The sequence below is a fragment of the Nicotiana sylvestris genome, chromosome 11, assembly GCF_000393655.2.
Source record: "Nicotiana sylvestris chromosome 11, ASM39365v2, whole genome shotgun sequence".
NCBI classification, from domain to species: Eukaryota; Viridiplantae; Streptophyta; class Magnoliopsida; order Solanales; family Solanaceae; genus Nicotiana; species Nicotiana sylvestris.
Window position 1 is genome coordinate 81,465,344 of NC_091067.1, and position 54,164 is coordinate 81,519,507.

Consider the following 54,164-nt stretch of genomic DNA (forward strand, 5'->3'; position numbering starts at 1 on the left):
TCTAAGACATAATTGACATATTTGGGGAGTAAGATATAATCGTTGCACGATTTTAACCACTCTACACCTCTCGGTGGTTCAAGTAATTTTGCCCGAATTGACTTTCTCAAGATCAATTGGGTATGCAAATTTGCACAAGCAATCAAGGTTCAAGTCGGGTATGAAGGATACACTCGTGGGTGTAAATCTTGAAGTCTTATGAATGTTTAGATTAAAGGAAATATTTAGTCATGGGTCATAAAGAAACCCTTGGATTTTCTTTTTAACAAATCTGTTGAAAGGAAAACAGTTACGGAAGAGTTATAGATGATACTTAAATACATGTAAGGTATTATTTAGTTTGACAAGTTTGAATGAAATAAAACTTTTCTCAAAGTTACTCAAAGAAACATGTGTGTTCCTATTTCTTCTTTCGTATGTTTACACTATTATGAAGTTGAGACGTCTTCTTCATTAAGTGTCGTATATAAAAGGGCCCTCTTTTATAATTCATGCTTGATTCAAAAAGCCATGAAATTAACAAAGCATTTTTAAATGCAAAACTTAAAAGGGTAAAACAAAAACCCACATATTAAAATTGAAGTGAAAAACAAAGCCCTAAACTTAAAGGAAAAAGTAAGGGCAAACCACTAAAAGAGTAGAACAGAAACTCAAATCAAAGGCATCATGAAAGTTGAGCACAAACTTTTTGATATCTTAAATAACTTAGTTAAAACTAAGTATAAACTTAGTCATAACTTAATTGTCATTATAAAAAACCCCCGAAAAGGACTGGAGGTATAATGTTATCAAAAGATATTACCCCTAAATGGGACCAGGGGTAAAACCACCAAGTTTTTAACAAACAAAACAATAAAAAAAACTAGTTAACTTCACAATCAAACTTTCACTATGGTGAAGAACCAATATTCAAGATGACATCATCAGCAGCCGAAGGTTCAACTTGATCAGAAGGGGCTTGAACAACCACTGGATCGGGATTAGCTTCAACACCTTCAGGAGTATCAGCCATGGGCGAAGAAAAATTTTGGCTTTGCTGAGTCTTCTCGATTGTTTCTTTAATCTTTGCTACCTCAGCATCCAAGTTAAAACCTTCCTGGCTTACTTTCATAAGAGTATCATGGCGCGTGTTCAAAATAGCATAACTTACTTCAACAACAGCTTTGTCTTCAAGAGCTTCATAATCTCTCTCGCAATGATCAATTTCATTCTTAAGCTCTTCCTTCTTGGCTAAAGCGGCATCATAAGAAGCCTGTAAAGGAGCAAGCGAACTGTCCAAAAACATAACTTCATCGGCAGACACTCAAAGATCTTCTTGGGCCTTGGTGAGCGTTTGAACAAGCTCACCAGCATAAACTTATTTCTCATGCAACAAGGCCTTCAGACCTCTGATATCTTCTGCAGCCTTAGAGAGTTTTTTAGCAAAAGATGACTCAAGAAGGTGCTTGTCCTTGCCCGCCTGGTTGGAAGAGGCTTTCTCAACTGATAACTCCGCTGCCATGACTTTTATCTGCTGCTCCAAGGTACACTTGTTCTCCTCTAAAACTTCCATCTCAAGCTGGAAACTTTCATATTGCTCTTTCCAATTATCAGCCTCAATCTGATAGTCATGCATCAACTTCTCCATATGGGAAACCATTTTCATCATCTCCATACCGATGATATTGATCTATATAAAGAGAAAAGGATGAGAATCCTAGTAAAAGAAAAATTACATAAGGTAAAAAGAGAAGTCTATACCTTCAATGATGATTGCACAATGTCGTTCATCCAAGTCAAAGAACTATGACTTTCCAATTTTGACTTTTCCACCGGACCTATCAAGGGTTTTAGCCATACGTCAACCTGGCCTGACTTCTTCAGAAGATTACCATTAGTAGGAACCTCAATGGTAATTTGCTGCATTGCCCTGCTACCACTTGGAGAACCAATTTCATTACGAGAAGTATTGGCAGCAGGAACGGTCGAAGAAGTTATAATAGCTTCGGGCAGAGCAGAAACAGCAACGGTAGGAACGAGCACATGGGATTCCATTGGAACTGACATAGGAAAATAGGCAAGAGGCGTTTCCTCAGCAACCAAGTCAAAACTTTCATTGTCAAACCCACGTGAAAAGAAGTGTTCAGCAGAGTCTCGAGGTGCCAAAGGCGTCTCTTCATCAGAACTCAATAAAGTGTTCAGCAGGCTCAGACACAGAAACATAATGAGGAGGAGGAGTAGCTTCGTCATCCAAAATGACACGTCTTCTAGCCTGCAACTTACGCACTAAAGAGCTTCCATCCCGCTCCTCTTCATCTTCAAAATCCTGTGGTCTATCAACTTTTCTTTTCGATGAAGAACTTAAGATTATCTCTTGAGATCTTGCCAAAGAAAGTCTAGAAGTTGCGATTGACTCATCACTCACACCTCGAATAGGAAACCCAGGGTTAATAAATTCTATAGTGAGAATGAATGAAGGAAAAAGGAGAATCTAAAATTTTTACCGTGAGTCTTAATCTTCCAGCCAAACCTATTCGAAAGGTACTTCCAAGACCTTACTTCCATCGGAGCAATTGTTAATAATTTTTCTACCCAACTACGTAAATTGGGAATATCTTTAACAGTTCCCATGGTTGCTGAAAAAGAAAAGTGAAGCAGTCATGGGAAGTACAAACTCCTAAAAAAAAGAGAAAGCTGTAAAAAAAACTTACGTGCAAAGTTCCACTTCTCGGGGAAGGGCATATTTTCTTCACCTACTAACCCTTTCGTAGGAACAGCAATAAATTGGGCCTACCAGCCACGATCTTTATCAACCGCGGGGCTGACTAAAACCCTCTTACTCCTCGCCACCAGAGTAAAAATTCCATGATGGAATAATTTAGGAGAATAAAGGTAGATTAGATGGTAGAAGGTAAAAGGCAATTGAGCCAAATTAGCCAAATACCTTAAACATGCAACAACCCTCCATACAATAGGGCCAATTTGTCCTAAACACACATTGAAGAAACGGCATAATTCAATTATGATTGGATCAATATGAGGTCTAAAGTCTAATGTAAATGGGTACATATACACAAAAGAAAAGCCAGCTTTGAAAGAAATAATCCTTTGATTTGCATTAGGAATCAGAATTGGGAAAACTTCCAATGACAACCTCTACAAACAACAAAGATCAAACCTTCAGTAATCTGTGAAGGATAAACATCGGCACGATCATGAGAGGACATAAAAGAGACCTGGTTTCTAATCGACTCTCTATCAGTATAAAAAGAAAGCTCAATAGGGATAATCTCGTATACTGTAGGCTCATGAATTGGCTCGCTAGAATCCCTACTTCTAGTAGAAGACCTATGAGAAAGAGAAGGCCTGGTTCTAGAAGATGATGGAGGAGTAGGACTAGGTTGAGAAGAAGAACCTCAAACGGAAACTGATCCCAAACTACGCAGCCTACCACCTCTCATGCTTCTAGTAGGAGCGAGGGAAAGTTCATCAACAATAAGAACCTTTTGAGGATCAGGGTTTGGAGAATACATAGCTATACGAAGGTGAAGAAAAGATTGAATGGCAAAGTATGGGAAACTTTTTCGTGCAAGAAAAGATAAAGGATATATTTATATTTGGAAGCAACCGTCAAACAAAAAGATAATGATGGAAACGTCATTATGAAAACTATCACTTCGTGATTGATACATCCGTACAAACCCCTAAAAGGCGCTAAGGAATTACATAACCAATCGTAGGGCACCACGTGTCACACGCATTAAATGAAAGTGACATGCGAAGCGTCAGTTCAGAAAAAAGGTATAATGGTATGTGGGAAACGGCGGCAAAAATTCCCGCTTTAATGAGATCCACTTTTCAAATATTCAATTACCGAATAAATGGCAAGTGGGGGGACTATTTGTATTGGGGAAAATCGATATAACACTTGGAATTAATTATGTGGATGACATGTCAAGACACGTGGATTATTAGAAGAGTGACAACTGGCAAAGAGTACTTAAAGAGACGCGAGTCTTAATAGGTACGAGCGAAGTGTCAAGAAGACAAGAAGGAACGGTCACTCGGGTCTCTTGATAATTTGAAGAGACACCGGTGGAATGAACCAAGACAGCAAAAAGTATAGATTCGTACTATCTTCAATTAATGAGCATAAATGATAGGAAACATTATAGAATCTTCACGAAACAGTTACGATTGCCAATTATAATGTTGTATTAATGTCATTAAATGCTCATAATGGCTCTATTATGAGAGGAAAGAAACATTGTACTTAGAAATAGCTATAAAAGGGAGAGAAATAACATTTGTATGGACACTGATTATTATTGAAATATACTTATTTACAATGCTTTATATTGCTTACTCGGTTGCTTCTCAGTCTAATTTTCCTTTCTCGTTATGCAATTATTTCTTTATTTGATTATCAGTAACCCGAGTTCTTCTGAAAATACATTTTGACCTAAATTTCTATTTTTCTGGTTAAACAATCTAATGTTCAGCAAGAAGATTGGCTCAATTAACTTCCTACGCACTATTGTATTTACTAGATTATTGATAACGAATCTTTTCATTTTAATCCTATATAACTAAGAAATGTGCAATTGAGAATGTCAAAATTAATACTAAAATTGAATTTCTTTCATCAATGATGTTAGCTCAAATTTTACCCTACCTTGTTTCCGCTCGAGCTCATAGTCGAAACAAGACAATGTGTGCCTTTCTTTGTCACATAAGTAATGTATGCACATAACACAATGCTTCTGTAATATATAGTTATTTATTATTTGTTTGTCTCCGGAACATTTAAGACAATCAAAGGAGGAACTGCATATGTTAGTAGTATATTGCTTCTTGCTATCACAGTAGCTAGTTCATCCATCACATTGTTTCTTCCTCATATCGACTCGATTTATTTACATTTCAGCTTAGAGGAATCTCATTATGAAACCAATGGGAGCATAATCGTATACGAACGTGGACACGTGGTCATTTTTTATTCTGTATTTGGTATTCATATTAGTGTTCAGACTAATTCGAATTCACACGTAAGGCTTTAATCGTATATGAACGTACGTGGTTGTTCAGATACATAATTGCCTGATGTTTGAGTTGAGACTTGAGAGAACTAACTTTTTTTTAAAAAAAAAAAAATGTAAAAGAATTTATGATAACTTTGTTGAATGACGACTACGCAATACTCTTGGGCTCAACACTATATATAATAAAAATAGCACGATTCTGATATGGACTTCTTCATCCCATAATTAAGCCTACACGAAATATCGTACCGTTATTTTATTTGCTTAATAGTCATTTTCCCTGACCAATTTTTTTTCTACTTCAATGAAATTAGAACAATATAGCTAATATAATTAATTAGAAACAAAAAACAAACCATTGATCTAATTTTTTTAATCAATACATATGGAGATTCCAATGGAAGTCATGTGTGTCGGAGAAGACTTCACTAGGGGCCACAAGTTTAAAGAAAACAAATTAAGGTGCATGATTAGCAATGAAATAATAAACAGCTATCATTATTAGCAAACATGGAAAAACAATTTAGTTCAACGAAAAACTTGTTTGTCTAATGATCAAATATTAGAAGAAAATTATCAAAGTGAATCAATAATTTCCAGCTAAGAAAGCATATTATTTAATTTAAAAGACTTGGACAAGGAGGTAGTCTTCCCCTGCTTTCCCCGATTTGGAGATATGATATGGGTTTTTTTATAGATTTTATTATAGTTATATGATTTTTTTTGCATGTTAGATCACTAGGAAGAATATATCGGGGAATAAGCATAGAGATATTTATAAAATTAATTTCTTGTATTCAAAATGTAACTAATTATAGATCAGTATTTCCATGAATAATTGGTCACTAATTATTTAAGAGACAGGTCGAGATTTACCCTGATTTTGATATAGCTCTAAATTCGATGCAATCAAAGCGGCAAAGAGCTAAACTGTCGACGGAAAGGGTAATTGTCTACGGGATGGCTCAAGCATATACGAGGCTTAAAGTCAAAGTTTAATACGAGTCAAAGTTTAATACGAGGTATATACTATTAAAAGAAAATTATAAGATATGTTTTTATTTGAAGTATATTCTTCTAACAATTTGAAATATGAAGTTGTTAATAAATTTTTTTTATAATCGATTTTGTCTAATAATTCTTGCTCGATTGAAAATACAACCAACTTATTTAATATTTCTTGAGATATTGTTGATCTTAGATAAACGACAATACAAGTAAAGAACTATTAAGCTTAAACGTCTTGCTGGACACTTGAACTGGTGAAATCTTGGAGAAAAAAGATCAGTAGTGACATCTTGAAGAAAGAATGTGAGTAAAAATATCAAAGAGAGACAAAAAATATGTCAGGTTTTCTGAAATATGAAGTTATTAGAAGAAAAAAAAGATTGACTTGGACAAAAGTAAGAAAGAGCAAAATGTTTAATGAAGAAGGAAAAAGCGGAAAACTGGAGGTTAAGAAAACTATAAAATAAGTCAAATTATTACCTTATCTATATATTTAAAATGTTTTCTTTCCTTTTATATTAAAAACTCTATTTTTGGATTACAAGTACTAAATATTATTTTTTGTTGTAAAACATATAGTTAATGTAGATGTTCACTACTCCCACTATTTTCACCCATGATGTGAATAACCTCCCACTACTCATCACTATTATGATTATAACTCTCACACCTCCATAACATCTCCCCATGATCTTCCCCCATGATCTCAATTGTTAATGTCATGTTTAAGACAATCATTTTGTAACCTTCATATGTAATAGTATAAATAGAGGCATGAAATGTGAGATGGAATACACTTGAACACTTGATGAAATAAGAAAGTTATCTATTCTTCTCTTATTCTACTTATCATCTTGTTTTATATTGTTACTTTGAGCTATATTTTATAATACGTTATCAACACGAAGTTGAGCTCTTTTCGTTGTTCAGGTATATTTGTTCATTTTGTTTTCTTCGTTGTATATTTTGATTTCATGATTAGTATCTTTAATATGCAGTTTTATAATTTCTCACATCTCTAGATATGTGTAAAAATAAAGAATTCTATGTTTCTTTATTTTAAGTTATTTGCATGATTGTCATGTGAAAGTTGCTAATTTTCATGTTAATAGAATTAATTGAGAGAAGAATACTTGTTTTATGTTGTTCGACATTTGAAATTGTGTTAAAGTTAGAAAATATTTTTTTTTCTAGTTATCATCAAAGATATACTAATAATTTGAAGGAAAAAATAGTATTCTTTTCTATAGAATTATCACTTTAGTGTATATAGATCACAAATTTGATATTATGCCAATTTTTAAGATTCTTTACGCTATTATCCTGATGATTTCTAATTATTTATCTTCTTTGATAGTTTTCATTATGTCGAATTTGTCAAAGCTTGAGTTTATGGCACTTGACATCTCTGGAAAGAATTACCTATCATGGGTTCTCGATGCTGAGATTCACTTAGCTGCTAAAGGCCTTGGTGACACCATTACTTAGGGTAATGAGGCATCAGGACAAAGCGAAGGCCATGATTTTCCTTCGTCATCATTTGGATAAAGGTTGAATATTTAACAGTGAAAGATCCACTTGAATTGTAGACTGGCCTGAAGGAAAGGTATGATCACCTTAAGGCTACGGTATTGCCAAGGGCTCGATATGAGTGGATGCACTTACAATTACAAGATTTTAAGACCGTAAGTGAGTATAACTCTGCTGTATTTCGAATAACTTCCCAATTGAAATTATGTGGGGATGTTATGAATGATGAGGATTTGTTGGAAAAGACTCTTACGACTTTTCATGCCTCAAACATGGTATTACAGCAGCAATACCGTGAAAGGGGTTTTAAAAAGTATTCTGAATTGATCTCATGCCTTCTGGTGGCTGAGTAACATAATACCCTTTTGCTGAAAAATCATAAAGCCTGTCCCACAGGGTCAGTTCCGCTTCCTGAAGCGAATATGGCAGCTAAACATGATAAGTCTGGAAAAAACAGAATAATAATCATGGCCATATGAATGTACGTGGGCATGGCAATGGTAAGAGACGACATAATAGTCGTCATCGTGGTAGTCATGGCAAACGAGAGAACAATATGGGTTCTTAAAACAATCCTTCAAGAGGCAAAAGCGGTAACTGTCATTGCTATGGCATGAAAGGTCATTGGAAAATTGAATGTCGTGCACCTGAGCATTTTGCCAGGCTTTATCAAAACTCCATCAAAAGAAAGGCAAATAATGTTGGAGCATCTTCTGCTAATTCCCCAGTGGAGTCTCACTTGACCTTTAAAAATGATTTTGAGGCAGGGCCTTCAAACAAAAATGATGACAACGCCGAGGCAAATCTTGCTTTGAATGATGATGATTTTCAAGGCCTCGATGATCTTACTCATGTGGAAGAAGACTTTTTTGGAGATCAAAACTAAAGTTTGATCATTTTACTAGGGAATGCAATTATGTTATTTTTATTTTTAGTATTTTTTTGTCTCGTTCTAAAGTTTTTATTTTCAAATAGTACTTAAGTTGCCGTATGTTGTTGTTGGTGTTGTTAGTTTTTTCGTGTTTCTCATGATGTACTTTTATTTTTTTTATGAAAAAATTAAATTCTCCGGTCTTCAATTGGATCCAAGATGAGTAATGAAGATTTATGTCTTTAGAATAGTGCTACAACTCACACAATATTAAGAGAAAATAAATTTTTCTCTTATTTGGTTATGAAAGCCTATATTAATACAATATCTGGTAGAGTACAAAGTTAATTGAGGGCTCTGGAAGAGCGGCCTTATTACTACATGGAGGAACGATATTAACTATTGATAATGCATTGTATTGTATTAAGTCTCAAAGAAACTTGTTGAGTTTCAAAACTATTCGCCAAAATGGCTACCATGTTGAGATCTCAAATGAAGGAAAGGTTGAATACTTTTATATTACTACAATAAAAGCGGGTAAAAAATGTGTATGAAAAATTACCCGCATTTTCTTTTGGGTTGTGCCACACAAACATTGGTGTGGTTGAATCACATGTCATAGTAAACAAAAGGTTTACTACTTCTAATGATTTTATCATTTGGTATGACCGGTTGGGTCACCCCGGTTCTAACATGATGCGCAGAATAATAGAGAATTCAAATGGGCACATACTGAAGAACAAGAAGATTCTTCAATTTAAGGAATTCTCTTGTGTTGCTTGTTCTCAAGGAAAATTGGTTATTAAACCATCAGCAGCTAAAGTTGGGATTGAATCTCTTGCATTTCTGGAACGTATACAAGGTGATATATGTGGGCCTATACACCCTCCATGTGGACAATTCAAGTATTTTATGGTCTTGATAGACGTATCTACAAGATGGTCACATGTGTGCTTATTGTCAACTCGTAATATGGCATTGCGAGATTGTTGGCCCAAATAATAAGGTTAAGAGCACAATTTCCAGATTATGCAATTAAGACAATTCGTCTTGATAATGCTAGCGAATTTACAACTCATGCCTTTACAGATTATTGTATGGCCACTAGAATAAAAGTTGAGCATCCGATTGCTCATATTCATACTCAAAATGGTCTAGCAGAATCATTGATTAAACGCCTCTAACTAATAGCTAGACCATTGCTAATGAGGAAAAAAAACTTCCCCTTTCAGTGTGGGGACATGCTATTTTGCATGCAGCAGCACTTGTGTGCATAAGGCCAACCAGTTATCATAAAGTCTCCCCATTACGGTTGGCTTTTGGTCCGGAAAACTCTTCGTGTTTCCAGTCAAAGAGGGGCAGCTGTAAGCACGTGATTTTTGACCCTCCCCGAGAATTTTCACATTTTTTAGCATGAATATGTGAAATTGGGTCTAGTATAGCTATTTTAACTATTTTTACTTTATTTTGTTGCAAAAAGAAAATTTCAAAAAAATATATATATAAATTTTAGTTTATGTATCTCTCATAAACTTGAAAAATACAAAAATTGTACTTTATTTTGGTACTTTATATAAATTCGAAAATTACAAAAAAAATATAGTTCTATTAATGTTTGCAGTCATTATAATTTTGAAAAAATACAAAAATAATATTACGTCATATTTTTGTCTTTATTAAAGAACGAAAATTACAAAAAAAATAGTTTTATTAATATTCTATAGTCATTTTTAACTTTGAAAAATACAAAAATATTACCTCATATTTTATCTTAATATTTAAAAACGAAAATTACAAAAAAATAGTTTTATTAATATTTTTGTAGCTATTTTAAAATCTTGAAAAATATTTAAAAATATATAGTTTTGTTTAAATACTAGTCTTATTTTTGGTAGTTATTTTGCTTACATAGGACTAGTTAAGCAACGTGTTCCTATTTCTCGGGTCCGGGCAAAAGAATAATATTCGGGTTTAAACTACCCGGTTTTAGGCCTAATTTTCGGACCTAGCCCATAATAAATAGTGTCCAGGACACATGGGGAACCCCACCACGCGTGGGGGACATATGCCTCGAACCCCACCACGCGTGGGGCTCATTTTCATGGGCATTGTGTTACAAAACACGGGAAAGCCAACAGGAAAAGGGGGGACTTGGAATTTTTTTGGAAAAAAGGACTGTTCAATCTTCTTCTTCAAAAAAGAAGAAGAAGCAAACACCAGCGAAAAACCAAGAAAAAACCCTAAACTCCTCCATCACTACCCAACTCCATTCCCAAAAAACCCACGACGACCCTCCTCACGTCCGGCAGAAACACCAACTCCCTCACCTTCCCCATCGCCCCGACAGAGGATTTTTAAAAAAATGGCTTCGAACAAGTACTGTTCCTCCGTCTTCTTTAAAAAACCAAACAAAAAAAACCTACTGTAAAAAACTCCATTTTTTCGGACTCCCCCAGCACCGGACCGACTCCCCATTGCCCATAACCATCGTCAAACCAGTCCGGCGTTTCCTCCATTAAACCTGGCGTACATTGCTCGTTACCTTCCTCCTCCTTTGAACAAGACCAAAACCCTAAAAACCTCCATTCCCTACTCCCCCAGCAGAACCCGTCACCTTCACGCCCAAAACCTCCATCGTCGACCCCACGTCCACCAAGGCTCCGACCGCCCGTCACCTTCCCCGGCACCCCCCACTGCCCAAAACCACCATCAACATCCTCCTCCTCCCAAACACCACCCCGACGCCATAACCCAACACCCTTCGACACCATCCTCTACCGGTAAACCACCCAGCTGACCCCTCTCGCGTCCAAACTCCGAAACCACCACCCACAGCGTCCCAACATCACGTCGCAACCAGTTCCCCCCAACGCTTGAACCTAACCCAACCCTACCCCAAAACCACCTGCCGAGCCAAAAATCCAGCCACCCTCGTCGTCACCCCCTCCCCTCGTCGGAACGTAGGCAGCTGTTGCTGTGTTCTTCTACCCCGTCACTGTCCCTCGACCCCTCCTGCTTCATCTTTTCGCACCAAGCTGCTGGGTCGAGAAAGGTCAGTAGCAGCGAACATGGCGGATTGTTAGTACTTGCGGGTCCGAGTTTTCTATTTCCATCGAGGTCCGGCACGTCGAGGTGTTTGTCCGAGGTTCCGTCGTTGTTCAGCGAGATCCGGTTCGAGTTCCGTAGGAAGCACTGTTTGTCGTTCTAGGATTGTCGAGGTTCGAAGGTTGGTGTTCTTCGTCCTTTGTCTCATTTCATTCATTTTGCATATTATGGTTCAAGGCAATAAATGAGAATATTCGATATATATGAATGTCATCAATGCAATTTTTGTTGTTATGTTAAAAATGTTTATTCTATGTTTAGTTACTGCATGCTTAAAGTAAATGTGAGCATATGAACGAAGTTATTCTATTTTTTTCATTTTTACCCTGGATATTATTACCTGTTAGAATCGTTGTTTTTTTTGTTTAACCTCGGATGATTTCATGGGTAGAAAATCGTAATTGCTTTAAGTTTGCCCTCAAATAAATAAAAAAAAAACGAGACTAGCTTCGCCAAATAAAAATGTATGGATTGCGAAGCCCTCACAAAATATATGTCTTAAATACTTAGATTCCGGGGCGGGCCGTTTAGCAAATTTCACGGCCTTACCCCAAATAATAATGCGCTAGTTGTTGTAGGCGCGCCTTTAATAATGTTATCTCCCTAAACTCGGGTGCACATTTATGTGACCCAAATCCAAATCTCAACGGAGTCGAAATATGTCTCTAGTCACGGGCGCATTGATTGTGGCGTGGCCCGAGATGCATTTCCATGACGTTGCAAATTCTTAAAAAAAAAAATAAGAATGAGATGAGCCTCGCCGAATAAAAACACAAATTGCGGGGCCCTCAGTAAATACTTGTTTAAAATTACTTAGAATTCGGGAGGGTCGTTTAGCGAATTTCACGGCCTCCGCAAAATAATAACGCGATAGTCTCTTTAGGCGCGCGTTTAATAATTTACTTTCTTAAACTCGGGTGTGCATTTCATGCGACCCAAATCCAAATCTCAAAACATCAAATAAAATGCGTTCCGGATTGTGGGTGCATTTCATGTGACGCAGTCCAAAGACGTGTTTTAAGCGATGTTCACATTCTTGTAAAAACAATAATAATAAAGCGGTTAAAAGATAAAATTTGCACATAAGTTCATATTGTATTTAAAATCAGATAATCAAGCCAAATATAACAGTTGAGCGACCGTGCTAGAACCACGGAACTCGGGAATGCCTAACACCTTCTCCCGGGTTAACAGAATTCCTTATCTAGATTTCTGGTACGCAGACTGTAATATAGAGTCATTCTTTTCCTCGATTCGGGATTAAAATTGGTGACTTGGGACACCCTAAATCTCCCAAGTGGCGACTCTGAAATAAATAAACGAATCCCGTTTCGATTGTCCTTTAATTGGAAAAAACTCCCCATTGCGCCCTGCGGGTGCGGAAAAAGGAGGTGTGACAGCTCTGGCGACTCTGCTGGGGATAAACCCAGAACCACTGGTTCAGGGTTAGAAATTCGAGCTTAGATAAATTGTTATATTTGGCTTTATCTGATTTTTTACATGTTTTGAGCCTAATGTGCTAAATGTTGCTTTTACCGCTTTGATATTATGTGAACTGTATATAAACTGTGCCGAAACCCATATCCTTTCTGAGTCTTCTAAATCATGAAGAAGGGTGTACTTCGTACGACTTCTTTTCTGTATAGTGTCAAATCCCAATTTAGAACGAGGTTCGGACAAGTTGCTAAGCCGGTGAAGCTTCTGTATTCCCGGTACGCTGCCCCCCCTCGGCTCGAGCTGTCCGCTCGGGTAAGCCAGGTCTAGAACAAACACCCAGGTCTGAACCTAGTATAACAAAGCCACATGCCGGATCCCTAGTAGGAACGTTTATTTGCATCATGTGCATTTGACTTAGGGGACTCAACACAGGGGTTGGGTCCGTCTAGGACAAGCAACCTGAAAATAATAGACAATCTTTCGGCATCCTATGTGCTACATGTTGTATTTAGTCAAGGGCGTATGGGTCATTGGGTCATTTCCAGCATGATGTTATTTTAATCAAAGCATGGGGAACATTTGTGGAATCCAAGAAGCCTTGGAATTCCCTATGTCCCCCACGCTTGCTTTTTGGGAAAACACATGGGGAACATTTGTGGAATCCAAGAAGTCTTGGAATTCCCATATGTCCCCCACGCTTCATATGTTGGGAAAAGCGCATGGGGAGCATTTGCGGAATCCAAGAAGTCTTGGAAATCGTTATGTCTCCCATGCCACATTTTTGAAAGAAATAATAAATAAATAAAAAAAAATTACAAATAAAACAAAGCATGAAAATTCAAAAAGATTTTGTATGTTTTCATTATTTTCCACAGATTAAAAATAAATCGTGAAAAAGAGGAGAAAATAACAGCATAGAAGTCCGAGTAGAGTCGAAACTCTGCCGAAATTTTAAAAATGAAAAAATGTCTTGTTAGTTTGTTATATTAAAAGCAAAGGAAAAATAAAAAAAAAATCACCATTGTTCTGTCTGTTTTTTAAAAAATATTAAAGAAAATAGTTTGTTTTGCCATTAAATGAAAATGAAAAAGAGTTTGTTTTTTTTAAAAAAAAATGTTTTATTTTATTTTATTTTGTTTGTCTATGAAAATGCCAGAAATAAAAATAAAAAGAGTTTTATTATTTGTTCCAAAAATAAGTATATATATAATCCAAAAAAAAATTCAAAAGAAAGTTCAAAATTCAAAAAAGATAAAATAGATAAATAAAAATCCGAAAATATTTTGATTCTTCTTTAGAAAATTCAGAAAAAAAAACATTTTAGAAGCATTTCTTTTATTAAAGGTAAAATTCCAAAAAATATTTTCTTCTTCTTCTTTAGAATAAAAAAAAAAGCAAATGAAATTCAAAAATATATCTTAGAAGTGTTTCTTTTAAAAAGAAAATCAATCAAAAATAAAAAAATATACTTCCTTTCTTCTTTTAAAGTAGTTCTTTCAAATTCAAAAAAAGTTAGTTCATCTACTTATCCTTGATTGACCCGAACTACGCGGGTTTGATTCTCACCGGATGTGAGATACGTAGGCAACCCTCATCGGGTCCAACCCCACCTTCTCAAAAAGAAGGAATGTTTTATGTTTTTCGTTAATTTGTTTGTTTGTTATGAATGAAAAATAATAGTCTATTTGATTGTTGTGAAAAAAGAATAATAAAAAAAATAGAAATGGAAAAGGGTCTTCTCAAAAATAGCTTATTTGCCCGAACTACGCGGGTTTGATTCTCACCGGATGTGAGATACGTAGGCAACCCTCATCGGGTCCAACCCCACCTTTTGCTAAAAAGCCAAAAACAAATAATAATGAAAAACAAAAAAAAACATGTCAAAGATTTTTAATTTTGTCGTAAATAAGTCTAGTGATGTAACTTCCCCCTTTTACAAAAAATATAGCAAAAACAAATCTGTCAAATTTTAATTGTCATAAAGGGACGCCGGAAGGCTGGCTTTGCATAAACAGCCACTTTTGGGTCATTTTTAAGACTTGGTCCAGTTGACCCCCACGGCCTAAAAATCTTCGTCCCCGAGACGTTGAAAGGTCGTGTTTGCAATATTGACTTTTTTAATTTGAAAAACGATAAAAAGAGTTATAAATAAGTCAGGTGATGCTGTTTTGTCATAAATAGCCGAATGTTCCCGAAAGGGACGCCAGAAGGCTGACTTGGCATAAACAGCCACCTTTGGGTCATTTTGAGATATGGACCCACACAGCCTTAAAAAGCTTCGTCCCCGAGACGTCGAAAGGTCGTGTTTGCAATACAAGGTTTTTATCATAATTTGAAGAAAAAAAAACAAAGAGTCAACGGTCGGGTGAATGCCGTTTGGATGTTTAATAAAAAAAAATATATATGAAAAAATAAAATAAGCCGAGCCAGTTTCGGCCGCGTCTTAAACCGTTCTTGCCGAAGTAGCCTTAGAGTATCTGTCAATTGTCGAAAGGTTATTTTCGTAAAAGAACGGACAAGTTTGTAAAAGTGTCATAAAATAATCCTCCCCGGCCTCAAAATTCATGTGAAATTTGGAAGGGGCCACATTGGCAAAAATAACCATTTGGTTGCATTTGTCGAACAGAGAAAGGGAGTTAGCCTTTTGTTTTTGAGTTTATAAATCTTTTGATTAAAATAGGCGGGTTGTTTGATTTTCAAGTTGGTAGGTCATCTTTAAACCTTTGAAACCCAGTTTGTTTTAATATGAAAAGTGAAAAGAAAAATGTTCATTATTGTTTATCTTTTATTGGTCCGAACTACGCAAGGTCTGATTCATGCGGGGACATGATACGTAGGCAATCTCCATAAGATTCGACCACCACTAAAATGAAAAAAAATAAAATAAAAAAAATAATAAAATAAAAATATATAATAATAAATAAATAAAAGAGAGTGTGGAAGATTTTCACGGGGCACAATTGCCTAACTGCTTGGGTACATTTTTGATATATGATTGTCTGTCCAATGCCCTAACACTAACGTGATGACTTCCCTTTGATGTGTCCATATATAGAGAGTGGTTGGTTGTGGTAACTCCTCCCTGCAAAGCAAAATCAAAGGACAATGGCTCAGAACCGCAGAACCGAGTGGGTCGGTACTGATGACCGACAACAATTGGTCGAACGGAACAGCGGGTTGGTAGAAGAAGTGAGATTGCTGAGACAGCATGTGGCAGACATGTATCAGGCATGGATAACGGGAAAAGCACCACCCCCTCCACCGCCAAGTCTCTTGAACTCGGTCAATTCCCAAGCACCCAACACCATAATGGAAGATCCCCCATACTCTCCATCCCAACCCACTTATGGCAGCCTTCCCAGCTACCCGAGTAGCTCCATCGCTCCCCAATGCTTCTCCGCTCCCCAACACCACTTCTTTCCCCGCCATACTTCACTTTCCAGGCACCCGGCTCCACAAAATGCCTACCCACCTACACAAGCCTACCAAAAGCCACCTGGATCAGGTTTCCGGCCCTGTCAACATGCAAGAATGAAGAGGTTGCTGAAACGAGGAAATGCTCTCGCCCCCATCGGGGTATCTTATGCCAGTCTGTTTGAAAGGCTAAGGCATGCTGGTTCGATTGAGCCACTCCCCGCATGTACTATAAATCCGCTTGCAAGGAGCTTTGATCCGGCAGCACGATGCGCCTACCACTCCAATGTCATAGGGCACAACATTGAGAGCTGTCATAGCTGGAGAAAGGAAGTAGAGAAAATGATCCGAGAAGGGCGGGTTGCAATTAATAACAGTGACATGGGGCACTCGAACCTCCTCGAGAATTCTCCGACGGAGGTTGATGAGGTTGAAGCTGGTAATGGTCTCGGCAGTATTGATGCAAAGCTCAGTGGCTAAAATGCCAATTCTGATAAAGTGGGAGGACGTTTTTGTTCCTGGGTCAGCAAGAGAGAAGCTTGTGGTGGCTCATTTTGTTGTCATTTCTGTTGTTCGGATTATTAGGGTGATGAGTCGGATGTTGTCTTGTCCAGTTTGTTTTTAGGATTTTGTTCTGGTTTGCTTTGCTTGTTTTGTTATTTAAACCATTTCACCAGTAGTCTAATACAAAGTCCGGTCTTTCATTATTTCCAGTCATTCTTTTGTCCTTTTACCATTTTCTGTTCAATGCCGATTCTAGGGACATGACATACGCACACACTTTGGGCCTAATTTTAAAGTTAATCATAAAACCCTGGAAAGGCGATCAGACCATTTAAAGAAAATAAGGACGGTTTGAGATTATTCAGAGCCCGAGTCATGTGGAACTGGGGCAAGTTAAACACAAAGAAAATCGTTAAAGAAAGATTCGCCTAAATTGGCATGAGGGTCGTTCATAATAATGAGAATGAGAGTGTCGCCCAACGGTGCTTTAGAAGTGACAAATGAACAAACAGACGTTTAACATAATTGTCAAGTCCAGCACCATCAGAAGGGACTACAAGTTTAAATTGTGTTGTTTGCACTTGGCATGTTTTGAAGACTGGAATGACGAAGGCATTTTGTTCTGCTACCTAAACATTTTATCCTTCGTTACCCCTTTTGAGCCTTATTTATTTTTCTTTCGTACCCCTCGTTCGGAATTAGTAGCAACGAATAAAATACGCAAGCATGGCGGGTAAGAGAAAAGAAAGAAAAGAAAACAACAAAATGGGAAAAGAAGAATGAAAGAAAAAGAGAGGAAAAAAAAACGACAAAAGAAAATGAGAAAAGAAAAAGAGAAAAGAAAAATGATAACGAAAAGCAAAAAAGGGAAAGTCAAATGAAAAAGAGGAATTGGGAACTACGTTTGACCTGATTCCTCAAAGAGGATACGTAGGCGCTTCACGGCTCGGTCATAGTTTTGAAAAATGAAAAAATCAATTAAAATATCCCCAAGAAAGAAACTGGGGCAAATGTTGCGTTTATTGTGAATAAATCTAATTCTGAAGGTTGTAACTAATAACCCAAAATTAATGCATTTTTGAGCCTTTTATACCCTTTCTTTCTAGCCCTATCCAAAACCCACATTACGGTCCAAAGAAAGACCTTCTGACCAGTCTTCAAAAGATGCCAAGTCAGACAAATGAAGAGTCTTACCGGCGAACATAACATTCTGTTCCACAGCAGAAAGGACTCTAATCTCCAACAGAAAGAGTCATACCGGCAACACTCCAAATCCTCAGCTGGAGAGAGATATAAAACGAGAGAGTCTTATTGGTGAAAACCTTCACAGGCACCATAAGGCGGTGAAAGCTGAGAGAAAACCAAAATGAGAGAGACTTGATAGTGAAAACCCTTCGGGCACTACAAGTCGAATAAGATTGAGAATCAGAGGGGGAATCGCCAATGGAAGATCTTAAAAGATGATTGACGGCAGAGGATAGGCCACATACGCATGTCATGGCCATTAGAGTCGGTATCTGCGTTTGATAGGTTTTTATTTATAGTTTCTTTTGTAAAAGAGTCATCGTTTCCTTTGTCTTTTATTTTGTTTCTGTTATCTTTCTCCTTTCATAAAAAATTTCCCCAATAGAGTCTGTCCGGTCAGAACAAGTATGAAATGACTTCAAAATATGCCATCAGCTTTCCAAGATGAGATCTGACTAGTATATCCGAATGGTATAGTCAGCAAGGAACAAGCGCGAGGTCAGTGTCAAAAAAGATATCCCCAGCAAAGGGAATTGACAAAAGGATTGACGAGCATCAAGAGGGATATCCTTGCCAAAACCAAGGTTATAAACCTCAAAGACAAGGCCCGTGAACAAAGCAAGGAGAGCAGTGAGCATGATTTGGCGAAATCCATACTAGACTAAAAGGTCAGGGGAAATGCCGGTTTCCGAGCTATGCCCCAAAAGAAGAAGGATATCCCCAGCAGGAAGGGATTATCCCCAACAAATAATATCATCCCCAACAAGTTGCGGAACACAGAGCAAGGATGGAGAAAGGGAAAACCATCCCAGCAGGAGTATCACAACCAACCACCGCGTTTTAAACTAACAATTTTGTTTGATTTGAAACAGGTAAAGGAAATGGCATGGATGCCAGAACTGCATGCCATAAGGGATATTATCAAACAGGGGCAGAAAATTTTCTTTCCATTTAGAAAATTTTCTAGAAGTCAGGTACCCTCAGCTGATAACATTTTACCACCCAACAGGTAAGTAAATCAAGGGAGGTAGTCTTTGAAGGAAGAAGCTATGCAAAAAAAAAAAAAAAAAGAAAGAATAATAATAAAAATGGGGAAGGTAGAAAAGGAAAATTCATCCCAATCCCCAGCAAGTATTCGAGGTAAGACATTTTCAAGTCTTAAAGATTTTGGGTTAATCCGCCCTCAAATAGGATCTGTCGGGTTCATCCGCCCTCAAATAGGATCCGTCGGGTTCATCCGCCCTCAAATAGGATATGCCGGGTTCATCCGCCCTCAAATAGGATATGTTGGGTTCATCCGCCCTCAAATAGGATCTGTTGGGTTCATCCGCCCTCAAATAGGATCTGTTGGGTTCATCCGCCCTCAAATAGGATCTGTCGGGTTAATCCGCCCTCAAATAGGATCTGTCGGGTTCATCCGCCCTCAAATAGGATCTGTTTGGGTTCATCCGCCCTCAAATAGGATCTGTTGGGTTAATCCGCCCTCAAATAGGATCTGTCGGGTTCATCCGCCCTCAAATAGGATCTGTTGGGTTCATCCGCCCTCAAATAGGATCTGTTGGGTTAATCCGCCCTCAAATAGGATCTGTTGGGTTCATCCGCCCTCAAATAGGATCTGTCGGGTTCATCCGCCCTCAAATAGGATCTGTTGGGTTAATCCGCCCTCAAATAGGATCTGTCGGGTTCATCCGCCCTCAAATAGGATCTGTCGGGTTCATCCGCCCTCAAATACGATATGTTGGGTTCATCCGCCATCAAATAGGATCTGTTGGGTTAATCCGCCTTCAAATAGGATCTGTCGGGTTCATCCGCCCTCAAATAGGATCTGTTGGGTTCATCCGCCCTCAAATAGGATATGTTGGATTAATCCGCCCTCAAATAGGATATGTTGGGTTCATCCGCCCTCAAATAGGATCTGTTGGGTTCATCCGCCCTCAAATAGGATCTGTTGGGTTAATCCGCCCTCAAATAGGATCTGTCGGGTTCATCCGCCCTCAAATAGGATCCGTTGGGTTCATCCGCCCTCAAATAGGATCTGTTGGGTTCATCCGCCCTCAAATAGGATATGTTGGGTTCATCCGCCCTCAAATAGGATATGTTGGGTTCATTCGCCCTCAAATAGGATCTGTCGGGTTAATCCGCCCTCAAATAGGATCTGTCGGGTTCATCCGCCCTCAAATAGGATCTGTTGGGTTCATCCGCCCTCAAATAGGATCTGTTGGGTTAATCCACCCTCAAATAGGATCTGTCAGGTTCATCCGCCCTCAAATAGGATCCGTTGGGTTAATCCACCCTCAAATAGGATCTGTTGGGTTCATCCGCCCTCAAATAGGATATGTTGGGTTCATCCGCCCTCAAATAGGATATGTTGGTTTCAGTCTTTACTTTTAGGTGTTGAAATTGGGAGCCCGCCCAGATAACAGAGGCATAAATTCAGTCTTTTTACTTCCTAAAGCAAGTTTCACCAATAGGAGACGCACTTCCTATGTTCAAGTTTCACCATAGGAGACGCACTTCCTAAAGCAAGTTTCACCAATAGGAGACGCACTTCCTAAGTTCATTTCACCCATAGGAGACGCACTTCCTAAGTCAGTTTCACCATAGGAGACGCACTTCCTAAAGTTCAGTTTCACCATAGGAGACGCACTTCCTAAGTTCATTTCACCCATAGGAGACGCACTTCCTAAGATATGTTTCACCATAGGAGACGCACTTCCTAAAGTTCAGTTTCACCATAGGAGACGCACTTCCTAAAGCAAGTTTCACCAATAGGAGACGCACTTCCTAAGCAAGTTTCATCAATAGGAGACGCACTTCCTAAGTCAGTTTCACCATAGGAGACGCACTTCCTAAAGTTCAGTTTCACCATAGGAGACGCACTTCCTAAGTTCATTTCACCCATAGGAGACGGACTTCCTAAGTTTATTGTACCCACAGGAAACGTACTTCCTCAAAGTTAAGATGACCTAGTCTGATGAACTTTCTCCTAGGATCAAAATCTTAGTCTGACGAATTTTTCTCCTAAGATAGAGACCTAGTCTGATGAACCTTCTCCTAGGATCAAAATCTTAGTCTGATGAATCTTTCTCCTAAGATAACCAAAAAACAAAAAAATGACCTAGTCTGATGAACCTTCTCCTAGGATAAAAATCTTAGTCTGATGAATCTTTCTCCTAAGATACCAAAAAAAATGACCTAGTCTGATGAACCTTCTCCTAGGATCAAAATCTTAGTCCGATGAATTTTTCTCCTAAGATAGAGACCTAGTCTGACGAACCTTCTCCTAGGATCAAAATCTTAGTCTGATGAATCTTTCTCCTAAGATAACCAAAAAACAAAAATGACCTAGTCTGATGAACCTTCTCCTAGGATCAAAATCTTAGTCTGATGAATCTTTCTCCTAAGATAACCAAAAAACAAAAAATGACCTAGTCTGATGAACCTTCTCCTAGGATCAAAATCTTAGTCTGATGAATCTTTCTCCTAAGATAACCAAAAAACAAAAATGACCTAGTCTGATGAACCTTCTCCTAGGATCAAAATCTTAGTCTGACGAATTTTTCTCCTAAGATAGAGACCTAGTCTGACGAACCTTCTCCTAGGATCAAAATCTTAGTCCGATGAATCTTTCTCCTAAGATGCTAAAAAAACATTTTGAAAAAAAAAAAGGAGTCATTTTCCTAAAGCCAGGCGCCCACCCATAGAACAGAGGAATACATTTCAGTCCTCACATTTCGAGCATTGAAGTTAGGCGCCCACCTGTATAACAAGGGAATACATCCTAATCTAGTGTTTAGTTCACTCTCAGCACTGCATCAGTAGTATCAGTGGGCTACGATTTTGCTAACGACTCACAAACCTTCCCAGTACAAACTAGGTTAGGAAATTTTGTTTGTTTTGTTTGTTTTGATTGTCAGGGGCCTGCCTGTAGAGCAAAAGATTGTTATATGTCAAAGATTGAGAAGTTAGGGGTCCGCCTACAGAACAGCGGGATCGTTCAAAGTCAGGCCGTAACCCATTGGAAGGCAGAAAGCCACAAAAAAAATCCCTAGCACTCAATCCAAGATAGAAGCAACAAGAATCTCGCCCCAAGAATGCGAGTCAACAGTCTGAGAGGGTCAACAAAAGCTAGTCACAAAAAAAAAGAAAAAAAAAAGAAAAAGAAAAAAGAGAAAAATGAATGAATCCGAAGCACGGATGAGGAGAACAAATGTGATCTGCTCAAGAACTAGCGCCTACAACTAGCAAGTATCAAGGTTCAAATCCAAAGTCTGTACGAAGCACCATTCAAGACTCAAGACCAAGTTTCAGAAGACTTAAAGATAGGAATCCTTGTAACTAGTAGCTGATAGACTTAGTTAGTCTTTTTCAGTTTTCATTTTTGTTGTAATGACAGGACCGCGGACCGGAACCTCAACGGAACGACACCTCGATCGGCTCTTCACCTCGGTACAACTTCACTATCTCTCTCATCCCGAACTACACGTGGCCTGATTCCTGTATAACCAAGGATATGTAGGCAGCTCAGATACCAGGGCTCGGTCACATTCCCTCCCTTTCCTGAAGTGTAGTCCGTCCAAGTAATGGTCGGGTCAAAAACACGGCTAGTCGTTCTTTGTCGGAAAACTCTTCGTGTTTCCAGTCAAAGAGGGGCAGCTGTAAGCACGTGATTTTTGACCCTCCCCGAGAATTTTCACATTTTTAGCGTGAATATGTGAAATTGGGTCTAGTATAGCTATTTTAACTATTTTACCTTATTTTGTTGCAAAAAGAAAAAATCACAAAATATATATATAAATTTTAGTTTATGTATTTCTCATAAACTTGAAAAATACAAAAAAATTGTACTTTATTTTGGTACTTTATATAAATTCGAAAATTACAAAAAAAATATAGTTCTATTAATGTTTGCAGTCATTATAATTTTGAAAAATACAAAAAAAATATTACGTCATATTTTTGTCTTTATTAAAGAACGAAAATTACAAAAAAAATAGTTTTATTAATATTCTATAGTCATTTTTAACTTTGAAAAATACAAAAATATTACCTCATATTTTATCTTAATATTTAAAAACGAAAATTACAAAAAAATAGTTTTATTAATATTTTTGTAGCTATTTTAAAATCTTGAAAAATATTTAAAAATATATAGTTTTGTTTAAATACTAGTCTTATTTTTGGTAGTTATTTTGCTTACATAGGACTAGTTAAGCAACGTGTTCCTATTTCTCGGGTCCGGGCAAAAGAATAATATTCGGGTTTAAACTACCCGGTTTTAGGCCTAATTTTCAGACCTAGCCCATAATAAACAGTGTCCAGGACACATGGGGAACCCCACCACGCGTGGTGGACATATGCCTCGAACCCCACCACGCGTGGGGCTCATTTTCATGGGCATTGTGTTACAAAACACGGGAAAGCCAACAGGAAAAGGGGGGACTTGGAATTTTTTTGGAAAAAAGGACTGTTCAATCTTCTTCTTCAAAAAAGAAGAAGAAGCAAACACCAGCGAAAAACCAAGAAAAAACCCTAAACTCCTCCATCACTACCCAACTCCATTCCCAAAAAACCCACGACGACCCTCCTCACGTCCGGCAGAAACACCAACTCCCTCACCTTCCCCATCGCCCCGACAGAGGATTTTTAAAAAAATGGCTTAGAACAAGTACTGTTCCTCCGTCTTCTTTGAAAAACCAAACAAAAAAAACCTACTGTAAAAAACTCCATTTTTTCGGACTCCCCCAGCACCGGACCGACTCCCCATTGCCCATAACCATCGTCAAACCAGTCCGGCGTTTCCTCCATTAAACCTGGAGTACATTGCTCGTCACCTTCCTCCTCCTTTGAACAAGACCAAAACCCTAAAAACCTCCATTCCCTACTCCCCCAGCAGAACCCGTCACCTCCACGCCCAAAACCTCCATCGTCGACCCCACGTCCACCAAGGCTCCGACCGCCCGTCACCTTCCCCGGCACCCCCCACTGCCCAAAACCACCATCAACATCCTCCTCCTCCCAAACACCACCCCGACGCCATAACCCAACACCCTTCGACACCATCCTCTACCGGTAAACCACCCAGCTGACCCATCTCGCGTCCAAACTCCGAAACCACCACCCACAGCGTCCCAACATCACGTCGCAACCAGTTCCCCCCAACGCTTGAACCTAACCCAACCCTACCCCAAAACCACCTGCCGAGCCAAAAATCCAGCCACCCTCGTCGTCACCCCCCCCCTCGTCGGAACGTAGGCAGCTGTTGCTGTGTTCTTCTACCCCGTCACTGTCCCTCGACCCCTCCTGCTTCATCTTTTCGCACCAAGCTGCTGGGTCGAGAAAGGTCAGTAGCAGCGAACATGGCGGATTGTTAGTACTTGCGGGTCCGAGTTTTCTATTTCCATCGAGGTCCGGCACGTCGAGGTGTTTGTCCGAGGTTCCGTCGTTGTTCAGTGAGATCCGGTTCGAGTTCCGTAGGAAGCACTGTTTGTCGTTCTAGGATTGTCGAGGTTCGAAGGTTGGTGTTCTTCGTCCTTTGTCTCATTTCATTCATTTTGCATATTATGGTTCAAGGCAATAAATGAGAATATTCGATATATATGAATGTCATCAATGCAATTTTTGTTGTTATGTTAAAAATGTTTATTCTATGTTTAGTTACTGCATGCTTAAAGTAAATGTGAGCATATGAACGAAGTTATTCTATTTTTTTCATTTTTACCCTGGATATTATTACCTGTTAGAATCGTTGTTTTTTTTGTTTAACCTCGGATGATTTCATGGGTAGAAAATCGTAATTGCTTTAAGTTTGCCCTCAAATAAATAAATAAAAAAAACGAGACTAGCTTCGCCAAATAAAAATGTATGGATTGCGAAGCCCTCACAAAATATATGTCTTAAATACTTAGATTCCGGGGCGGGCCGTTTAGCAAATTTCACGGCCTTACCCCAAATAATAATGCGCTAGTTGCTGTAGATGCGCCTTTAATAATGTTATCTCCCTAAACTCGGGTGCACATTTATGTGACCCAAATCCAAATCTCAACAGAGTCGAAATATGTCTCTAGTCACGGGCGCATTGATTGTGGCGTGGCCCGAGATGCATTTCCATGACGTTGCAAATTCTTAAAAAAATAAGAATGAGATGAGCCTCGCCGAATAAAAACATAAATTGCGGGGCCCTCAGTAAATACTTGTTTAAAATTATTTAGAATTCGGGAGGGTCGTTTAGCGAATTTCACGGCCTCCGCAAAATAATAACGCGATAGTCTCTTTAGGCGCGCGTTTAATAATTTACTTTCTTAAACTCGGGTGTGCATTTCATGCGACCCAAATCCAAATCTCAAAACATCAAATAAAATGCGTTCCGGATTGTGGGTGCATTTAATGTGACGCAGTCCAAAGACGTGTTTTAAGCGATGTTCACATTCTTATAAAAACAATAATAATAAAGCGGTAAAAGGATAAAATATAAGAATGAGATGAGCCTCGCCGAATAAAAACACAAATTGCGGGGCCCTCAGTAAATACTTGTTTAAAATTACTTAGAATTCGGGAGGGTCGTTTAGCGAATTTCACGGCCTCCGCAAAATAATAACGCGATAGTCTCTTTAGGCGCGCGTTTAATAATTTACTTTCTTAAACTCGGGTGTGCATTTCATGCGACCCAAATCCAAATCTCAAAACATCAAATAAAATGCGTTCCGGATTGTGGGTGCATTTCATGTGACGCAGTCCAAAGACGTGTTTTAAGCGATGTTCACATTCTTGTAAAAACAATAATAATAAAGCGGTTAAAAGATAAAATTTGCACATAAGTTCATATTGTATTTAAAATCAGATAATCAAGCCAAATATAACAGTTGAGCGACCGTGCTAGAACCACGGAACTCGGGAATGCCTAACACCTTCTCCCGGGTTAACAGAATTCCTTATCTAGATTTCTGGTACGCAGACTGTAATATAGAGTCATTCTTTTCCTCGATTCGGGATTAAAATTGGTGACTTGGGACACCCTAAATCTCCCAAGTGGCGACTCTGAAATAAATAAACGAATCCCGTTTCGATTGTCCTTTAATTGGAAAAAACTCCCCCTTGCGCCCTGCGGGTACGGAAAAAGGAGGTGTGACAGGTATATGTTCCAATTGCTCCACCACAACGCACAAAGATGGGTCCCCAACGAAGGTTGTGAGTATATGTTGGTTATGAATCTCCTTCTATTATTAGACATCTAAAACTTATGACAGGAGATTTGTTTACAGCTTTTGCTGATTGTCATTTTAATGAATCGATTTTTTCAATATTAGGGGGAGAAAATAAACAGCCGGGAAAAGAGATAGATTGGAACGTATTATCTCTATTTCATTTGGATCCTCGTACAAATCAATGTGAACAAGAAGTTCAAAAGATCATTTATATGCAAAATGTTGCAAATCAATTGCCAGAGGCATTTACTAACCTTTCACGGGTTACTAAATCGCATATTACAGCTGTAAATGCTCCAATTCGAGTTGATGTCCCAACTGAACAGTATGATAATGCAAATGAGTCTAGGCCACTCCTTAAACGTGGTAGACCAATCGGTTCCAATGATAAGAATCCCCGAAAAAGGAAAGGAGAAAATGATCAAAATGATCATAACATGGAGGCAATTGCTCAAGAGGAGCATAAAGACATAATAATTGATAAGACATCACAGGAGGTTCTAGTACATTGAAATGATGAAAATGAAGAAATCCCTATAAGTTAGGTCTCTACAGGAAAAAGGTGGAACCGGAATAATGTTGTTGTTGACAATAATTTTGCATATAACGTTGCAGTTGAAGTAATGCAATAAGATGAGGATCTTGAGCCAAAATCTGTCGATGAATGTAGATAGACAAATTGGCCAAAATGAAAAAATGCAATTCAAGCGGAATTGGTTTCACTCGAAAAACGTGAAGTTTTCAGACCAATAGTCCGAAAGGTTGAAGGTGTCAAGCCAGTAGGGTACAAATGGGTTTTTGTGCGAAAACAAAATGAGAAAGGTGAAGTCGTAAGATATAAAGCACGACTTGTGGCACAAGGGTTTTCGCAAAGGCTTGACATTGATTATATGGAGACATGTTCTCCTGTGTTAGATGCAATTACCTTGATGTATCTAATAAATCTAGTATTCCATGAAAAGCTTGATATGCGATTGATGGATGTTATCACAGTCTACTTATATGGCTCACTAGACAATGATATTTTTATGAAAATCCCTAAAGGATTTAAAATTCCTGAAGCACATAAAAGTTCAAGAGAAACTTGTTCAATATAGCTTCAGAAATCCTTATACGGATTGAAGCAATCATGGAGGATATGGTACAATCGCCTTAGCGAGTATTTGCTAAAGGATGGGTACAAAAATGACCCTATTTGCCCTTGTATCTTTATTAAGAGGTCTGTGTTTGAATTTGTCATCATAGCTGTGTATGTTGATGACTTGAATATCATTGGCACTTCTAAAGAGCTTCCAAAAGTTGTAGAGTGTTTTAAGAGAGAATTTGAAATGAAAGATCTTGGTAAGACAAAATTTTGTCTTGGCCTCCAAATTGAGCATGTACCAAATGGATTTTTTGTCCATCAATCAACATACACTGAAAAGGTTTTTAAGTGATTTTACATGGATAATGCACATCCATTGAGTACCTCAATGGTTGTGAGATCACTTGACATAAATAAAGATCCATTTCGGCCTCAAGAAAATGATGAAGATCTCGTTGGTGATGAAACTCCATATCTTAGTGGAATTGGGGCACTGATGTATCTTGCCAACAATACTCGACCAAATATTGCTTTTGCAATAAGCTTATTAGCAAGATTCAGCTCCTCCCTAACAAGAACACACTGGAATGGTATTAAACATATATTAAGATATCTTTGGGGAACTATAGATATGTGATTGTTTTATTCTAATGAATTCAAGTGAGAAATGATTGGCTATACCGATGCAGGTTATTTGTCTGATTCACATAAAGCCCGATCTCAAACAGGTTATTTGTTTACATATGGAGGTACAGCTATATCATGACGTTCAATGAAACAAACAATAGCTGCCACATCTTCAAATCATGCTAAGATAATAGTCATTCATGAGGCTAGTCGGGAATGTATTTGGTTGAGATCAATGACTCGGCATATTCAGGAAATGTGTGGTTTTCCTATGAAAACAGATAATCCAACTACACTATATGAAGACAATGTTTCTTGCATTGCTCAACTGAAAGGAGGATACATCAAAGGAGACAGAACAAAGCACATTTCACCAAAGTTCTTTTTCACGCATGATCTTTAACAAAATGGTAAAATTAATGTTTAACAGATTCGTTCATAATTTGGCTGATCTGAGGCATTACTAACCTCAATATTTGAGAAGTTGAGACAGAAGATTGGAATGTGCCGTCTTCGGGAAATAAAATGATGTTTTCATAAGGGGAGTAAGATACACGCTGTAATCTTTTTCCCTTAGTCTAGGTTTTGTTCCACTGGGTTTTCCTGGTAAGGTTTGTAACGAGGCATATTATTTATTTTGGACATTCAAAGGGGAGTGTTGTAAAACCTATAGTTAATGTGGATGCCCACTACTCCCACTATTTTCACCCATAATGTGAATAACCTCCCACTACTCATCACTATTATGATTGTAACTCTCACACCTCCATAAACTCTCTCCATTATCTCAATTGTTAATGTCATATTTAAGACAATTATTTTGTAACCTTCATAATATGTAATAATATAAATAGAGGCATGAAATGTGAGATGGAATACACTTGAACACTTGATGAAATAAGAAAGTTATCTCTTCTTCTCTTCTTCTACTTATCTTCTTGTTTTATATTGTTACTTTGAGCTACAATTTTTAATATTTTTTAAATACTTATGAACCTACACTATTTTTAAGAAATGGGGCCCTCATAAGGTTGGAGCCGGCCCTGATTGTCTGGTGTGCATCTTTATGTCTTGGGTTATATGCCCTTACATCCACAAAATTCCCTACGCCTTCTGATGTTCCCTCATTATGATCAACGTATTTTCTTCTTAAATTTTATTTAAATATTTGTCCATATTTAATGTAATGTGTTTTTCTGTGATTAAAAATATGGTGACTTATTGTATTAGAGTAAATTAATCTAAATACTCTTGTACGAAGTATAAGTTAAATGAGGGCGACCAAATAGTGCTCCCCTGAAATTTTTAGATATTTTTACATGGTTGCTCAAATATATTTGGAGTATCCAGCAAATTTTCGATGTATACAACAATATGTAACAAACAGAGCAGCAAGACTTTTCGACGATACACTGGCTGGCACAGGAGTACCCTTCGAGCACTACTAGTTTAACTGCAATTCTGACTAAATTGCCAAATTCATTGTCTACAGTAAACTTTGTTACACTTGTAAATATTAAATTAATGGAGGGGAATTGATTATGAAGATAATGACATATTTCTGCTAAGTTGGCAGAAAAGAATTTGATTTTATTTGAAGACCAGGTTGTGACATGTTTTATCGCATGGATAAGCACAGTCAATTGACTTCACGCCTGCTCTATCAAAATACCAATCTCCAACTGCAAGTGCAACCGGCTGCATATCGTTCCAATGTTTGTTGATATTATTTGTCAGATCCAGTTGTAAATTCAAATTATCTTTTGCACAAAGAAAATAAAATAGCATAGAGAGAAAAGGATTTACAAACGGTACCTTGTTATCGATAAGGGGAGAATCATCAGCAAACCATGTATCCTGCCTCTCGGATTGGCAGTGCGCGAAGCATGAGTTTATGAAGAGACCATTTTGTGTTGAGGCAGCAAAGCCTTTAACAACATTTAGCATATCATTCCTGAAACCTGTTCCAAAATGTATTTCATCGACATGTAAGTACAGTGTCTAAGAATACCGAAAAGGCAAAAAATTAAGAGCTTAGTGGATCATACCTTGCAGAAATTGAATTTGTGATGCAGAACATTGTTCATTGTTGAGTTTACAATCATGCCACAAGCCCTTAGGATCAGCTACTGGAGGAGCCAAACTGGATTGAACCTATTCGATCATTTCCCAAAGATTGTAATGTATGAAACCACCAAATAAGAGAAAACTAAGAATCTATGGAGTTGAGAATTTACCTGCCAGGAATCATAGGCAGCATTTAGCAGAAATAGAGGGGTCTTGATATTGTCGATCAAATTCTGAGGAAAGAAGCACTGGAAAGGAAGAAATATAGGAATTGTATTAGTAAAATGAACTGATATCAGATATTGAAAAGGCAATTATATTTAAAAAGACTTACCGAGGTTGGATCAAGTTTGTTGGTACAAGTACTTGGTAGCGTCTTTTGAAGACCCTGTTAAAATTATGAATATTCTGCTTAGCAATGCTTGGAGATAAGTTATCGAAAAATGCAAAAAAGATATCCCTTAACAGTTCTTTTATTTTGTGATTCTCTCTAATAGAGAAAAACTGTCTCAAAAAGACATAACCTCTTGTAAATCAATGCACCTTTAGTTAAGAACATAATGCAATCTAAGTAAATGATGAGTAAGACTTAGTTGTTTCTGTTATATTTGCATTAGGTCCGGTGTTCATGTTATTATTTAGTATAGGATCAAAATAAACCTTATTAGAGTAGGAATGAGTATAGAAAATTCATATGGCCGACCCGTAGTTTGGGATTGATTAAGCTGGTCAAGAAAGACATTAATGTAGGGAGAATAAGTAGCTATGAAATTGCTTTTCAAGTTTTGAGTCTTTTTATTTCTCCAAGGGTGCTGACTTGGTAAGAGGACTGCAGCATCTAGAGGCGGACCTATACATAAGGTAGAGGGGTCACGGACACCCATAAAGTTCGGCAAAACTTCAATATATACATGTATATATTCTTAGAAAATAATAGGATATTAATAGTGGACACTCTATATACAATAAAAAAGTGCACCCGTGATCTTAAAATCTTGGGTCCGACTCTGGCAGCATCTCTGTAACTATAATAGAAACTTGACAACAATTAATCCTTAAACTTAGATAAACACTTTAGTTGTTAACAGTATTTTGACAATCAACACGCAAAAGCAGTAGTTTGATGAAATTGACCAATATAGAGTTAGAGGTGTCTGGTACCTGCACACTAACTACGCCTTGATATACGTTTCTGAGGGCGTGCCCCCCGGATACATCCGTTCTGCATATTATCCAAAAAAAGACCATTACATCATCTTGTTACTAAAGGAATTGAAGTATATTGGGTGTATCAAGATCAGGAAAGTACGCATCCATAAATAATCCAGCATCACTTAGGCACTTCACTTTGGTACTACTTGGGAACAAAGTTCGGAACTCGTCACAATGCAATATTGAAGCTAGACCACCAGCAGAACATCCAGAGAGAAGAGCCTGAAACACGATTATCTATATCAGAATATGAATGACAAGAACAGCCCAAATGATAAGGCAAGAAGTAATTTTGACCTGCTGGGCATTACGCATTCCTTTTGACATTAACTCGGCCATTGCGGCTTCCCATATACGTTGACCTCTGAATTGCAGCTGTGCAGCCTGGAGAGAAATGAAATATAATTCAATACAACTAGTTTACACAAAAACAAGTCAACAAAATCTTTATAAAGTACATCTCAAGCAATCAAATCATATAGTAACTTCAAATGTTTCTTGTACTTTATCAAACTTTAATGTCATCACACATATATGCATGAACATCAAATGGTTTAATCAGTGGAGATGAACAAAGCTTGTATCATGGTCAGAGGTCAAATTTGTGAGATTTCGGAAAGGGGCACATGCTAACCATAAAAATTTAGCTTATGCTAGTATTAGTTGTTCAACCATCACTCTCTGTGGCCCCGCGAGAAAGAACTACAGAAAGTATATACAATTATTCAAAGCCTGAGAATGAGAATATCGAACAGCAGATGCAACAGATATGCGGAGCCTTGAAAATTTAAACTTCTACACATCCTCAGTCTCACAGGAAGCATGAAATGTGGGAAGAGCAGCTCAGAAGTGCCAAAAGTTCAAAGTCACTCTGTTTCAATAGATGTCATTGAGCTAACAGAAAAAGTAAAGGGAGCTAAAAGACCACTGTCTTTTGCCCAACCTCACACAGGAAGACTATCGATTTCGTAAACGTCATTTCCCTCCAACTACCACTCAAAATGCCAAAAGAGAAAGAAACAAAAAAGAACAGACGACAAAGAATGTAAAGAAGGCAAAATGGTTAGTATGACAAGTTTCAGCTGTCATTTTCTTCTCCATCTAATTACTATTGCAGACAAACAGCATCTCTACATGATAAATGGATACTAAAAGAAGAAAATGGTGCAGGCTGTGACACACCTTATTCTCACTGTCCCCTGCAAAGGAGGCTCCGTCGCAGTAACGAACTTTTACTCTATTCCAGTTAAAAAAATCTGCAACCAGAGAAGAGACAATAAAGAAAAGTTTCAAATGCAGAATCTGTAAAAGTCTTAGTGTAAATTATTATTATCAGCGAACCTGGATTTTCTTCAGCCTTGTTACTTAAAATCCCAGTAAATGGAATCTGCTTTTCCATGAATTTTGATGAGCCGCGTCTAGTCGTTTTGCGATAAACACAATTTCTAACAGTGTTACACCATCCTCCACCCTGTCCACAAGAGGCATCACTCAGTTTAGGTTCTGAATCAATAAATGCAATTATAGAGCTGGAAAATTTTGTAAAACGCTGGATTTAGCATATACTGAATTCCCCAATTTAGGGAAGCATGAAATTGGAATTCTAAAATGGGATACAATTCCATAATCCTGATAAGAGAGTATGACAGGTACCAAACTTGTACGTTAACGAACAACTTGTCGAACAACAATATAACTACACCTGAGTCCCGAGCGAGTTGGGGTCGACTATATCAATCCTAATTGCCTATGTTGCTCCGTTTAAGTTCATTTCAGCCCGATATTATTAAAATACCAACTTTGAGTTCTCCGGACCACAACAATCAATTAATCGAGCAATCAAGTAAACCTTGATCTCAAATAAGAATATGCAAGACAACAATATCTAACTAGAAACGAACTCTCATAAATGGTGACAGCTAAGACAACTAACTACACATTAAATATAATTAATGACAGAGCTATCGTTTAGCATATACCTCCAATTGAATGAGCCAACTGTTTGCCCCTGACCCAGAACCTGGATGTATGTGATAACCTGGTAGAGTTCCATCTAAACACACTGTAAAAATGCGAAAGAACAAAGTCAAAAAGGAACCACAATCAGTTTCAAGACGGCCTTAATTACACAACCTTTTTTAAGGACCACCAATAATTACAATTGACTAAAGCTAATCAACAAGTGAGGGAGAAAAAAATTTCCCTTAATCAACTAAATTGGACTAATCGTTTTCATTGAGCTAATAGAAGATCAAAACCAGAAAACTTGACAAGGAGTCAGAGAGACAATTATTAATAAAAGAAGCAACAGTAATAAGATAAAAAAATAAATAAACAACTGACAACTATGTCGAATCTTCCCCTCCTAGAAAATGATTAAAAAAAAGATTTAACAATGAATTCATAAGTAAAAGAATAATTAATTAAAGTGATGGTTAATCACTGAAAAACTAAAATCTAGTGCAAGATCTATACAGGGTAGTCGAAACATCATCAGATGGGAACTAAAAAGTTACCCTTTTCGCTCCATAGCAAGACAGGGATGAAGGAAAACAAAAAGTAAAATTGTCCCAAATGAGGAAAATTGTACACACAATGTATTAGAAGTTCATTTATACAAGAACACAGACAGCAAATCAGTGTGTGTGTATATTTACCAGCTCCTCTTGCAGCAGCTCCAGGGATAAGTGTAAGACCAATCATAAGAGGAGTGGGATTAATGCCACCAGCAGCAGCAGCAGCAGAAGTTTCATAAACAGACTCAAAGAATGGGCCGTCTGTTTTATTGAAACAGAATTCTTCTTCAACTTCATAAGAATACACAAATTTGCTAAACAAGAAAAACACAGCCCAGAACCCCATGAAAAGCTTGGACATAGCTGAACTCTTTAAGCCTCGCTGTCACTACCCAAACACTATTAGATAGAGACGAGGCAAAAGGAAATAAAGAAGGGCACTAGTAGTGAGTATTATAAATAGGAATCTTTTTTGTGTTTATAAATGGTACGTCAAGCCAATGTTTTAGTTGCAGAGATTAAGAAGTAACAAAGTTAGATCTCCGACACAGATTTGTTGCCAAGGCAAAGAACCTAGGCCCTAGGGGATGGGGTAAAGTGGGGGAGGGTAATGAGATGGGGAGTGTAAAAGACTGAAGAGTGAAAGTTGCTCTGGGGGGAATATTTATTAAAATACACTATATAAAGACCATTATTAGATCGTGTATTTTTATGTATTTACTACATTAAATTACGAATATTAAAGGAAACGTGTTTTCCCGAGCGCACGCTTAGAATCTCAAAACAGAAGTGTATGAATACAAGAATTGACAGTAACTTGCTGGTGGTAAGAAAGGTTGGCAGGTGCTTTTGCACTTTGTGTGATCTTGGAATACTCTCTCCATCTTTTTTTTAAATTTGTGATCAAAGAGGTAAAAGTTTTATGGGGTCATCACATTTATATAGTTATAAAATTTTTTGATTAAGTATAAAATGAATAAAATAAAGAGTTTAAAGTTAAATTATTTTTAAATTTATAAATATGCATTCATTTTGGAACAAAGAATAAAAAAATTACCTCATCTGATTTGAAACTCAGTGGGTAATGTTTTGTGTGTTGTGTCATTATAAGAGCCGAGTATGCGGTGACCGTGTTTTTCGCGCACTTCACAAATTTTGACACAGCTATTAAGAAAAATATTTAATAGCTTTGGTCTTAAAGGGTATTCCATTAAATTACTCTTATTTTTTTCTTTAAATGGGTAATTAATTATTACATGCCTTTTTTGAAGAGCAATAAATGTCTTCTTGGTTTATAAAGTGACAATATTCTGAACCAAATTTTGTTGGCTAAAGTGATAAATAAAAAATCACATAAAGTATTTACGATACATGTTATATATTAAGATTTTTGCACAGCACTTGGAAGATATTTAATAATCTTACTTACATGGGTATTCGCCTATATTATTGTATTTATTTTGTTTTAAATTTAATCCTGGAAACAGTAAGAGTAGATATGAATAAGTAACTATTCTCTTTCTAAGAAATTAATATATTTTGAATCAAATTTAGTTTACAACTACAACAATTATTTAAACTGAAAATAGGAGTATTAATATGCTCGTGCATAAAAATATTTGCCGTGGGAAGCGAGTTTTTATATTTTTTTTTATTCGAGGGTCAATTGAAAATAATTTTTTTATCTTTACAAGATAAAAGTTAGATCGGTATGTGTATCCTGAATTTCACTGGGTAAGAGGTCGAGTAAGATTTTCTTTAGGACTTGGCGCACGGCATGAGTCAAAAGCAGGCAAGTATTGGCCAATATAATTATTATCATTCTCACGTTGAAAAAGTATGTTATCATTCCCAAAGAACCTCACCATAACAATAATAAAGAGAAGGGAAATTTTCAGATAGGAACAATTAGGCTCCCTATTTTTTAATTTTATAGTTATATTTTAATTTACAATTAATTAGTCCAAAAATAATATGCTAAGATTCAACATCTAATTTTAATAGGTTCTAGAAATTACTATTTAATTTTTTAAAAAAAATTGCTCAAACTTTTAAGTTAATTTTCGAATCTGTAGCTGTGACTCAAATATTAGTTCAACAAACCAAATCCATTTGGGTGGTGAAACTTAGATTTTTAACAAGTTTAAATATGTTGGTTTAACTTTTGAATTTGATTTTGTGAGAAATTTGAAGTGGATGTTATTTAGACTTGTTAGAAATAGTATAAGAAGGTTGTATATAAAATTTGATGTCATTTAATGGAGATTTGGATTGGTTTTGAAGAAGAACTGCAAAATCGTGGAAGAAGTTCGTCTACATACACTTGTATAAAGGTGTATAAAAGTGTATAAGATGTGTTATACACTCATATACACTATTATACAAGATTATACAAAAAACTAACTTCGTCTTCTTTCTTGCGTCTTTTTTGAAATTTAACTCAAAAATCTTGCTCAAATCTATTCTAAATCACTTCAAATTTAAATTTTGAACAACTTTGATATTTTCAATCAATTGGAACAGCACCCAATCGAAACAACTAACAAACTAAAAAAATCATATTTTCGAAAGCAAAGCTTTGAATGGCCTTCAATGGTGGACTTCTACTCTTCAATTTACTTACATTGTAACCAGGTGACACATGGGGAGAATCAGTAATGGCAGACGGCCTCTTGAAGCATAAGTAGAAGATGTGGAAAGAAGAGAGAGTGAAAGCAATAGTTGTGAGAACACAAATTTAACTCCATAACTTTTAGAAGCAATGACTGTAAGAACACAGATTTTGAATTTGCTAGTACTTTCAAAATATGTACAATATAGGCTAAATTAGGTAAAACTTAAAAATATGGACCATCTTTTGTTACGGTGTGAAGTCAGATGTATTTTCTTGTGATTCTTTACACAGAGAACCACTTAGTAATATCTTTTTGTTTCTTCCTTGGTTAGGTTTGTTTTGTTTTGATCAGAACCTGAATTAACAGATAAGAAGTGAAGTAAATTACTAAACGCACTTTAACTATTTCTTAACATGGAAAAGCTCGGATGGTACGTAAATAAGCTGGAAATTGAGATCCTCTAAGAAAGTTTGTATAATATATATGTTGTTAAGCCAAGATTATAGTTTCTTATAAATAATAATATTTGCTGGATCGGTGATGCAACTATATCTGAATAAATCATCAAGATCCACAAAATGAGGTGGGGACTTATTATATTTTTGTCAGAGAGCACCTCAACTTTTTTCCCCTTGTGTTAATTCAAATAGTTTTGCTATTTGTTCGAAAACTAATACAATTGCACAAGAGAAGGGTAAAGAACCATTAACATTCACAGTATAAATTGATGCAAATATATTATGCGGATAAGTTCTTTCCATTTTCTTTTATAGTATATATATACACACACGTAATATTTTAGAAATTTGTATTAGATACAACAAAAATTAAAAAGATTGAACAAATTATCCTTAACGAGGTGTTAATTAATTTGTAATTTCCGAGCTAGTACTGCTATTCAAGGTGTCAAAGAATTCGAAAATTAGAAGAAAGAATTCTTGTTTCAATGTAACTGATGTTCAATAACGTATTTTATAGTAATTTTTGTATCTACTATAACTCGTCTATTTAGTATAACCGAGCAAATGAGGGTAGCAAAATGCATTTTAAGGAACTGAGGAAGATATATGAATTTTGAAAGAAGTACATATAAGTGGAAAAAGTTGAAAGCATAAAAATATAAACTAAAGATTAATTAGTTACACAGGAGTAAATACTTACTCGCATCAAATGTTTACATCAACTCAATAAATAAATAAAATAGTTCTTCACATACATGATTATCACTAACTATAGTTAATTAATATAGATTCTCCCTTAATTTAGTACTTAACTATGGTAAATTAATTAGTATGATTGAGCGTAAATAAATTTTTACCGTCACACCAGAGATCACCTCCCAAGTTTGTCAAAACACAGACGGCAATCCGCATATGCTATTTGACGTTCAAGTTTCGGCATAGCTGGATATATAAGGAGGTATTTTTCAACAATAACAACGACGATCCAGTATAATCCCACAGGTGGGGTCTGGGGAGGGTAATATGTACGCAGACCTTACCCCTACCCCGAAGGGTAGAGAGGCTGTTTCCAGGAGACCTTCGGCTCAAAAAAGCAACAGGAGCCGATATATTAGTACCATAAAAATGCATAATAAAATAACAGCAATATAAGAGATATGAAATACAGAATACGAAATACGAAATAGATGGCTGGTATAGTAAAACTAGCAGGTAAAGCCCTGCATCAATAGACGACCAATGACATTCTTAGTCTAACTCCTAACTGGCTAGTCTCACTCTATTGTGCTGTAGAAATATTCACAAGTTTCCCCTAACCTACAACCTTAATGCTCGACCTCCATAATTCCCTGTCAAGGGTCATGTCCTCAGTAATCCTAAGTCGCGCCATGTCATGTCTGATCACCTCTCCCCAATACTTCTTAGGTCGCCCTCTACCTCTCCGCGTGCCCATTACAGCCAGTCGCTCACACCTCCTCACCGGTACATCAGTGCTCCTCCTCTGAATGTGCCCGAACCATCTGAGTCTTACTTCCCACATCTTGTCCTCCATGGGGGTCACGCCCACCTTCTCTCGAATATCTTCATTCCTAATCTTTTTCCCATACACGAATACACATTTCATCTACTGTGTTTCCAACTGTCCTAAGAACATGAAGGCAAAGGGCGGTTCGGAATTTAAGTTCTATGAATTTAATTTTTGAAATTTTTAGTATTGAATATATTATATATTTACGTGATGGATTTATATTTGCTATTTATTGTAATTTAGTGAATTTTTACATAAATTTATACTTTACCTCAAAAGTAATGAATGCATGTGAACTCGATACTTCAAAGCTCCGTATGCCCCTGCATAAAGGATTAGAGGCACACGTAAAAGAAAAAGAAAAAGGAGTAGAAAGATGTTATAAGAAATACGAAAACAAAAATGCAAAAATAAACGCATTTCTTTTATGGGCTTCCACCTGTCATTTAGTCCTCTTTCCATCTTAATATTCAGAAGCTGATGGAAGAACAAAAAAGTTGTTTTCTTCCTGATTTCCTTTATCTTCATATCTTGTAAGTATTTATCCAGATGATGCATTTGATAAAAATAGAATAAGGAGATTTGCACGACTCTTTCTACTCGAAGATAACAAGTTTTATTCTCATCTTACCTATATTCTCCTTCCTCTCAAAATACTTCCAAAAACAAGAAAATCGAACAAAGAGAAGTTCCTTCTTGCCTTTTGAGGAGTTAATTTCACATATGTACCAAAAAAAAAAAGGCGTCAATTTCACATATGGATATTGAAATATTCACCAATAATACTCTCTCTATCCATTTATGGGACACAGTAATTATTTGAAGAGTCAAATGAATTTTTGTTTGATCATAATTTTTTTATATGCATTTTAAATATTGTGGATAGGTAATTATGGTAACTTATAGTATTTTTATGTAATTCACACCAAGATAGCTTGACTCTCATACTCCATATCGTCTTACATAGAGTGGGACGGTTGGAGTGACTAGTAAAATTACCAAAAAAATAAAAATAAACACATTAAACTAATTGAACTATATATGAATTTAACTGAAACTAAAAATATCCCGAAATGAGAAATTCCGGCGTCGGGTTATAAAAGTGACCGCATGAGCACTTTGAAATCGGGTTATAAAAGTGACCGCATGAGCACTTTGAAATCCGTCGTTCTACATCAGCAAATTATCTATCCGGTCTAAATTTAGTGATTTTTTGCAACCAAACGCTAACTTTGAAAATGAAATTGCCGACAAATGCAATTATGCAAAACCTATGACTTAGTAGAAGTAGAGTCGAGAAAAGTGAAGGGACGACTCCTTTATGAGAAAAGTTGGACATAACAATAATTTTTAGGGATTTTTACCTATCTATACCATATATCAAACCTTATTACCCTCAATATTTAAGGTTTGTGTTTATTACATTTAAGCATATCAAATTACCATTTCTATACCATAATTCAAATTAGGGATATAATTAAGGGTTCATTTATATTAGGCATAATTATAGGACTGTATCTTCCCACTTTCTCTTTCCTTTCATCTCAACTGTTCACAACACACACACAACTCACGATGCTCCTATGCTTCCTCTCGTTGATCATCCCCAACTGTCCACCACCGTCGAAGAATATCATATTTTCAGATTCACAAGAAAATTTTAAATTCTTTGATCCAACCGCTTGAATTCCCACTGGAAATAATAATGGCAGAGCGTTCAAAATTCTTTGACCTCTTTTTTTTTTGGGGGCAGTGGTTGAAGGTTACTGGTTAACACAGTCGATTGAAATTCGAAGAAGAAGAAGAAGAAGACATATTTCCAGAATTTGTAGATATTTTGTAGTCAAATTGTAGTCAAATTAGAAAAATTGTAGATAAATTGTAGACTGTTTTTTGCAGAAGATTTTGTAGAAGCTTTAGTCGTTTTGGATTTGTGAAAACAGAAAATAATGCATCTACAATCAGAATACAAATAATCTACAATTTATCTACAAGATATCTACAAAATAGATACATTGAATTTTAATATCCAAATTCTCATTTCAATTGTAGCATAATTCGACATGATTGTAGAAGATTTGTAGAAGTTTTAGTCTTCCCAATCTACAATTCATCTACAATTTATCTACAATTTATCTACAATATATCTACAATTCTACAATTTAACTACAATTTATCTACAATTTCTGGAAATACGTCTTCTTCTTCTTCTTCTTCTTCTTCTTCTTCTTCTTCTTCGAGTTTCAATCTAAAATTCAGTCAAAACCAAGTCTAATCTTCACCAAAACCCCTCAAAATTGAGATATAAACTCCTAAACATATTCCGAATTATTTACAACAACACCCAATCCAAACAAATAATGATTTTTGAAAACCCAAATTTGAATTCAAAGCTTTCAAGCTTTTTAATGGCTATCAATGGTGGAAAATATATGGAAGAACAGATGAAGATGAAGATGAAGAACAGAAATCTCCTTTCCGTTTGATTACTGGAGCTTCAGTAGCTTGCGTTTTTTGAGAATTGTAGTTGAGTGAGAGAAGAGAGATCTCTTTCCGTTGAGGAAGGAGAGAATTACGCAGCAATTCGAATTTGATGTTGACAGAATCACACGCAGATCTGGTGCCTTCATTTTAGGGCTTTTTTTATGGCAAAATCTACCTATTTTTGGATTGGTATATAATTTGTAGTAAAAGTGTGGACTACACGGGTAAATAACAAATTATGAACATTTTTGGTAATAAGATTTGATATATGGTATAGATAGGTAAAAATCCCTAATTTTTACTCCAAAAACTTTCACTTTCCTAAATGCCTAATATTAGCTTTTGAGCTGTGCACCACACCTTTATCTCATCACCTAGCTATTTCTATTTTCTCCTGCTACTATTTAATCAACTATCAAGACTTTATTAGTTGGAACATCTTTTTTTATTTTTTCCTTTTTCTCTTCGCTTGGTTCCCCATGTTGTACAACCATAAATGTTTCCACTCATATATACGATAGTTTTTTTTGTGATGATCGTCATGTACCTCTTATTCTGTGATCAAGTTCTCAAATTAAATTAATGATGTCTACTCATCTAACTGGTTTAAGCAGCCGACACTGATAATATAAATTGTGCAGTTGTTCCATTTAGCTTATAATTATTATCAACCATGAAACCAATAAATTTGCTGCTCGAACTTTCTATAAGTTTCTTCCCTGTGCATTACTAGTCCTCTATGATAGATGATTTAATCATATTCAGTGCCACAAGACGATTGAGACCTACGACGGAATCTAAATAAACAAAAAATACTGCTCCCTCCGTTTCAGTTTATATGAACCTATTTCCTTTTTGGTCTGTTCCAAAAAAAATAAACCCTTTCTAAATTTGAAAACAATTTAGCTTAAACTTACTATTCTACCCGCAATGAGAAGCTTTTATAATCACACAAATATTCTGGCCCCTTTATAACTTGTTTAGGATCACAATTCCAAAAGTCTTCATTTTTTCTTAAATTCCTTGTCCAGTCAAACAAGTTCACATAAATTGAAACGGGGAGTACCATTTATCTGAAAACAACAAAGGAACATGTTTAGGTCAGGCCATCTCCAACCTTACCCTCATTCCCCATAATGAGGGTAATTTTTGGGTTAATTTAGCTCCAACACTCCCCCATTTTTGTCCCCAAAATGGGGAATGAATAGTGTTCCTCAAATATGGGACACTATTCATCTCCCCCATTACTATTCATCACTTTTTTATTATTATTTTATTATTTAATCTTTTAATTTATCTCTTTGTATATACATAATTATGTTTATGTAATGTCTTTATAGTATTAATTTTATATCTTAACTTTGGTGTATAATTTTGACAAATTAATTTTCGTGCATTTATTATTTTTATGTAAAATTGTAAGTTAATTTTATTATAAGTTATAATTGTACAAAAAATATATAATTATCTCAAAAAATGAATGGTGCAAATATAAAATATTAGATGTTGCTAAAATTGAAAGGTGCGAATATAAAATATTAGATGTTGCTAAAATTGAAAAGTGAAGATTAAAAATACATTAAAATAAATGTTTGCATACAAATTATATTATTTAAAATTTTATGGAATTTTTTTAATGGAAATTACAAATTAATAAAAATAAAAGATGGAATTTTTTTAATAAAAATTAAAAAATAAAATTGAAATGAAAGATAATAATATAATATAGAAGAGAGAGAAGAATATAAAAAAGTTTGAAGAAAAAAATGAAGAATAATTGAAATAAGTTGTTCTCAAAATAGGAAATTTTTCATTTTAGGAACAAGAAATAGAATAAAGGTAGGAGACGTCCTCGCCCATTATGCGGTGGTAAGGGGTGGTCACGAGAGATTTGTGATGGGATTTAAAAGCAGAGAGCTTCAACACTTGATAGGACAGGAACTATACGTGAGGGAATTAATTAGGGTCCCACATGGCTCACATGTACACCTGCAGCCTGAGAGATAGAGATTCCATATTATATATTGGCCAAATACATAGACATGCCATTATACTTAGCTCAATTTTTCATTTTAACATTTTAACTCAGTCTTGTTCTATTTTTGACTCTCCAATTTTATTTTTTTTGTTCCATTTTAACACAAAAGCTGACTAGATTCCATGTTTGATTTGTCTCACCCTTGTAGGCGCGTGAGAGTCATTTTTTTAAGCCAAATTTCATACTCCCAACGCAAAGGCGGATCCAGGATTTAAATCCTATGGATTCAATTTTAATGTTTTTAACATTGAACCCATCATATTTTTAAAGTTATGGGTTCATATCTATTATTTTTGCAATTTTAAAAAAAAATTACATACAAATTTTTACTCCGCGTCGAAAGTTATGAGTTCAGTTGAACCCGTAGTTATTACTGAAAATATATATATAAAATATTTTTTCCCCGGGAGAGGGAGCAGAAAAACGAAAAAAATAATAATTTAAAATTACAAAAAAAGTAAAATATTTTCTTTTGCGCAGGGGAAGGGGTAGCAGCTGGGTATTTGCACGCGCTGCATTTTTACCTGGGATAAAAAATTTTGTGTTAAAGTGGAACAAAAGTAATGGAGTTGGAGGGCCAAAATGGAACAAGACTGAGTTAAAGTGCCAAAATGAAAAATTAGCCCAAGTTTAATGGTCTATCTATGTATTTGGCCTTATATATTTGAGTTTGACTAGCATGCATGTTTCACATTCATACTGAAAGTACAAGAGGGGATGAATAGTTGTCTATTAAAAATTGGTTGATTAATTATAAGTTTAGTCGACTAGGTTTTGCACAACAAATAGATGAAGTAAAGATGAACCAAACGAATTGAAAGCTAAACAAGACACATCAGCTTTTATACTAGTTCGGTACCGATGTGGTACTTACATTCAGTTTCCCTTGGGTCACAATGGTTCTCTTAGATCTTGATAAAAAATTACAACAGTGATAGTTTTAGTTCGTTCACCACCAATGATGATTAGCAACAGTAATTTCTGGATGTTGACACAACTCTCTTTTGTGTTCTAACTTTTCTTATCTTTTGTAACACTTATAAACTCAAAAATACAATGTTTGAGCTAAGAACTAGAGAGACTTAGAAGACAGTGTTTGTAGTTGCGTAACACTTCTTTTTGAAATTGGCAGTCTTCTTATACGACAGTTTGAGGACCGTTGCAGAATGATCTTGATTGAGGCACTAAATCCTCTAAGAGATTTGACCTAAGGAGTGCCTCTGAATCCTGCATTAGAGATGGGTTGGATTCGTTTATGTCCTTCCTTTTCATGTCCTCATTTAATAGAGTGATTTGAGGCTTTGACTTGGTTGGTCAATCTTCTAATATAGCCTTAGAGGAGATGCCTGATATTTTCGAGCTGCACTTTGTCACAACTCATTTTTACTACCCCCGAAATAGGGGTATAAGTGAGTTTTTCAATTTAAGTGAAAATCGAAACGAGATTATTTATTTAAAAACCAGAGTCGCCACTTGGGATAATTTATGGTGTCCTAAGTCACCGGTTTTAAAATTCCGAATCGAGGAAGATTGACTCTATTTATGGTCTGCGAACACAGAAATCCGGGTAAGAAATTATGTTAACCCGGGAGAAAGTGTTAGGCATTCTTGGGTTCCGGGGTTTTAGCACGGTCGCTCAACTATTATTGTTGGCCTAATTATCTGATTAATTACATATTTAGAGCCTATTGCATTTTCAAAACCGCTTTTAATTATTTTATGGAATTAGGTTGGAACAAGTCGCGATGTCACACACTCGTTTATTTGGTACACATTGCGAAATATGTCAAGGGAACAGTACCCACGATATACAACGTGTTTATTTTTATTAACATTATTAGAAGTTGTGTCCGGGTCACATAAATGTACCCCCAGATTTGAAAATTATGTATCACAACTACATCACGGAAATCGTACCGTAGCTACGATAATAGATTAAAAGCGTGCCTAAAAGTATACCAACGGTGTTCATGAGTTACTTGACTTTTTATTTTTTATGTATTTGGATCAAACCCAATCTTAAAGCATAGTTTAATCACTGGTGAGCTCGGTCTTTTCCCATACCCCAACCCAACAATCATTCAAAATAATTCGTGTTCAACAAAATTAATCATCAGCAAAGTAAAGTATCCATAACAAGCATCGAAAGCAAAAATGAACATTTGAGAAGGAGACTAAGAGGCTAATAAAAGTAAAGGTGAATTTAAGCCATGAGAAGAGCTATTGAAAGATTTCCTAATATAAGTGAGCTTAACTATTCAAAACACTTTCTTTTGTAATTCATTTCTGCAACTAATAAGAATGACAAGAAGAAAACAGAAGAAGAAAGTGCAGAAGGATGAAGCACAAGCCATAGAGTTGGATCCTTATTGGGCTTATGGAACTTTCCTTCAATTAGGAGAATCTCTTAATGTAAAAACCGACAATAAATGCAATTAGGACAAAGGGGCAGTCTAATGGTCACAAGATCTACCAAAGCACTTGCACGCAAATCATGTAGCTAAAGCTTCATTTTAAGGACCTGTTAACCACCTACCGCCCTGTATCAGCTGAAGCTAACATTAATTAACAAATCCATTTACACTAGTATTTTGCAAGGTCTCACAAACAGGAAACCAAATCTTTACAAGATCTTATAAGATTGCTAAAATTATACACTCAAGTTCGAAATTAAATAGCAAAATAACAGATAGAGGATTTAACACATTTTTGAATTCATCCAAACTCCATCACAGATAATTCACTAAAGGAAATTTAGGGAAGACAATAACTAAAAGCCATAAACCAAATCAATATGAATCAACCAAACCTCAACGGATCTTAAAATAATTCTTCCAATGCTTAATATTCATCATAAATAATAGTGAACAAGATAGAAAAGGGAAAGGATGAACCTGGAGTTAAAAAAATAGGCAAACTGATGCAGATCTCATCTTCAAAACTCAAAACAAAACAATAGCGGGGAAGTCAAGCAGGAACCGCAAGACAAATCGGAACCTCGAACCTCGGATGAAAACTCGAATCAGCACTGGAATTTCGAACAAAACAACAGCGGCAAACAGTTCTTTGATTTTCTTTTTTAGGAACCCAAAAGAAAACTAAAAGAGAACTCTAAATTTTTGAATGAATGAAAAATTAGAAGAACAACTGAAAATCCAAAAACCCTAGCTCTTTCTCTCCATTTTTCTCCGAAATTTCTGTCCGAACCCCCCCTTTTCCTCGTTTTTCAGCTTGTTTCTCGTGTGTGTGTGACTTGCCCCTCCCCTGTTTCTCGTTTTCCTTTTCTTTCAGGGATTTTGGCGGAAGTCTGGTGGCGTGGGGCTGTTTCTAGTCTTTGAGAGGAGGTAGGAGTTTGGAGTGGAGGTCCGGCGGCTTAGAAGAATGAGAGGCGTGAGGTTCGGGAAGTTTGGGTCGAATGGTAAAGGGGTTAGGAGATGAGGTTAGAAGGGACGGCTAGGAGGGGTGGTCGGCGTTGTGGTGGGTGGAAGCTGAAGGGTGGTCGTTGTTTTGTGCTGAAGGAAATAAAGTCTGATAGGGTTCAGCGGCTGGTTAGGGTAAAGGAGATTAAGTTTCGAGGGGGTGGGGGTCGTTCCTGATGTTGAATGGCTGATCTCCTATTAGGGGTCTAGGGTTCTTTTAGAAGATGTAGGGTTAGGATTATTGGGTGTTGGGTCGGGTCGACCCTGCTTGGGCTGGGTTGGGAAAAAATTTGGGCTTCTAAAATGTTTGGCCCAATTCAATTTAACACCAACCTTTTTCAATTTCCTTTTCTTTTTGTTTTTTTTTCTTTCTTTAATTAATTAAAACCTAAATTAAATTCCTAAATTAATTCAAATTGTAAAATTAAGCTAATTATCTAACCATAATATTTATAAAAAATTAGTTGGTCCTAAATTAAAAGAGAAAACTTAATAATCCAAAATTTAAAGCTAAGAATGTAAAAATGAGTCATTTTAGTAATTTTTATTTTTAATAAAACACTTAATTATTTAATCCTAAAATGTGAACACAAAATTTAAATGCAATGCATAGTATTTTTGGTATTTTTTCATGATTTTAATAAAGGTAAACATGCATAGAAATGCAAACAATTGACAAAAATCCTATAAAATTGCAAACAATTAGGGAAAAATCTATTTCTTTAATTTGTAGGAGTATTTCACATAGGGAAAAAATCACATGCTCACAGCTGCCCCTCTTTGCTCGGAAACACGAAGAATTTTCGGGGAAAGATAAAGTGAGCGGATTCGAGCGATTTTTGCCCGTTTGGATACTCCGTGGGAAGCATTTTTGAAAGATCTGACCGACCTTTGCTTCCGAGGTTGCCTACATATCCTTGTCTATAAAGGAATTAGGTCAGTGTAGTTCAGGAGTAGGAACAGTGATGGAGTTTAGGTAGAGAGCCGGTCGAGGTGCCGTTCCGTCGAGGTTCCGGTCCGCGGTCCTATTATTATATCAAAATAAAAAAACAAAAAAAACTAACTAAGCCTGTCAACTATGAGTTACAAGATTCCTATCTATAAGTCTTCTGAAGCTTGATCTTGAGTTTTGAATGGTTTTTCATGCAGACATTAGATTTGAACCTTGACACTTGCTAGTGGCAGGTGCTAGTTCATTCTTCTTCAACTTTTCGGATCAAAACCGGACACACCATGCCTGTGACTTCAGTCAGGTCTTGAGAAATCCACCTCTTGTCTCAGCTTCTGCATTTTGGATTCACTTCCCTTTTATTTATTTTTATTTTTTTTTGTTTTTCTTTTTTTATTCTGGATTGAGATTACTTCTGCTAATCATCTCGAACTGTTGAGTTGCATTCTTGCCGCGAACTTCTGCTAATTCTAACTTGAATTACATTCTGAAATGACTTCCCTTGTTCTCCAGGTGGGCGCCTTATTGCCAAAACTTGAACTGTATTCCCTTAATCTCGAGGTGGGCGCCTGATTGCCAAAACTTGAACTATATTCCCTTGTTCTCCAGGTGGGCGCCTGATTATCAAAACTTGAACTGCATTCCCTTGTTCTCCAGGTGGGTGCTTGATTGCCAAAACTTGAATTGTCTTCCTTTGAAACTTGAACTGCTTTCCCTTGAAACTTGAACTGTTTTTCCTTGTTCTCCAGGTGGGCGCCTGATTGCTGAACTTGAACTGTCTTCCTTCGAAACTGCTTTTCCTTGAAACTTGAACGGGCTTCCCTTGTTCTCCAAGTGGGCGTCTGATTGCTGAACTTGAACTATCTTCCTTCAGAACTGCCTTCCCTTGAAACTTGAATTGTATTCCCTTGAAACTTGAACTGTCTTCCCTCGGAACTACTTTCCCTTGAAACTTAAATTATCTTCCCTTAAAACTTGAAATGTCCCTTAAAACTTGAACTGTCTCCCCTCGGAACTGCTTTACCTTGAAACTTGAATTGTCTTCCCTTGAAACTTGAACTGTCTTCCCTTGTTCTCCAGGTGGCCGCCTGATTGCTGAAACTTTCTGTGTTCCCTTGTTTTCCATGTGGGTGTCTGCAATCAAAACAAACAAAACAAATGAAATTTTCTGCCCAGTTTGCACTAGGAAGAGTTGTGAGTTGTTAGAAATATTGTAAACCACTAATATTATTGATGCAATGATGAGAGAAAACTAAATACTAGACCAGGATGTGCGTGTCCTATGAGTAAAACCAAAAAAGTTTGACTAGCAAATGCGTCTGCTAAAAATAAAACACGAATAAACCAAACTAGGAAGTGTGTCTCCTAGGGGTGAAACTTGAATGAACCAAAGTAGGAAGTGTGTCTCCTATGAATGGACTCTCAATTTAGGAAGTGCGTCTCCTAAAAGAATAACTTGAAAGACCTTGATTTGGAAGTGCGTCTCCTACAGGTAAAACTTCAATGAACCAGACTAGGAAGTGCGTCTCCTAGGGCCAAACTTAAATTACTCAAACTAGGAAGTGCGTCTCCTAGGGGTGAAATCTCAATTTAGGAAGTGCGTCTGCTAAAACAAAATATAACTTTAAAGACCCAGACTAGGAAATGCGTCTCCTAGGGGTGAAACATCAATGACTCAAACTAAAAAGTGCGTCTCCTAGGAATGAACTTAAATGAACCAATAGGAAGTGCATTTCCTAGCAGTAAAATCTTAATTTAGAAAGTGCGTCTCCTAAAATAAAAATATAACCCGAAAGACCCAGACTAGGAAGTGCGTCTCCTAGGGGTGAAACATCAATAACTCAAACTAGGAAGTGTGTCTCCTAGGAATGAACTTAAACAAACCAAATAGGAAGTGCGTCTCCTTGTGGTAAAATCTCAATTTAAGAAGTGCGTCTCCTAAAACATAAATATAACTTGAAAGACCCTGACTAGGAAGTGCGTCTCCTAATGGGTAAAACTTAAATGACTCCAAACTAGGAAGTGCGTCTCCTAGGGAAAAACTCAATGTAGGAAGTGCGTCTCTTAAAACAAAACATAACTTGAAAGACCCAAACTAGGAAGTGCGTCTCCTAGGGGTGATGTGTGATCTTCTCAATAGCATTTGCGTAAGCAGAATTGGAGCATTACACCTAAAAAATTCAAGCTTCCAAGATTTTATATGAACATAGCTTTCGTCCCTGTTTTAGACAAAGAAAACTTGTGAGTTTAAACATGGTGGTTGGTTTGTGGCCTTGACTTTGAGGGCGATTGCTCTTTCACTTGCCATGATAACTTTGATTTTACCTTGAAAAACATTGCTTGCTTATTGACTAACCAATTTCTCTGTCACGGTGTCACCCTTATCACAGAAAATACCTCTGATTCATTCAAACTCAATAATTTTATCTGTTGCATTTTGCTCATGAATTCACATTTACCTAACCTTTGCATTTCTCATGAATCCCAAAGCACACCGATTGTTATCCATTCAGTGTACATACTGTTCTTTCTTGACTTATGCCACTTTGATATGCTAGCGAGATTCCATTTTGTGCAATTGGAAAGCTGGTGGCAAATTTAGAAGTCATTTCTCACTTGTTTTGACCAAACAGACTCAAGAAGAGGAAGTAAACAAGACAAAGGAACATAGTAAGGGACAATGGGAAGAGATGATACCTAACAAGAAAATTACAAAGTAGAAACTTATCAGATGTGAACAATAACTCTAATGACCATGACATGCACCTTTTGATCGAGTGGCCTAATTTGTCAAGCAAGTCCAATGTTCAACTCTTCTCGTACCTCTGAGTCGTGAAATTGGGCTTCAATGCTCCGATTATCCCATCTGATTCATGGTCTTTATTCGACTTGTAGTTACCGAAGGGTTTTCACCATCAAGCCTCTCTCATTTTGTTCTTTCTCTCAACTTACCGTCGCCTTATGGTGCCTGTGAAGGTTTTCACCGATAAGACTCTCTCATTTTATTTTTCTTGTGTAGAACAGAGTGTTGCCCCTAATGAGAATCATACCTCTAGCTCGCTTGACTTGGCACTGTCACACCTCCTTTTTCGGCTACACCCCCCGCTAAGGGACGTAAAAAGGAGTTTTTCCAATTAAAGGACAATCGAAACGAGATTTTATTTAAAGATTCAGAGTCGCCACTTGGGAGATTTATGGTGTCCCAAGTCACTGGTTGAATCCCGAATTGAGGAAAAGAATGACTCTGTTTAACAGTCTGCGCACCAGAAATCCGGATAAGGAATTCTGTTAACCCGGGAGAAGGTGTTAGGCATTCCCGAGTTCCGTGGTTCTAGTACGGTCGCTCAACTGTGATATTCGGCTTGACTATCTGATTTTATACAATTTTGAACCTATGTGCAAATTTTAACTGTTTACCGCTTTTGTTATTATTTATTCAAAGAATTGCAACGTCGTGAGAATGCATCTCGAATTGCGCCACATAAATGTACCCGCAATTTTCGATACGTTCCAACTTCGTTGAGATTTGGATTTGGGTCACATAAATGTGCACCCGAGTTTAGGAAGATAACATTATTAAATACGCGCCTAAAGATACTAACGCGTTGTTATTTTGAGAAAAGCCGTAAAGTTCGCTATGCGGCCTGTCTCGAAATCTAAGCATTTGAAATAACTATCCGTTGAGGGCCCCACAGTTTGTGTATTCTTGTTTGTCGAGGCTCGTCTTATTCATTATTTTTTAAAGGAATTTGCAACGTCATGGAAATGCATCTCGAACCACGTCACAATCAATGTACCCGTGATTAACGAAACATTTCGACTTCGTTGAGATTTGGATTTGGGTCACATAAATGTGCACCCGAGTTTAAGAGAGTAAATTATTTAAAGCACGCCGGAAGTGACTTGCGCATTGTTATCTTTTGGGGAAGACCGTGAAATTTTGCTAAACGGCCCGTCTCTAAGTCTAAGTATTTTAAAACAAATATTTATTGAGAGCCCCGCAATTTTGTATTTTTTATTCGGCTAAGCTCATCTCATTTTTTATTCAAGGATATCCTAAAGCGACTATAATTTTCTATTTATTGGTCTCTAAGAATAAAGAAAAATCCTAATCAATTAGCATTAAAAGTTCGGGCTTCAAATTCAAGTCCGGGTCCAAACAAAAGGAAACACCTTCTAGTTTGAACCCGCTACCTAACTTAAGGTTCGCCGCCTGCCGTTGTAAATATTAACAAACCAGCTACCATTTCGATCCAGTTCAACTTTAGCTTTATTATATGAATTGGATTATTGGAGTTAATCTATGTGGAATACAAAGCCATTTTTGAGCTCTTTTTACGGTTTGTTGAAAAATGCATCAATGCTTAAAACTGGCATCAAGCTAACATTAATCACTAACATTCGAGAACTAACATTAGTTACTAACATTATTTATATTGCTATTTAAAATGATGTTATTTACTCAAGTGAACTCGCGATTTCAGAATTAGACCTATTAAACCAACATGCTGATTTCCATGAACTATTTGAACCTGTTTCGTGGCATAACCTATTTGAAACTATTACACGACTACTGAAAAAAAGAATTAACTACACTATATTTCATAACTAGTAATCACAAACTAAGATTAATTACAATTGATATTCTCATATTTGTAGAAATAGATTCAACAGTCCAGTTTATGCATTCAAAAATCATTCCAATACATACTATGAAATATCAAATGAACTACTGCTTATACATCAAATTAAACACAAAGAAACAGTTATTTTCAGGAATCCATTCCAACAACTCTTTACTTCCTTTCCTTTAAATTTGAGAGCTGTAGAACATGTACCTGGATAACGGAAACACAAGAAGATGAAGGAGCGGTCAACAAGCAGATAGATGAAGTAAAGATGAACCAAACGAATTGAAAGCTAAACAAGACACATCAGTTTTTATACTGGTTCAATACCGGTATGGTACTTACATCCAGTTTCCCTTGGGTCATAAGGGTTCTATTAGATCTTGATAAAGAATTACAACAGTGATGATTTTAGTTCGTTCATCTCCAACGATGATTAGCATTAGTAATTTCTGGATGTTGACATAACTCTCTTTTCTGTTCTAACTCTTCCTATTTTTTTGACACTTGTAAACTCAAGAATACATTGTTTGTGCTAAGAACTAGAGAGACTTAGAAGACAATGTTTATAGTTGTGTAACACTTCTTCTTGAAATTGACAGTCTTTTTATACGACATTTTGAGGACCATTGCAAATTGATCTTGATTGAGGCACTGAATCCTCTAAGAGATTTGACCCAAGGGGTGCCTCCGAATCCTGCATTAGAGATAGGATAGATTTATTTATGTCCTTCCTTTTCATGTCCTCATTTTAGGAGTGAGTTGAGGCTTCAATTTGGTTGGTTAATCTTTTAATATACCCTTAGAGGAGATGCGTGATATTTTTGAGTTGCACTTGATATGCTTGCTTGTTAGACAGTCTCGATGGCCTTTGATTGAGAATAAGATAGCGAGACTGATTTGGTTTCCTTTTTGATGGCTTGACTTCCTTTGATTTAGCATCATCAAATCTTGACTTCCTTTTTGATGGCTTGACTTTCTTTGATTTAGCATCATCAAATCTTCGATCTTATTTCCTATTTGTTGATACCCTTGGTGGTGCCTTGATTCCTGCAATCAAAGTAAATAGGAATTAGCTTTGCACAATTGTCATTATTGAAACTTAGATGTAACACGTAGTGCCTTGTTTAGGCACTTTTCTTTAGTGTTAGGGACGAGCATTGGCCAAAATATTGTTGGAGTTAGGATGAAAAATGGAATAATTTGATACTCTACATCTAATGTGCTTTTGGCGTTCATTATTATATGGATTATTCCGTCCACGCATGTGACTTATTTGTTCCAATCTTCTTCCACGCTGTTTATTTGGGTGCCCTCCTAAATTATCTAAGGTCTTGGTTCATTAACCTACAACTTATGCTCAAATAGAACCAACAAAAAAGTAAAGAACAAGCAATTTAACGTGGAAAATCACCTAGCTTAAAGTTGCAAACCAGGACTTGCCACGTATGATTTTAACTTCAATTTCACTAAAACAAGTGAGTCAAATGTGCAGATTACAAATCCTATAACCTAATACACCTCCACACTTAAACTACTTTTGCTTATTGTATGAAAACTACAAGCTACACTAACTTGCAAACTCAAACAATAATTCAACTAATATTGTTTGAATAAAACATGAATACAACTCAATTCCCTAATACACATGAACTAGACTGACTCAAGTAGAAAATGAATTGACTCTACGAACAGTCTAGGTCAGCAACTTCAAGTGTATTGTGAACTAAAAAATGCTATACTTCTTATAGTCAGTAGATGTGTAAAAGGATGACCTTGAACAGTCTGTGGGCAGAGTACTTAAGTCGTCACAACTCCGAGATCCTTGGGAGTCCTAGGCACAAACAAACTCTAATCCATATACGTGTCCTAAGTCCATAAGGACTCCTCAATATTTGTGACTCATATATGCAAATATCTTTAGCCATCATTCCCTATCACATCAAAGATAGCTTCCACAAATATTGGACTACAGTATTTTTGTAGAAACAGTTACTACTTTGTAAGGAGCCTTCTGCAGACATTGTGAGAACCTGGTTCTTAGCACATGTTCATTGCACATACTTGTTAATCATCAAAATATATAACTCATCAAATTCTCTCTTTTTGATGATAACAAACACTGTACTTATGAACCAGGAGAGAACATTATTATCAAGTATCAATATCGATCATCAATCATTAGTAAGAACAAGTG

General features: G+C 36.5%; 1 protein-coding gene and 1 long non-coding RNA gene across 2 annotated transcripts; both read right to left on the bottom strand.

The window, feature by feature from the left end:
* Nucleotides 1–29,404: 29,404 nt before the first annotated feature.
* LOC104229004 (pectin acetylesterase 12-like) lies at nt 29,405–34,498 on the bottom strand. Its single transcript, XM_009781570.2, has 12 exons — nt 33,987–34,498; nt 33,309–33,391; nt 32,671–32,800; nt 32,512–32,585; nt 31,627–31,713; nt 31,427–31,551; nt 31,279–31,339; nt 30,452–30,505; nt 30,288–30,365; nt 30,099–30,204; nt 29,866–30,011; nt 29,405–29,748 (listed from the first exon to the last, which is right to left on the bottom strand). The coding sequence occupies exons 1-12, from the start codon at nt 34,204–34,206 to the stop codon at nt 29,641–29,643; spliced, it is 1,272 nt and encodes a 423-aa protein (XP_009779872.1). The 5' UTR covers nt 34,207–34,498; the 3' UTR covers nt 29,405–29,640.
* Nucleotides 34,499–38,119: 3,621 nt separating this feature from the next.
* Nucleotides 38,120–46,575, bottom strand: LOC138882323 (uncharacterized). The gene is made up of 3 exons (XR_011403870.1): nt 45,866–46,575; nt 38,721–38,772; nt 38,120–38,565 (listed from the first exon to the last, which is right to left on the bottom strand). It is a non-coding gene; the product is annotated as an uncharacterized lncRNA (long non-coding RNA).
* Between the last annotated feature and the right edge of the window lie 7,589 nt (nt 46,576–54,164).

Coding starts and splice junctions, on each gene's coding strand:
- LOC104229004 (XM_009781570.2), bottom strand. CDS start 34,206: ATGTCCAAGCTTTTCATGGGGTTCTGGGCTGTGTTTTTCTTGTTTAGC. Junction 30,366..30,451: donor ACAAACTTGATCCAACCTCG/GTAAGTCTTTTT, acceptor CTTCCTTTCCAG/TGCTTCTTTCCTCAGAATTT. Junction 30,205..30,287: donor CTGCCTATGATTCCTGGCAG/GTAAATTCTCAA, acceptor ATGATCGAATAG/GTTCAATCCAGTTTGGCTCC.